The sequence below is a fragment of the Setaria viridis genome, chromosome 7, assembly GCF_005286985.2.
Source record: "Setaria viridis chromosome 7, Setaria_viridis_v4.0, whole genome shotgun sequence".
Taxonomy (NCBI): domain Eukaryota; kingdom Viridiplantae; phylum Streptophyta; class Magnoliopsida; order Poales; family Poaceae; genus Setaria; species Setaria viridis.
In genome coordinates, this window is record NC_048269.2 from 3436843 (window position 1) to 3488222 (window position 51380).

At 44.7% G+C, this 51380-nt stretch overlaps 2 protein-coding genes, 2 long non-coding RNA genes and 1 pseudogene across 5 annotated transcripts; 4 read left to right on the top strand and 1 right to left on the bottom strand.

Annotated features, from left to right (window-relative positions):
• Window positions 1-6851: 6851 nt before the first annotated feature.
• Window positions 6852-9378, top strand: LOC140223396 (protein MAIN-LIKE 1-like; annotated as a pseudogene).
• Window positions 9379-11144: 1766 nt separating this feature from the next.
• Window positions 11145-13839, top strand: LOC117863826 (uncharacterized). Its single transcript, XM_034747685.2, has 5 exons — window positions 11145-11344; window positions 12588-12760; window positions 12835-12933; window positions 13026-13177; window positions 13260-13839. The coding sequence occupies exons 2-5, from the start codon at window positions 12590-12592 to the stop codon at window positions 13639-13641; spliced, it is 804 nt and encodes a 267-aa protein (XP_034603576.1). The 5' UTR covers window positions 11145-11344; window positions 12588-12589; the 3' UTR covers window positions 13642-13839.
• Window positions 13840-14175: 336 nt separating this feature from the next.
• Window positions 14176-18362, bottom strand: LOC117863828 (ATG8-interacting protein 1). Of its 2 annotated transcripts, none has more exons than XM_072294868.1 (3): window positions 18171-18362; window positions 16780-17469; window positions 14176-14686 (listed from the first exon to the last, which is right to left on the bottom strand). In XM_072294868.1, exons 2-3 carry the CDS (start codon window positions 17457-17459, stop codon window positions 14680-14682), a joined length of 687 nt encoding a protein of 228 aa, XP_072150969.1. In that variant the 5' UTR covers window positions 17460-17469; window positions 18171-18362; the 3' UTR covers window positions 14176-14679. The 2 variants fall into 2 exon arrangements, with proteins under 2 accessions (XP_072150969.1, XP_034603579.1); XM_034747688.2 differs by having other exon boundaries at window positions 16780-17474; window positions 18171-18361.
• A 10391-nt stretch (window positions 18363-28753) lies between these two features.
• On the top strand, window positions 28754-29814 carry LOC117862665 (uncharacterized). Its single transcript, XR_004642040.2, has 2 exons — window positions 28754-29195; window positions 29473-29814. It is a non-coding gene; the product is annotated as an uncharacterized lncRNA (long non-coding RNA).
• A 2962-nt stretch (window positions 29815-32776) lies between these two features.
• LOC117863728 (uncharacterized) lies at window positions 32777-34623 on the top strand. The gene is made up of 3 exons (XR_011898729.1): window positions 32777-32935; window positions 33010-33175; window positions 34213-34623. It is a non-coding gene; the product is annotated as an uncharacterized lncRNA (long non-coding RNA).
• Window positions 34624-51380: the final 16757 nt, after the last annotated feature.

The window sequence follows — 51380 nt, forward strand, 5'->3', positions numbered from 1 at the left end:
TGATTCAGCGCCATGGGACTTGATTGAGCTGCATGATGGTCAATTTTGAAGTCCACCACTTCCAAGCTCATCATTGGGCGTTCGATTTCAAGGTCGCCTCTGCCTTGTTTGTGTACTGGAGACTAAGGGGCAAATTCTAACTGATCAAAATATGTTAAAGCAAAAAGGAGTTCGAAAATTGCAGAAGAAGGGGACTCCAAGCCGTTTCGTGCTGTCCAAATACCCCATGCCAGCAATATGATAATCATCACTAAGAAGGGGACTACAAGGTCATTTCTGAAATATCCAAGAACCTGATAAAAGGCTGAACAGAGAGGGGACTCGAAGGCCCACAATGGACTCGCATTGCTAGGCAGCATCGCGATCAACAAATATATGCTCCGGTCCAGATTTTCCTCACAACAAAACACAGCTTACAAAGGCAAAACCATGTTTTAGCATCTCAACAGACCCCCTCGTATTTGTGAAGATATGAATTCAAGGTGTAAAGACAGCTTATATCTAGAGTGTTTTAAGATATTTGTGAACATAGGTACATGATTTGTAGAGATTTGTTGAAGTTGGGGGGAGATGGCGTACCGTGCTCGGAGAAGCAGTCGAGCACAACATATGAGCAGGACTCGAGTGAAGGCGTCCAAAACACTCTAGTATAAGAAAAGAAAACGGTTTTTCCTTTTTATATCAGGAAAGAAACGGGCTCCGACACGAGGAAGCCGCGGTCAACAAATTCCTGTTTAGGACTGCTCCGGTCAAAAAAAACAACTCCATTCCACTAATTCCATCTTTTTTTACTTCACTCTACCGACTTCAGAAAAATAGGGAGCTATGTGCCTGTTTGACTATCGGATGCAAATTCAACTCCAAGTCAAGAATTGTAGTGTAAGGGGCTGTTTGGGAGGCAGAGGCTAAACTTTAGCCCCTGTCACATCGGATGTTTGGACACTAATTAGAAGTATTGAACATAGACTAATTACAAAACTAATTACACCCTAACCTTTGGTGGTTTTTTCCCGTGTCGCTCCTCTGACTGTGAGATGGATGCTGCGCTTGCACACCCTGGCCTTGCTGACAGCAACCAAAGGAGCAAACTTTGACTCTACTGTTGGATTATCGATAGATTATTCATTCATTTGGGAGTTCCGGAGTTGTAATGAATGGCTACAATATGATACAATGCTGCCTGCAGTTTTGAGCCTGTTCGTTTCAGCTTATAAGCCAGCTGAAAAGCTGAAACGGCTGATTTGTTGTGAGAGGAAAACACTGTTTGGTGGCTGATAAGCCGGCTGAATAAGCTGAAGCAAATAGGCGTTTTGTTGTTTTGAGCAGCTTTTGCGTGAAAGGAAGTTGCTTCTGAACCCCGAACCTCGCCCTGCTGGGACCTGGACACGCCTCCGCCGGAGCTCGCCCCGCCGAGCCCGGGACGCGCCGGCGCCGGCGCTTCCCCCGCCCCTAGCTGGATGTGCCACCACCGGAGCTTCCCCGCCCCGCCGCCAGAGCTTCCCCCGCCCCCCAGCTGGACGCGCCGCCGGCTGTGGCCGGCTGCCCTTGAAGCTCGATCCCGCCGTCCCTCCGAGCTCGATCCCATCGCAAGAGGTTCCTCCGCCCTGCCGCCGGGCTTCCTCCGCCCCCTAGCTAGACGCGGCGCCGGTCGTGGCCGCCCGCCCTTGAAGCTCGATCCTACCGGAGCTTCCCCTGCGCCGCCGCCCCTGGAGCTTGCTCGTGCTGGCCTTGAGGCGCCGCCGTCCCTCCGAGCTTGATCCCGCCGCCGGAGCTTCCCCCATCCCGCCGCCCGTGGAGCTTGCTCGCGCCGGTCTTGAGGCGCCGCCGCCGCCAGCCTCATCACTGTCCCCAAGCCACAACCGCCGCCGGCCAGAGAGAGACACGTCGCGAGGGAGGGGGCAGCGGCGGAATAGGAGACGCGTTGCGAGGCGCGTAAACAGTGGGAACAGTGGGTATTGCCAACTTCAAAAAAAATTGTATGAAATTAGTTTTTTTAGCATCCTTTGTTAAAGCCATTTTTTTCTAAAATTAGTATAATTAGAGCTAAAAATGTTTGGCAAGATAAATCTGGAGCGGAAAATTAGTATAATTAGAGCTGAAAATGTTTGGCAAGATAAATCTGGAGCGGAGCTGCAAAATTTGGACGACTTTTTTTTATTTTAGCCCTTTTCGCGAAAAAATTTCACAAATAGACCCCTGGCGAAACCAATTACAAAAATGGACCCTTAGCTTGGCGCCAGGATTGCTGGCGCCAAGCTATAACGTCTTGGCGCCAGGATTGCTGGCGCCAAGCTATAACGTCTTGGCGCCAGGATGCCTGGCGCCAAGGTCCCTCCCACGTGCCTCCGACGTGGCGCCGGCCCCCTGACGTGGCGCCGAGGCTTGGCGCCAAGATCTATGGCGCCAAGCCTTGGCGCCAGGGAGGCTAGCGCCAAGCCTTGGCGCCATAGATCTTGGCGCCAAGCCTCCGCACCAGCCTCCCTGGTGCCAAGCCTCTTAACACAGTATCGGGATTCCTTTCCTTTTGCGCATCCGTTTGCATTCTTGTCGTTCCAAATCGCGCCACCGCCGCCGCCGTCACCTCGGAGTCCGCCGCCGCCGCCCGGAGGCCGGCCACCCCCGCCCGGCGCCCGCCCGCCCGAAGGCGTGCGCCCTGTCGCTCGGCGCCCGCCCGGCCGAAGGCCGCCCGGCGGTCGGAGCCGCCCCGGCCGGCGCCCGCCGCGCGGGCCCCCGCGGCCGCGCACCCCTGTCCGGTGGCCGCCCGCCCGAAGGCCCCGCGCCCGCTCCCGACCGGAGCCACCCCGACCGATGCCCCCCGCGCGGGCCCCCGCAGCCGCGCCCCCCCCCCCCCTGTCCGGTGGCCGCCCGCCTGGAGGCCCTTGCCCGCGGCCGCCCCGCGCCCGCCATTGTCCGGAGGCCGCCCGCCCCTCAGCCCAGACGCCCGCGGCCGCCCCTGCCGGTGGTCCACGGCTCGTCGCCCACGCTCTCCACGGCCGGAGGTCGTCTGACCCCCGCTCCCACGCCTTGCCGCTGGTGTTCATCAGTGAGGTAAAACTCTAAGAAGAGTTATAGTTAACTAGATAAAATAGTTAGATAGATAAATTAGGATTAGATTGTTAGGTAGAATTTAGATAGGTAGGTAGAATTGGTAGATGAAATTGTTAGATACGTAAATTAGAATAGTTAGGTAGAATTGTTAGATATGAAAATGTATCTTTATGAATTGCAATGATAGAATAACTGCAGGATACTCATGACACTATTTAACTAGATGCATGTCCAATTTTCTTTACGTAGTTAGATGTATAGTTAGTTACATAGTAAACTAGTTATTTAGTTAAGTAGTTGTATAGTTAAGTACATAGGTACATATTAGGTGACATAGGTAGTTAGTTGTATGACATAGTTAGTTAGTTGTATTTAGTAGTTAGTAGGCAATTGATACTATCTCATTTCATACTAGAGATCTTGTACTTAGAATGTTTGATTTATTATGGACTAAATGAATTATGCGTCGTTATATTGATATACTAGATGGAGAACGTAGTGAGCATATATCTCAGAGGCACCGTGGAAAGGGATGAATATGGATGTGTTAAGTTTGTTGCCATGCAGTGCGAGGTTGTCATATTTGATGAGAAACCCTCGTTCAGTGAGTTGCTTGCAAGGGCTCGGGAGGAGTTATATTGTCATGAAGATGATGAAATCACAGTCGAGAGCATACTTTGATGAGGACACCACGAGTACATCTACACCAGCAGCACCTCAGGCGCCTCCAGTTGCTCCTCCACCTCAGGCGCCTACAGTTGATCATCCAGTTGGGCCAATCACTCGGGCCCGTGCGAGAGAATTAAACTTCATCATGGTGTTAAGGAACGAAGGCCTAGCGGAATAAGAAGATGGCCCAACAGTGCAGCCCAGGTGGGGCTCCTAGGGTTGGGAGCGCGCGACCCCTCCGGACTCCAGGGGCTGCGCCCCCTTTATTTAGTCGGAGTCCCTTTTGTTTACGACTTGAGTTTTATTTTACATCTAGCTTTAGCTACTCTCGAACACGCGCAAATACGCGCTGTCCTTGTGTGATTCAGAACTCCACCTTCGAGTGATATTTAGATTGCTCGCCTCTTTTTCTTGTTCGTTCTTCGATTGCGAACAGGAATCGATCTTCGTGATCAGGCTGATCTCGCACCGGCGAGGTTGGTAACCATCGGGAGTTGGTTCAGCGATTGCATTGGTGCTTCGGGTTCGCTCGTCGTAGTTGGATCGTGAGGGTCTACTTCCACCAAGTCGAATTTATCTCCACTCACCGAAAGATCGGGCACTCCGACTCTATCATACTTCACCTAGGTTCCCCTCTCAACATTCAAAGGAAGATGGTCCCAATTCGGTGTGCAGGCCAGTGGGAAAAATATGTGAGGATGGTTATGAATGGTCATTCCCCAAGTGTTGAAGTGGTTGTTCGTCGGGTGGGAGTTGATCCAAATCCTCGTCGATTTTCCCGACCAATGGGTCAACGGGCACACTTCGATCCTCCCGTCCCAAAACTTGTTATTCACGATGATGAATCTGCCCCTAATGAAGTAGTTGGACATGGTTGTCGGATTGTTGATGATGTGACGGACTCTCCTAATGAGTTCCTTTTCACTTAGAATGATCCGAGTAAGTATCTTACCAGTTTTTGTTGTTGAGAGGTAATCCCATTCGTTCCATCAATTTATTCTTTACTCATATTTGTACTTGATGGCGCAGGAGATATTCCAGAAAATGTGGATGTGCCTCTAGTTGATGCGCAAGTGCAATATGGAGATGGATTGCGTGGCTCCAATAGTGTTGAAATTTTGAATGATGAAGATGCATACGAGATGGAAGTGGATCTTGATTTTGATGATGATCGTCCTGTTGGAGAGATGATAGAGAGTGATATTGAGATGTTCAGGCGTATCTTCCCTGGACGTCGTGATCCGATAGTTCACGAGTTTAGCGATCTGACTCTTTTCGATCAGGCGTTTGCAGAAGGACGTGATGATGAGCTCCTAGAAGCTCCTGAAGCTAGTCCTAGTATGGTTATTGAGGAGGGAAGGGTATTTAAGGACCTTCCCGCATTGAAGAGATGGTTGCAAGCTTTTGCGGTAATACGGAAGAGACTGTACAAAGTGTTGCATTCATATGCGAAGCACCGTTACACAGTTGTGTGTGACAAGGAACGGTGCCCATGGAGGATTTGTGCAAGGAAGCAAAATATCACCGGGAAGTGGAAAATCACAAAAGTTATCGGTCCACACAATTGTGCTGACCATGAGCTTACAGTGAGACATCCGCAGCTAACATCTACCCTCATTGCGAAGCGGTTGATGGGAATATTGAAGGAACAACCCAACATGAAAGTGAGAACAATTATCAAAACTATTGAGGAGATTTATGGAGATTATGTGATAACATATGGTAAAGCTTGGAGGGCTAAGCAGCGAGCGTGGAAGATGATATATGGGGATTGGGAGTCTGGGTACGAGCAGCTGCCAGTGCTTTTTAATGTAATAAAAGCGGTGAATCCAGGCATGCATTATGAGTACATCCCAAAGCCAAATGCTTGGAAGGATGGGAGGCAGATATTCGGGCGGGCGTTCTGGTGCTTCCCTCAGTCTGTGGAAGCCTTTAGGCACTGTCGTCCTGTTTTCTCTATTGATGGTACGTTTTTGATTGGCAAATACAGGGGCACACTTCTTATAGCCATATCTTGTGACGCGAACAATATGTTGGTTCCTTTGGCATTTGCATTGGTTGAGATGGAGAACAATGACAGTTGGGGATGGTTCTTAAGACTAGTCCGGAAACATGTGGTTGGTCCTGACAGGGAGGTTAGCGTCATATCCGATAGGCATCAGGGCATACTTTATGCTGTGCAAGAGCAGATAGAGGGCTATGCACCTTTGCATCATCGTTGGTGCACTCGGCACCTTGCGGAGAACCTTCTTTGGAAGGATGGTGTGAAGGATAATTTTGATCTGTTTCAAGTTGCTGCTCGTCAGCTTGAGGACTATTACTTTTAGCGCAAATTGGAGCAGGTAAGGACCGCAACAAATGCAGAAGGTAGACAATGGCTCGCTGGTTTGATGAGAGATTTGGATAAATGGATTAGATCTCACGACGCCGGTGGTTGGAGGTACGAGTTTCAGTGCAGTAACATGGCCGAGTCATTCAATAAGTTGTTATTGGGGATACGTGCTATGCCTGTGAACGCAATCGTTGAATTCATCTTCTACAGGTTTGTTGCGTGGTTCAATGAAAGACACGCAAAAGCAGAAGCGTTGCAGATTGCTGGGGAGAGATGGGCTGAAAAATTAAAGAGATATCTCATCATTGCAAATGAAAGGGCTTCCACACATGAGGTGCAATGTTTTGATCTCGGCTCAGAGACTTATCAGGTCGAGCATAGGGGCGGTACAACATCCGACGGCGAGATCCGAGAGTCGAGGATACATGTGGTAGTCCTCCGAGATTTCAAGTGCACTTGTGGTAGGCCAAGACAGTACCACTTCGTATGTTCTCATTTGGTGGCAGCAGCTAAGCATCGCAATTTTGATATCGAGAGCATGATACCTCATGAGTTCAACGTAGACACACTTGTGCGAACATGGAGCCCCCGCTTCGTGCCTTTCCGGGATCCTAGAGAGTGGCCTCCATATGATGGGCCAAAATATGTTGCGGATCCAGCTTACCATTGGAACAAACGTGGAACAAGGAAGCGGACGAGGCATAACATGACTATGGATCCGGTATCCAGAAGAACGAGGCGTGGTAGAGCAACACCATTTCTTGCTGATCCAGAACAGAACGAGTGCGGCAAGTGCGGTAGATTGGGCCATAATTCACGCACTTGCTGTTGGCAGATTAGTGAGGTGCGACTAGTAGCTCTTTTCATTACTTCATATTTGTTTTATTCATGCAGGTTATGTTTCTACATCTCTAACTTCATGATTCATTGTTTACTAATCTTATTTGTTTTTGTCTTTTTTAGGATGGCGCACTTCCACCTTCTAGACCAGGCGTACGACCAGACCCACCGAGGTCGTCTCATAGCGGAAGGGCAGGTACTAATCTACAATTCATGATTCAAGCATTGCAAGCGTCCACGTCTTCTTTCCTAAGAAATGTCTTACTCGGTTTGTTTGCATGCAGGTCCTTCCGCTCCTTCGTTCTAGAGCCCATGATGGGTTTTTGGCGCTGCAGTACGATGACCGCTTCACTCCTTTGCTAGAGATGGCGGGCCTAGATGTCATCTCATATCAGGTTCGTCGTGGGATGCCTAAGTTCAACTCAGCGGCTATAACTGCGTTGGTTGACAGGTAATACTTTATTTCTATTACCTCCATTCATATTCAATTTATTATGTCCTTACATGTTAACAAGTAATAATGCTGCAAAATGTAGGTGGCGGCCCGAGACTCACAGCTTCCACCTGCCGTTCGGAGAGATGACAGTGACCTTACAGGACTGTCAGAAGATGCTAGGTCTGTCGATTCGCGGCCACGCAGTGACTGGACTGTGCATCTCAGATGGTTGGAGAGCACGAGTGGCAGCCTTCCTTGGGCGAGAGGTTGAGGACCAGGGGACTCGCACATCTGGAGTGCTAATCTCTTGGCTGCGGGAACACTTCGGCCAGTGCCCCCAGGACGTGGATGCGGAGACAGTTGGGCACTACTGTAGGGCGTGGATCCTGCACCTGTTTGCCTGCGTTCTTTTCCCAGACGCTACAGGTGACACTGCGTCTTGGATGTGGATCCACTACCTCACTGACTGGCACCAAGCACGTCTTTACAGTTGGGGATCAGCTGTGCTGTATTTTCTATACCGGCAGCTGTGCGAGGCGTGCCGTCGGACTTCGGGCTCCGCTTCAGTTGGTGGGTGTGTCTACCTATTGCAATTATGGATGTGGGCCCGTCTTCCTGTTGGTCATCCCGAGATTATGCCACGTCGACCGTGGTTCCCAGGTGAGATGCCGAGACGGCAGCCGATATGGGCATATATTTGGGATCAGGTTAAGGTTAGCCATACGAGCTTAAACCGCGCGTACCTGGATTATATCAACGAGATAGACGCACTCACGGCTCATAGTGTAAGTCAAATTTTTATTAACATGCTTTGTAATCTTTTAGTATAACAACTAACATCTTGTTTTGACATGTTGCAGGTAAATTGGCAGCCTTACGAAGGAGAGGACACACTTCCTTTTACCCTTAGCTTCACGTGTGGGTTGGATGACGATCTGTACAGGATGAAGTGCCCTCTCATATGCTTCTATGCTGTCGAGTACCACCTGCAAGATCGAGTAGCACGGCAGTTTGGGATGAGGCAGATTTGGCCACCACCGGTGACCTCGACTAGTGTGGAGCTACATAGGTAAGTCTTTTCGTATTTGAATTATTTCAATACCATTAACTCAATTTTGCCTAGCAGTAACATGTAATGTGATGTGCAACGTGGATCGTAAGAAGAAACGGAAGGTCTCTGAGTGGGTCGCGTTCCACCAGGCGTACATTGACGATTGGGAGAACTTCGACGAAAACGTGGACGAGAACGACGAGCTGCACACAAACAGTGAGTACAGACAATACCATGACTTGGTACCAAGGTGCGACGCGTCACAAGCTGAGGGCAGCGTGGACGGAAGATGACTACACCGATATCCACTCATCCGACGACGAAGACACGGTGTACGATCAGAGTACTCGTACTGGAAGGCAGGTGGAGGCAGGACCAATCCTGGATAGGATGGTAAGACAATTGCTTCACTTTTCTATGTTCTATGTTAAGTTACTTAGAGATTTAGTTAGTTAGACAAGGACTTAGTGACCATCTAACTTAATCATTTAGTCATTTAGAAACTTAGTGTGTAAGTAAGTTAATGACTTAATCATTTATTGCTTTAGTGACTTAGTCATTTGTTGCAGGGTTGTACCCTCCAAACCTCAGTTAGAGATATAGAGCATTTCCGTCCTAGAGTTACGGACCCCGAGACGCGGAGCTTCCTAGAGGTAAGTCTCAAATTATTCTTTCTAATACTTTATTAATACGTTACATTCTTCTTTCGTGTAACTAGTTTTTACTACTGCAGCGACTGTCAAATCGGCTTCGCCGTGCCGCTGCTCGTTGTGGTTGCAGGACTGCCACGACGCGAGACGTGCATGTTCCATCCCTACGCGAAGGAGGCGTCGGTACGTCTAGCCAAGGCCCCTCAGGTTCGAAATCAATTGCATCCGAGGATGAGGACAACGACGACGACGACGATGAGCAGAGGGCCGAGGAGCTTGGCCCGTCTTAGCTCCAGGAGGCTCCCTTGACTCAGCCTACACAGGTTGTAGGCACTAGACTACGTCGTCCACGTTCTCCTTACACTCCAAGCACCGACGCCCTTGGTCACAAGGGTAAGGGTAAGACTAGGAGGCAGTGACGGTTCTTATTGCGAACTTTGTATTATATGGACTATTTGTATATATGGACTTTCATTCTAAACTATTGTGGATTCTATTATGAATGTGTCATATGCTTGTGTCATATGCTTCTATGCTTGTATGTTTGTATTTATGTCCATTATTCATCTCGTAATTTTGTATGGATTGCATCAAAAAGTAGGGGAAATTCTGCCGAAATTTTGCTAACAAGTTCCCGTTTTATTTTCTGTGGAAATTTCACTGGACTACGACTTCGAAGTGCATTACATCGCAAAATAAACATAGGTCGTCTACAAATTGCGTGTCCATACTTATGCAATTATTACATGACAACATAATAAAAGTCTCACAGTAGAAAATATTGTTCATAAATAAACCATAGAACTAGAACCTAAATATGGCTACTGAGTGCAACGAGGCCACTTTCCCCTCCTTAAGGCATCGGGATTCTCCTCAACCGCTGCTTTCGCTCGGCGTGCCCGCTCAAGCTTCTTCTCTCTCTCCTCCCTGTTCGCAGCAACCCGTCTCCTTTCCTCCTCTTCCTTGTGCTCCTTTTCCGCAGCCTCCTCTATGAGCCTCTTCTCGTACACCTCCTTTATGTCTTCAGGATTGATCTCAGTGTCGATCCACTGCTCAAAATCACATAGCGGTGGAGGGGTCTACAACAAATGCAATTGTTATAAAACAAAAAAATTATGAGCAATAGTTATAAGACAACAACAATTCCTTACCAACATGTTAATGCGGCGATGACGAAATGTAGGTTCAAACGCAAAGTTGGAACACATCTAATACCTCTGCCTATACGTGGCATGTTCATCGGACTTGGCTACCTTGCAAGGATCGCCACAAAAGCACATCGGCACTGGAACACCACTAGGCAGAGGCAATGGATCGAACGTATTTCCGGTCTTCTTGGCGCCATAACTACAATTTAGTTTATTTCGTTCTATGAATCAAACGCACTTAACAATAAACCTACAATTAAGGTTTTTTTCATTTGATCCACAACAATGAGCATATAACATAACTACGTGCGCTGAGATTACCTTAGTTTCTTAGCTTTTCCACGCCTCGGCATCCTACATTTGCATGAAACCCTAAGTTCAAAAATGCAACAAATATATAGCGAATCGATGTGAAAAAAAGGTACGAGGGAGAGAGGATACCTTGCTCTTTAGGATCCACGGATCAAATGAAAGTTTCCTAAGCTACAATGTCGATTCGTAGTCTAGGGCGAAGTAGGGAGAGTAAAAACCCGAGAGAGTGGAGAAGAATGAGGAGGAACTCTCGGGCAGGAAGAAGGGTGGCGGTATATGTAGGGAGGCTTGGCACCAGCTGGCACCAAGCCTTGGCGCCAAGATCTATGGCGCCAAGCCTCAGCGCCACGTCAGGGGCCGGCGCCATGTCAGAGGCGCGTGGGAGGGACCTTGGCACCAGGCATCCTGGCGCCAAGACGTTATAGCTTGGCGCCAGCCATCCTGGCGCCAAGTTAAGGGTCCATTTTCGAAATTGGTTTCGCCAAGGACCTATTTGTGAAAAATTTTCGCGAAAAGGGTCAAAATAAAAAAAAGTTAGCAAAATTTGGAGTGGAGCGGAGCAGTCCCGCCCTTAGAAATCCCACACGACATTGCCACGTCACGCCGGCCACGAAGGCAAAGCACGCGCCCGGCGGCTTTCTTTCCGCTTTCGCGTCCTTCCGCCCGAAGGAAACGAGACGAGAGACGCCCCAAAAAAACGAACAGCTTTCTCCTTCAACCGCGAGGAAGGAAAGAACCCGCACCGCTCACACAGGCTCCCAACGCGCCTCCGCCGGCCGCGCGCGGTTGCCTCCTCTCCCCGCTCGCCGGATCCCTCTGCCCTCCACCGCGGCGCCGCTCCTCCACCGCTTCATCCAAGTAAGTCCCCCCTGTCTTCTCTTGGCCCGCATGAATCCCGAGCCGATTTTGCGCTTAATCGAGCCCGAATCCCTCTCGTCCGCTCCACAAGTTCGATCCGTTTGAGTGAACCCCTCGAATTCCCCTATTCGAAGAGTCGAGCGGGTGGAGCGGTGGTTCGCTCCTCTGCGTTCGTGTGGCGTCCAACGAATCCAATCCGTCCGCCGGTTCGATTTAAAAAGATGAGGGGCACTCTTGTTCTCACCAACGAGCAAGGATTCGGTTTGGTAACGGAGACAGCTCTTAGTGTATAGGACCATGAGGATCTTGTGAGTAAGGTTGATGCTGTTCTTAGAATTTCGGAAGCCTGACTGAAGCGAATACTGATCTATCGAGATTCCCTACTTTGGTTGTGCGTCTTTAGTTACTCGATGGTCTATAAAGAAGTGGAGATTAGATAAGTTAAGAATGCTACGATGGAAGGAAGTACCTAGTTAGGATCATCCCTGGAAGCAACCCAAGAAATTTAAGATTTTTATGTCTCTGTTTATGTAATTCCGTGTGTTCTAGCAATAGTTGTAACAAGGGAATTTTATGTTTCTACAAATGTTCGGTATTTCTTCGCTTCTAGAAAATACAATTTATTCGCTTTTAGTAAAATGATTATCATTGCGGTATTACAGTCAATCAGGTTAGCTGAAATGTCCCTACCTGCTTTTTACGTCTCAATGGGTGTGGTTACTTGCAGTTATTGATTGATATTCTTATGCCCATATGATGCCAGTCATAGGGTATGGTCTTGATTTTCATATGTTGGACAAGTCGATGATGGACAAGTATATCAGTCTACATATGTTGGACTCTTCTGTAACTGGACTTTGGCTTCAATTGATAATATAGTATCGCTTATGCTTCTGAGAGATGATCTATAAAATTTCTCAATTATCTTTGTAATTTGGAAATTCTCTCTTCTAGCCTGCTGTAGTTTGACTCCAGAATCATGTTGCATTCTTTTTATATGTATTCTGGGGATTTTTTTTAAAATTATGATATGCCTAGAGATCAAGCAGAACAGGAAAAAAAAAACAACCTGTCTCCCTTAGCAGCGTCATAAATATCTCTGGTATACTTACCTTGTTTTATGTCACACCATGCTAATGCTGTTTCATCCTCATTGATTTGTTGGCCACAACCCACAAATATGTCATGTGGATTATGATATTATCATTATGATCTAACAGTTTTTTACCTATGTTCACCGCAGCCATGTATAATAACTACGGGAACCCTCCTGGGATGCAGATGCCACAGCAGAATTCTCAGCCTGGCCAGTTTAACAATCCATTATATGGTGCAAGCTCAGGCCTAATTAGATCTGGGCTAGGAGTATATGGAGAGAAGTTCTTGGGTTCCAGTTCAGAATTTATGCAAAGCAACGTAAAGAGCCTCCGAGAAACCTTATTCTTTGATATTTCTGCATTCTTTCTAAATTATTGGTTCTGTTCTTGCAGATCAATAGATACTTCTCCAACCCACAGTATTATTTCCATGTGAATGATCAATATGTCAGGAACAAGTTGAAAGTTATATTGTTTCCGTTCTTTCACAGGGTAAATAATCTTTCCTAATAACATTGCATGTAAAACTGGTTATTTGATGTAGTCTACCGAAATAAAGTGCTATTTCCCTAATATTTGTGCAGGGCCACTGGACTCGGATAAGTGAACCTGTTGGTGGGCGTTTGTCCTATAAACCTCCAATCTATGACATAAATGCACCAGATCTGTACATCCCTTTCATGGCATTTGGAAGCTTCATCATTCTTGCAGGCTTCACATTAGGTTTCATGGGAAAGTGAGTTGTTGGCAGTTATTCATCAATCGCCAAATCGTTATGACCGAATGTCCCTAATTTAATGTGCCTGATACTCGTGCAGGTTTACTCCAGAAGCTATAAATCTGCAGTTTACAAGGGCACTCATCGGATGGGCCTTCCAGCTTGTGATCCTGAAAGGTCTGCTCTACTCAATGGGCGGTGGTGAGGTGCCACTACTCGACTTGGTAGCATATGGTGGCTATTTATTTGCCGGTCTATCCCTTGCTGTTGTTGCAAGGCTCATATGGGCATATTCATATTACGTCATGATGCCATGGATGAGCCTGTGCATGGGAGTGTTCTTGGTGAGGACAATGAAGAGGGTGCTTTTCACGGAGATGAGAAGCAGTGAGAGGCACTCATCGCGACAGCATTACTTCCTTCTCTTCATGGCAATAGCTCAGTTTCCCCTGTTCTTCTGGCTTGGCAGCATAGGTGCATGATACAGTTTCTTGTTTGTTTTAGTTCTGCGGTGTTCACATTTCAAGTGAATTTAATTTAAGTAGTAAAATGCTTTGTAAAATAGTTGGAGAATGATCTCAACAGCTTAAGCAGTTTGAGTATCGACGGTATGTTCTTGACTGACTGTATAGATGGGGAGGACTGCTGTCAATCTGCCTTTACCGGCTCTTTAGTTGTTAGTTTTGTGCCTTTTAAAACTACTTGCTATAATTTGCTGTCTTAAATTGGGGATTTTTTTTAAAGTTGCAAACTTTAGCAGAAAAAGAATGACATACGTTTGAGCGGATTACAGGTTTACAAGTACGATTTCAGGCTTGCTGCCTGGGATTTTGCAAAGTTCTCATGACATTAAGAACGGTCCCTATGATTTCAGGCTTACTAGGTGCAATTTTTTACGTCGGCTCAAGTAAACCTAGAATGCTGCCTGAGTTGCACCAAGAAGTAAATCTTGGCGCTATTGCTATGTGCCAGATTAGCAGATAAACTTTACGAGGTATAAATTGATAATACAATCATATCAAAATACCAACCATAATGCTTTCTATGGCACATTGCCAAAACAGTATTTCAGTACTCAGGAGTTACAAATTAGAAGCCAAACATTTCCAGGTTTTCCATTGCCACAAGCAAAAGCACAAATGCATTTCAGTTGCCCTCACTGAACAACCAAGTTCTAACAGACTTTGCAGTATGCAATTCTATATTTTACAGCCACATCGGGGATCGGTTAAAACTTATATCACAGCAAAAGTAGCAGGAACTTAAAATAATGTGCCAGGTGCCCAGGTTGCAAGTACAGAGGTAAGATGATGCGAATGGTCGGATTGAATTTGACATCTTAGAACCCCAGCATTCATTGTAGGCTGCAAATAAAATTCTAGTCAAACATCATATTATTACATTGCCCGTACTCCTTTTCGTCACCGTCACAATCATATTGCATCCACCATCTTGGTTACGACTTGAGGTGACTTGTGAAGACTCATCAGAGCTTTGTGTCAACTAAGACCACTTGTTGATCATCCTCTGCCAGAGCATACAGTTTCAGTTATAGGCAAAGGTAGATACAGGGTAAACCTCTAGGGGATTCAAACAAGCCCAACAAATGATTGCAGCTCCAAACATATCAGTAAATCAGCATAGTAAGGTACCCCTACAAAGGTCAGGACTCAGAAGTAAACAGATAGCTGGTTTCAATAATCATCTTTTTTCTAATTATGTTCATTTTAGCAGAACACATATCACAACATCAACCTTTGATAACAAAGAATTGAAAAAGCAATGCAACAATGTGCAGGAATGCTATTGAGAGAGCACATATGAAATGCAAAATATCTTTCCTTCTCAAGGGAACGTTGGGGGAGAGATAAATGCCTAAACATCGCACTAGGACAACATGACAAATTTCTGGTGCTCTTCTTACTGATGGAATGTCAAGCATTCCATTTTCAGTAGGGCCCGTGACGCTGTGCTGTTTGTATTGCATATGTCAAAACAAATAGTGCAGTGGGACCACAAATTTGGTACGCTATTCTATAAGAACCCTCTCAGCATGTTTCAGGTATGTTTCCTCAGTAGTCAGTGCAAAGGAGCTCACGTGTCTGCCAGTGAGAAAGCAGTTAAATGTATAGCATCAAGTACCAAGTTCTCAAAAAGCTGAAGCTCTACTCAACTACTCCCTCCGTTTCAAATTGTAGGTCGTTTTGGCTTTTCTAGGTTCATAGAAATTTTTATGCATCTAGACATACACTATATTTAGGTGCATACATGTTTGTATGCACCTGGAAAAGCCAAAACGACCTACAACTTGGAATGGAGGGAGTACAAAGCTTTTATTCCCAAGAAAGCTGGGACAGGCTAGAGATGAAACCCAACATGAGCCACCAGTAGACGGATCAATAGATAAAAATTAACAAGGTAAAAATGCAAAACAACTGAATCTATAGCAGCACAAAAGTGCCTCAAGAATCTAATGTTGTGGACACATAACACTACCAAACAAAAAAAACCCCTCAAGTCTGCACATAATAGTTATTACCGCAAGACAGCAGAAGAAAATTCTAATTTGGATATCATCACCTAAGAATAAACTATAAAAAACATAGATATTGATGTAGATCCTTGATGTTAATAAACAAATTAACAGGAATACCTTCAAACAAAAAAAAAAGAGATGTACATATCACAGGGGACCATGGACCTGTTGCTAAGAAGCAGCAACTGCTGGTACATTAACTAGCACTTAATGATATGCAGGATCATATTTGTCGATGCAACCAAATTGTTTGGACAGGATTAAACAAATTAATCACTTCCCAATTGGTTTGAACAAATTAACGTTTCAACTTCCAAACCATTCAGTAACATATCCATAGATCCTTATCATTATCACTTTATCAGCCATTTTAAGAGAAACTGAAACTGATTTATAACATACAAGCCATGAAGTCAACATGCTAGGTTATTGCTACAGATCCAAGTTGAAGAATTAGCAAAATGATGAGCTGCAAGAAAGAATAGGAAAAAATGGTTCCAAATTTTGGAACAAACATGAAAAAAAAATTGGAGACTCATGAACTAATTTCATTTCACACTAGTGTATTAAAAAACACAAATGCAACAGCAATCATGTAGATTCACATATAAATGGCAATTGAAAACCTTAATGCGAAAACAGAAAGAATCTAAGCACACTTTTTAGAGTGACTATTCACATAATAAAATATGTTCAGTTCACATAATAAAAAAAATGACTGGAATAGCACTAGCCTGATACTATGCAAAAGAATACTTGGCCCTTTGGTTCTCCCTCCAGCATTCAAAAATAAAAGTTAAAAGTTTTGTATGCAAAATATAAAGAGATAGTTCCCATAATATTATTTACCAAATATAACAAGACGTTGATATCAATTATAGTTTTCAAAAGACGCAATAACTTTTCCTTCTCTATCCAAATACGCATGTAAGAACTGAGTTCAATATCAGTACCAAAACCAAACTAATTGATATACCACAATATCCTAAGTTCAAAATGCCAAAGAAGGCAAATAGGTTATCTGCATACTTGAAACCTATGAAACAATGTATATATATTTGTAGAAAACAAGAAGTTAACACACCTTACTGCTGAGCCCGAGCGCCACTTAAGGTGGCCAAGGTGCAATTTATCTTTGTGCCAACGCCCCAAAATCACAATTCCAACCAGGGCAGCTGCAACCACCACAGACCAGATAGCATTTGTTTCCTTGGCTTGGTGATACAGGCATGTCATGTGCTTCTTCAACCAGCATTTACATGAAGCACCAGCATCATGGCTCTTGCTGTCTGCAGGCTTAAAAGGCTGGCCCGATTGTTCATCAGAACCATCACCAGCCTCATTGTCATCATCCTGAGCAACAAAACCATGGCCATCATCTTCATCGTGAGAGGTTTCTCTCATCTCTACGTCATCAGCTGAGAGGTTTCTCCCTTCATCATAGAACTGAACTCTCTCAGACCCAGCATCATTCTTGATACTATAATCTTCCACACCGGTACTAACTTCCTGCACATCTTTCTCTGGTTGTATCTCATCAAAACTGGTCTGTATCGGCAGGTTCTCGTGCTCACTGGGCGGAAACACAAAGTGACCAGACATGAGCAATTCATTGGATGAACTGTGCTCTTCATTAACAGGCTTTGCTTCCGTTCCAGCAGGCCCGGGCGCCGCTTCATAGGCGGACGCTGTGAGAGTCACCACTTCCCAGTCCGCCCCACGGGGGGTGGTTCCCTCTCCCACCTCTTTCTCATTATCAGCCATGTCCACAAATCTGATCTGTCATTTATTGAGGAAAAAAAAAGCAATTAGGCTTGCAGACAAATGATGCAATTACATAGAAATCTTATAAACAACACTACATTACATAGCAAGTTGCAGTCATCAAGCCTTGCCAATACCAGACAGGAACTGGAGCTCATACATTGATTCATCAAGAAGTAAACATTATAGAGGAACCAATTTTCACACTTCTGAACCACCTAAGGTGATTGAATTAGCACTACACCGCAGCTACCAGAGAAATGTGCACCAGAGACTCACAGTCTACAATCTAATTCCAGCCTGAGAAGGTCTCCAAAGGGTGGGAAACAATCTATCTAAGCAACGGATGCTAGAGCCACTGTCAATCTAATCTAATCTAATCTATCATCACATCTATTCCACACCTAAGCACCCACTCGCGAACGCGACGAACTTGACCAAGAGTAACCATGAAAGGCGACAGCTTATCGCTGACCTCGTTCCTTAAGACACAAAAAAACCGGGGCGGGATACACCCAAGCACCCACGGATCTCGCGCGCTCGACGCTCTCAAGTACAGGAACAGTATGAACGGACTGGTTGCGCCAGCGGCTGGAACGAACCAGCAACTAGGACTCGGTTTTGGACTCCGCCAGCCGCTCACGGCCGCCGCAGGCAACAACGCACAGCTACAGAGATCAGTTGAAGCAAGGCGGGGGCGGCAGGGCCTACCAGCAGAGACGGATCTCCGGTGCGGAGGAGGCGGAGAGCGAGAAGGTGCTGGGTGCCGCGTGCTTCGGTTGGGGGCAGCGGCGGAGGGAGGGAGAGTTGGGGGAGGAAGTGGTGCGGGTGTGGGAGGGGATCAGATCAAACCGCCATGGGTGGGTGGGAGAGGCGGAGAAGGAAGGGAGAAAGAGGTGGGAAGGGTGAGGGGGTGTGGTGAACGACGCTGGCAGGTGGGGCCCGCGGTCCATGGACTAGGCCCACGCGTACTTCGCCCGGTCGAACCTGCCAAGCACGTAGGCAGCGGCCGAAGCGCGACCCATCCCCCCGGCCCACGTGTCAGACCGCGTTTGGGCTTTGCCTTGCACTTTGCACCCTTTGCCAGTTGCCACAGCTGGAATCGGCCATAGGCGGCATTCGGCAATGAAATGGAGATGGATTATCTTTTCTTTTTGAATTTCAAGAGACGGATTATCTTTGTCGATCTCCGACCACAAAAGATGTTTGAGTCATGTTCCTGTCAACCTGTTGTGTTCATGCTGAAAATGACCATTTTTCTAAGCGTTGGTCCCTGGACCCTAGTATATGTCTCCACATCTTTTCATTTTTACCTTGATGTTAAACCCTCTGTGATGTTTGGTACCCAAATGGACCGTGCTAATTAACGCACAACCTGTCGCGCGATAGACGAGCGCACGACCCTATCTATCTTCCAATCACACATGTATGCAGTACTGAATAACTCGAATTTAATATCATGCAATGCGGTTAATCACGTGATACGGAGTGGAGGGTAGGTGGGCAACGTCACACTCCGTATTTATATATACATACTTTTATATCCTCTTCAAAATGTAATATCTCTCACATACCACGTCTGATTTTTATTCCATTTATAACTTTGTCTTCCTTACGATGAGACCAACACAAAACAAGATCCACTTTGCATTTTAAGATCATTTTATTTATACTATCAACTTATATGTAGTGTTACTAACAACTTATATAGATTCTAGGCCAACTTATGCATATATCGGATGTCAATTTATGTGTATCAACTTGTGTCGAAATAGTGTATCAACTTTATTAGTTTTGGTACCATATATGTCAACGTGTCTAGATAGTGTATAGTATTGTGTGTAAAGACAGTCGAGTTACACACAACAGCTGGGTTAACTTATATGTAATAGTACTGTCAACTTATTCACAGGCCCAGCTCGGGGGGGGGGGGGGGGGGGGGGGGGGGGCGTGCGACCGCCCAGGGTCCATGGAGGTAGGGGGCCAAGACCATGTAGCGCGTGAGAGGCGTCCGTCCGTGTCCATGAGAGCCCTTCAGATGGTACTGAAACTGCAAATATTGATGAACAAGAAGATTCAGTTTTGACTATTTTTTATCCTAGAACATGGGAAAATCTTGACAACAGCAAAAAAGATACCTTAATTGAGAAAGGACCTGTGAGAGAAATGGATCTACAATTCCCTTGTGATCCCAGTGGCAGACATTTTTCTTATGCTTACTACTTCAGGAAATTATCTAATGGTGAGTTTGTTGAAAGGAAGTGGTTGGTTTATTCTAAACATGTGGAGAAGGTTTATTGGTTTTGCTACAAGTTGTTCAAATCAAATCAGAACAAGTTATTGTTAGCATATGATGAAGTAAAAATTGAATGGCTTGGCTATGTGCAGCATTGAGAAGGATGTTTTGGACGACATTAATCATAATACTATTCTTGAAGATTTTGCATCAAGAAATCCCCGAAGACAATTTTTTATAAAGCACTGAAGCATTATATTTTTATTTGAGGTAATCATAATGGTTATTGTTTTTAGTTTTTTGTTTGCACTATTGTTATGTTTTATGAGCTATACATATATTGTAAAGTATTCGTATTCGATATTAAAAATTAGTTCAACGGTCCCTTATCTTCGTGCTTGCCCAATAACCCTTAAAATTATACAGCTGGCCCTGCTTATGCAAAGCATGTGTATCAACTTATGTGTACACCAAGTAACAACTTATGTCGAGATTACGTGTTGAATTCATAGAGACCATGCATTTATTCATGTTTTATCTGTCAACTTATATATAAACTCGTATCAACTTGTTGTATAAAATGATACTTCGAAAGATGCGCCAGTTGGATCTTATTTCATCGTATTTATCACTAAGAATATAAGTGAAAGGGATAAAAGTAGATATATATAATTGTTTATATAAGTATAATATAAAATACTAAAACATATTCCTATTCCCTCTGTTGTTTTAATAGCGGAAATTTCAACCACTTTCGCCCTCCGTTAACAAAAATGAAATCTTCTGTACTGCCCACTATCGTCACAACCAAAAATCATGTTGGTCTGTTTGGCCATTATACGCGAGCTCTCTCTCGATCCGTAAGCTATGCATGGCCCTGTAGGCTATATGCCCCGTGGTGTACGTGATCCACAACATCAAAAGCCAAGGCAGGCCAGATGGGCCTATAGATGGCCAGATGAGCCGCCCGGTACTAGTCCCGATATGGCTGAGCCCGACTAGGCTCGGCACTATCCAGTCTGATGTTTTATCCAGGCCGGGCCAGCACTGCGTGCCGAATTGCCGACCTAGGCCCGGCACTACAGTCTTTTTATCATGCCGGGCCAGCACGATGGCACGACAGTGCCTACTGTGTTAGTGCCGAGCCAGGCACTATACGCCTACTGTGTTAGTGCCGAGCCGGGCACTATACGCCAGCCACTACTCAACCAAAGCTTTAAGTTAAGGAGATGCAAAAATTTTCATCAAAGTCACAGAATTCACATCATAGCAGAACTTAGATCACAATCCACAACTCAGAGAGGAGAAAAATAATTTCAAAAGTTTGAGTTGGTGCAATTGCTACCTCATTAAAAACCTATTTAAGTAAAACTCACACCTCGTGAGAAACCCTAGATAGGAAAAAAGAGTGCACCACAACTCAATCAACTAAATATTAAAGTAGTTCAAAGCTATTACAGGCCAAGTTTGAGTTACACGTCTGAATCACCAGGAACATCTAGATATAAATTAGTAAAACTATCTTCAAGTTCCTGATCCTCAACCAGGTTCTAAATTCTTGCTTCTGTAGCCTCCCAGTCCTTGACGCAAGAGACCATCTCCACCATCTCAGGGCTCAATTGACATCACCTTTCCTCGATAATCCTGCCAGATGTACTAAAAGCAGACTCTGATGTTACTGTAGAGATAGGCACAATTAGAACGTCTTTAGCTAAGATTGATAGAACTGGATAAGTTCGTTTATGCTCATGCCACCAATTCAAGATGCTGAAGCTATTATTAAAAGGGGTGATAGTGTCACTGTCCAAGTAGATAGAGAGTTCAGAACCAATATCCATACTATTTGCACTAGTGCTTGCTGCTTGCAGCAAAACACTTGCAGATGATCTTCTAGACAAACAGGAGGAGGAGGGGTGGAGAAAGAAGTACCAGAGAAATCACCAAGTCCAAAAGTAGATACATCAGCATCACCACCACTTGAAAAAAATATCATCCTAAGCATTTTTTCTTACCAGAACAGGATGACGGTGAAGGCCTTTTGTCACACCCGGTTTTAAAATAAAACCAAGTGCTACCTATATGTATGCCATAATCTAGTTTCATACATATAGTGACATCATTAGTGACTAATAGCAATGGAATCACGTAAAGAACAAGAGAGTATATCAGAGAAATCGCTTAATCCTAGAAACAAAGGCTCTAAAATTCATAGGCAATCGACTCGGGTCTTGTACGTCTAGCATCATCTTCAATAACTTCACACACCTTCCTCTTCTAAGCAACAGTAAGCTTGAGTACACTTATGGTTGGTACTTAGCAAGGCAACACGAAATAACCAGAATAACGATTTAATATCAACTTCAAGTAAGTTACTCACGTAAGGGTCCAGGGCACTCTTGACCGTGAGCACGGCTGATATATCAGTTTTAGACACTCTGCAGAGGTTGTACATCTTTACCCGCAAGTCACATAAAAATTCAAAAGAATTTTAGACCCAACCATGCTGTGCTGATCAAGCACTCATCACACTACCAAGGTGTGACTGCATAGGGATGCTACGAGGCCTTTACAAAGACTCCTTAGTAAAAATAGCTCGCTAAGGTTTCATGATCAGAGCAATGCATAAACCTCTCTCAAGATTGCGAAGCTACCATAGAGCAGATCAGGCTGAGGGTCGGGTTATACACCATCATTGTTTCCCCCTCTTGCCCTTTCGGTAAAGCTACCACAAACTAGAGTTTCTAATTAATTAGCTAAGACCAGAGCCCATTAGTTCTTGTGGTTGCACTGTTTTCCTGGGTGGTTCTCCGTGTTCCAATTAAGCATGCGATCTTGTATGAATGAAAGGTATAGCATAAATAAAATAATTTTAATCATTGAGTTCATTAATACCACCATAAACAAGTATAGCATGTAAGCATAGCTACCCAACAAAAAGATAAACCTAGGTTGACAGAATGATCATAAAAACTAGGAAAACCTTAATAGGACCCACCAATATTAAATGCATGCATATGCAATAGTGATTAAATAAAGTTATTAGGACAAAAGCACAAGGACACACTTTCCTTTCTATCTCCAAAGATATGGCTGCTCAGATTATCTTCAGCTCTTGTTCTTCAAAGCTCTCGAACAACGTTCCTTCTACTTGCAACAATCATTAGGCACAAGCATACACGCAAACAAACAAGCACAACTAAGAACAGTATACCAATCAAAAGAAAACCTTTAAAAGAACGTACTAAAGGATAGGGCTCGATTCTAGAAACGCAAGGGTGCGAGAAAGACTAGAAACGACGCTATGGTTGAAAAGACAAAGCTATCGAGCGGTTTGGATTGTAAAAGAAAAGACAAGAGCTACATGCTTCATTTATTTTAGCTGAGAAAGAAATTTAAAGATATTTCAGACAAATACTCTTAGTTGGAATTAAGCAAGTTTAAAAAAACTTAGGCAAATTTTATTTACAAATATTTATGTACAAGTTATCAAAATTAAACATTTAATTTGGAAATAAAGCATATATAAACATCTAAGCGTATAACTTTGTATTTTGAGTTCAACTAAGAAAAATATATTTCAGAATACAAATATCTTCACATTAATCAAATAACATTAGTTTATGAAACCCGAGTTATACTTACTTAGCTTTTATTTAGAAAACATATTGAATACACATTAATCAATTTAAGTTTAATTATGAACAACCGTGGTGTAGCTCTTAATTAGATTTTATGAATAAAAACTAGTTCAATAGGTATTAATGAAATTAACACTTAATTATGAAAGCGAGGTAAGGATCTAAATAGCTTTTAATTAGAAAAAAAATGCATAAGCAATTAATCATATTAATATTTTAAATAAATTACAAAACAGGGAACATGATTAACATTGCTTCTAACCATGTTGTTTAAGTTGATATGAATCTAACGAAACAAGAATGAGGATAAACAGAGCTAAAACGTGGAATGTATGAGCTAAACAAGTTGCAGGGGTCGAATCGTGATTAACCAAAGATCTGGAGGGCTAGTGATGTTTTACAAGGCACTATAAATAGTGCTCGCAAAAGGCTGAAAAGGGCAGGGTTAGATAATTAAAGTGCTTGGGTTGGACTTAGTTGCAAGGATCCCAAAGATGTAGGGGGTTTTCTAACGATTGGTCAAGGCGCAGGAAGACTATTAAAGATTACAGGATCTTCCAGGGGCCAAATCGCAGAAGCTTGAGGCCATGGCGGATGGAGCTCTGGAACCTCGGCTTGCCGACGCTCCGGTGGCTAGGAACTCAAGCGAGGTGGCACAGGGGGTTGAGGTTGTAGAGAGGAGCTTGTAGGGGTGCTCACCGATGGGCGGGATGCGGTGCTCCAGCCATAATTTGAACGGAGGTGGACAAGGAACGGCGGTGGCTCCGATCTTCAAGTAGACGTGTGTTGATGGTCCTTATCACCAAATCCAACCGTCAACTCCTGTATCAAATAACTTTATAATAATCACCAACTTAGAGATAGATGATTTACTCTAACTATTTGCACAAGCTTTGGTGAAATTTTATATGCAGGAACCCATAGGCGCATGGAAGGAGGAAATGGGCTTAAATGGAATAAAAACACACCACACCACAATCTAAACAAGCCCAAGGGATCCATGGGCCCCCATCAGGGGGGTAAACCGCCTTATCTTGGCACGAGAGGACCAACCAGGCAGTGTCCCAGCTAAAGGATGGTGTGAAAGGCGGCAACCAGGGGTCGGCCGGACTGGGGTTGGCCCTCCTAGTGCCCATCCTCCACGTGTCAACTCCTGGTGGCTCCCTAAAGGCGGTTGCGGGGGTTTGACTCAAAGTAATGCACTAGGACGTCGGTTCCTTCACAAATGGAGGGAATAAAGGGAATATTCCATGAGAATCTCCACTCCCCCAAGGCTCCCTCTCCACTATATAAAGGACTCCCTCTCCTTCATTCAGAATACAACACACAATAGAAGATAAGAGATCCCACTCCAAGGCAAAGCCCTACCTCCATAGTTCTTAGAAAATAGGGAGAGAGTGAGGGGTAGTTTCGGGGAAGTGCCGGCTTGTTGGCACTCGTCCCCGCACTTGTACCTCAACGGATGCTTCCTTATTTGAGTAAGTGTTCGTGATTCTCTATGGTGGTGAATCTCTTGGTAAGATAAGTTCTATCCTTTATTTGCTTGCGGATTCATCATCCGTTCTTGTGACGAGTGCTCTAGCTTAAGGACTTGAGTCTAAGACGGAGTCTAGCTAGAGCTAGAGTAGTAATCGATAGCATAGACGTGGTGTCTAGGCTTCTGGTTGCCTTTGTTTGCTACCTTTCCCCATGGTCTGAGAGGTAGACATCCCTTATATCCCTCCATGTTCGGGTTCGGTATAGAGTTAATAGCTGGAGGCGCTTGGCAGACCAAGCGTAAACCGGTGCCTGAAGTATGCAGTAGAGGTTGAGTTTATCTTATCCAAAGATCCTAAGCTATAGGAATCCTCTTTGTCCTCGCCTACCTAACTCTTGTTGTCCTTGGATGAACCAGCTAAAAGACCTTTGCACTTCCGTTCCCTGAGAAATATACGATACCCTGAATACTCTTCGGGTGAAGTGCTACAAAGGTATATCCGTGCGCTTGCGGATTTATTCATGAACGTTAAGAAATATCAACAAGCATTTCTGGTGTCGTTGTCGAGGAGTGGTTGCTGTATTATCTTCGAACCTATTTCGTCCTTATCTTTTATTTTACCTTTTTCTTTCTTTTATCCTTTCTGTACCATGAAAAATATTTGTATCCCAAAACTTTCTATTCTTGAGGATGAGTTCTTAGAGCCACCACCCTTTTCAAAGCCTATCACAGCTTCTGGCTATGAACTCCATCCTGGTATCATTGTCATGGTCTGGGGACTAACCTTCTCTGGATTTGAAAATGAAAACCCTTACCTTCATTTGCAAGAGTTTGATGATCTGTGTTCATGCTTCGTAATCCCAGGCATGACACAGGAAACCTTGAGGTGGAAGTTGTTTCCTTTCTCACACAGCAATGGTACACTCACAACATGAAGATTATGAACGGTGGTTGGGAAAAGCTCTGAGATGACTTTTGTCACTCATTCTTCTCTTTATCCCACATAGCCTCTCTACGGAGTGACATTCTTGAATTTGAGCAATTAGAGAAGGAGTCCATAGGTGAATAATGGGCTAGATTTTCACATCTTTTAGCATCTAGCCCAAGCTTGTCTATACCCGATGATGCATCTTTACACATCTTTTGAATGGGTTTAGACATGACCTCTGCCCTACATCTCGACATTGCCACCGGAGGTTCGTTTGCACACAAAACTCCGACAGAAGGAAAAGAAATCCCACATCACATTTTGGAAAACTCTTCCTTCCTCACCAATCCTAGCAAACCCTTCCGAGAAGAAGACAGGTCGAGCTACGAGGGTCCCTCAACAACCATTTTTGAGCCCTTCCATCAGCGACGTCGATTGGTTCGGCAGTGCTGCCACCGAAGAGCTCTTCCCACTCTGCCTCTAGGTCACTCTCGTCATTTAGACACTAGCCCAAGATCCGAAGCTCATCGTTGTAGGTGTGCCCTTAGAACTCCTCGTCGTCGTATGACGCCAATGCTCTAGTCCCTCAACGGACCACCCTACACAAAGAGACAACAAGATGTAGTCAAGCAGTGAAGCAGACAACTAGAAAAGAAGCAAAGAAGCAGAGATGGCAAGATCAAGTAGAGTAGCGAAAAGAGATAGCATGATCAAGATCGATGTCTTACCAGCGAATCTGGAGCCCTAGAATGGCCAGCGAGGTTGACGAACGATCGATTCACCGGAGCTCTGATCCCTCAACGGCTTCGTGATGGCTGACGACCTGCAGAAACAACAAGAACTTGAGAAGTTAGAACTCAAGAACACTTGGGTTAGGTTAGAGGTCGGAGGCTTTACCTGCGAATCCGGAGCCCAGAGCAGCCGACGAGGAGATCCAGCAAGGAGATGATGAGAGCGGCCGGCAATAGGATCTAGTCATCTAGATCTAGAGACTTAGAGAGGAAGGGGGAGACGGAGAGCGGGAGAGTGGGAGGAAAATCTACATCTATTAGATGGCCAGATGGTGTGCAGTGCCAGCCTTCGACTGTGGAACCGCACCGCGGAGAGCTACCCGCCGATCGTTGGAGAGGGAGGAGATGAGAGGGAGAGAGATATGAGAGAGAGGGCGAGTGAGGAGACGAGAGGCAGAGCGTCGCGAGGGAGGTGATCGGGGGAGGGGGGAGGGAGCGAGCAGCTAGGGTTGGGAGAGGCGGCCGGGAGGCGGGCAGCTTATATACACCCTCCCCCCGGTCGGATCCAATAGTGAGGAGGACCTGATTCAACGGTTGGGGAGGGTGGTGGTGGGGGTATTGGGCTGGCATCGGGCTGGCCTAAAAATCGTGCCGGGCTGAGGCTGATTTGGCGTGCAGAGGTTGCGGCCTCGAGCATATGGCCAGGCTGGCTCGGGCGCTATTGCCCTCGTGCTGAGCGTGTTTGGGCCGAGCGTTTTAGGATTGGAGCAGGCCTGGCCCATCTAGCCATCTATATAGCCAGGCCACCTGCACGCACATGTGTCGCGCGCTCGGCGTAAGCGCAACCAGTAGCGCGTTAGACTTTTCTTACCCAACTCCATCGCATGGCATTGGCAAAGACTACAAAGCCTTGTGATTAATCGCCTAACTTACTGTAAGGGCCCGCTTGGCTAGTGGGCCTTGAAAACTACAATCGAGACACAACTTGACAATTCAGGCCTACGCCCACACAACTGCAGTCCAGAACTAAATGGCACTTAGCTCGGCCGGCCTGGCGTGGCGCTGGCAGTTGTTTTATTTATTTTATATATTTACTTATTTCCTGCTTCAATCGAATTTCCAACAAAAGGAACATTTTTTGGCAGAAAAAAATCAAATTATGTCGATTTTGAGAACAAAGAGGCAACACAAGAAACGTAATTCAAAAAGAACAACTGCCCCCGCTCATTTTTTTTCGAAACACAACATAGATGCAAACGCTCACAACACACGCACACTCGCCCCCTACAAACATACGCATGCAATCCTATCTCTATAAGACATCCGGGAGACTAAGCTGGCGTATCCTTAAGATTGACGAAATCGTCAATGACTGCTCCGTGTGAGTCAACAGCAAGTACGTGCGTTTTTTTATCGCTGCGTTGTGGTTCTAATCGCCATGGCCACCTCCTTGTGCCGCTGCAGCAGCGTGGTGGACAACATCCAATCGTGTGATCAACATTGTCCATGTGGTGTCCACCAACAAGAACACCATTGATGAGGATGAGAAAAGTGCTCGAGGGATTTATCTCAAGGAAAGGATTAGTACGCCTAGAGAATTTAAGCCATGCTGATATTCGGGCGGCATGCATGGAATGGTTGCCTCATAACTACCTTAGCAAACTAAATGATATCATATCCCTAATTAGGGATAGTTAGGTAAATTTCCTATAAGGCTATAACACTAATATTTCTAAAGCGGCGAATGGAGCGAGTTTTGTCATAGCCACTACCACTCCATAATGTTAAACACTGCCGTGAATACACTCGGACAAACTCACACACATGACGACGACATAGCATGTTGAGTAGTTTTTTCTCATGGGTGTAAGTAAGAACACTCGGTAAGTTTCCCGACTGCTTTCATATACAACGCTCAAGAACAAATATTTTACAACAAACATGTTTTACTCGACAATGTTCAAACAGGGTCCCCAAAATCATCCATGGCATGGCTACATACGGCAAAAATAAAATTTCTCGTAATTTAAATCTTGAAGTCAAGATATATGTTTTCTTTCCAATCCATGTCTTTTTAAAAAGCATATATGGAGCTCATGGTTAAAACGAATAAGTTTGCAGAAGAGCTCTTTGTTTCATTTTTCCTTGTTACTGGATTTAATCCTCTTGTTGGTTATTGCTGCATTGGGAAATCAAAATGACGGAGATGAAGAAGTTTCTTAACTGAAAATCAGGTATCGAAGATAAGGAAGCTTTCACGAGTAGTAGCAAGGGACTGTAAACTTCTTCCGAGGCTTAGACGAGGCAGTAGCAGTGGAAAGAGCAGGAGATCCTGCATGTTCCCATGCATCAACCCGGTCAAAGAATCTCCATTATTGCTGCTGACATGCACGGTGATTCAGGTTTCAGGACCTGAAAGATTCTTGTTGCTAATAATAGATTCAGCTGATATGTTTGTTTTGCATGCACACACATGGCCCACATGAATATTCCAGGTCAAAGGAAATATAGTCATCGCCATCAAACTGCAAAAAGAAATGGTCACCGATCCCTTTTTCTCTCACGATCAACGTCTGCTGGCGGCTCTATATATATCTGCTCACATGTACGCCTTGGACAACATTCCATTTTCTCCATGTCAAACAAGATGGATGCGAAACAACAAACTGCTCTCTGCTGCCTTTTCTTGGTGCTCATGCTACATGCAGATCATACCTTGGCAGCTGGTTCGTGTTCCTTAATTACATCTCTCTTCTGTTGTATTCAGCTTAATTATTAGTTTGGCGATAATCTGGTCCAAGACAGAATTACATTTCCATTCTTGTTCTTGCATAGCTTGTGTACTTTCCTTCGAGAAAAATGATCTTCTAATCTATTTCCTTCGGAAAAAAAACTCAGATTGTGTCAATTTTTTCTTAGTTTCATGTAAATTTTCATTCAAGAACGCATGATATTATATAAGTTAATAACATGTGGGTGTACATATTTCATCTTTTTTTTTAGAAACTTGCGGCTCTACATATATTAAGGTTCCATTCTGCAAAAGTTGGTCATGCAAGGCAGAGTGCTGGCTTGAGGCGAAATTAACTTCCTCTACAGTCAATGAGCACAAGTGTACGAAAGGAGGGATCAAGGGCAGGTGTTACTGCCATTTGTGTCCGAAATAGTATACATGAGTTGTCTCTAGGTATACAAGATTAATGTTTTGAAGCCAGCGTCGCCGAAGAACAAAATAGTAGTTAGTTAATAAGTTTCTAGGTTTGTCTCTGTTTGCTTTGCAATGCTAGTGTCAACGATTGTACCGAAATCTTTGGTTCAATAATACTATCAATGAGTTTCTTTGCTCACTGAAAAACTTCTTTCTCATTTATTGATTCTGCATTGTAATGATTGAAGACGTGGACTTCTACTTGGATGGGTGGATAAAAAGTTACTGAATTGGACTGGAGTTGTAGCCAAGCATTGGGGATAAAATTTGAGTTGGACTTCAATAAATTTGGACCAAAAATGAGGGGTGTTATGCTCTGCCTGAGCAGAGAAGTACCCCAATCTGGATCACCTGTGGAAGGTTCCAGTGAATCGAATGGGTTTTGGGAAATAGAGAAGATTCATTAAGTCTTCGGATAAATATGCGTTTTGTGCGAAGCAAATGGATTGCGCTATCAGGAGGCAGGGTATGCCATCTTCCTGATCTCTTTTACGGTACATAATGTTACCACTTAGTAGTATGTAGTATAGGGAAGATCTAACCGTCCATAGGTAACTGTAGACTTTATGATAGTATCAAAAAAATATTATATCATGATACCCTTATACTACATGTACTGCTCATGTATACTAACCATATCATAGGTGAAGTTTTCAATAGTAAAAAATTAATCTTAACTATCGAATGTTTTATACTAGTTTTTTTGGAACATTAGTATAGCCTAGTATTATGTACTGTAAAAAAGCTCCCCCTTCTCCTCCCTCCCAAGCCCCATGTCCCAAATTGGCCCATCAAAGAAAAAAAATAATGGCCCATCATCTTATCATCTCTAACCTTAAAGCAAATCAATGCAACCAACCAGGCACTCATCTTTTTGTCAATTGAGCTTGTTCTCTAAACCGAAAACTCTTTCACCCATTACATCAAGGATTTAAAACAAAATCATGCCAAAGAAGCACCAAGGGGAACATCCTTATTCCATGGCATGGCTGCACAGGGGAAACGTAAATCGTAATTTAAACCTAGAGACCAAGATATTTTCTTTCCAATCCATATATACGTGGTTCATGGTTAAGATGAATATGTTTGCCGCGGAACTCTTTGATCCCTTATTACTGGATATATATCATCTTCCTTCGTTGGTTATTGTTGCATTCGAAAATAAAAATGACGGAGAACTTTCTTAACTGCAAGTAAGGAATCGAAGATAACAAAGCTTTCACGAGTGGCAAGGGACTCCTTAAGCTCCTTTTGAGGCTTAGACGAGGGAGTAGTGGAAAGAGCAAGAGATCCTGCATGCTTCCATGCATCAACTCGGCCGGTCAAAGAAGCTTGATCCATTGCTGCTCAGTGCTCACACAGTGATTTAGGTATGTGGGACCTGAAAGATTATGCTCGCTAACAGATTCAGTGGATATGGATATGTGTTTTGCATGCACGCATGAATACTCCAGGTCAAAGGAAATAGTCATCACCATCTGTAAAGAAATGGTCACATGTACCCCTTCCACGACATTCCATTCTTTCCATGTCAAGCAAGATGAGAACGGGAAACATGCTATTCTCTGCTGCCTTCTTTTGGTGCTCATGCTACATGCAAACCAATACCTTGGCTGCTGGTTCGTGTTCCTTAATTACATCAATCTTCTGTTGTATTCAGCTTATTAATCTGGTGATAATCCGGTCCAAGATAGAATTACATTTCCGCTCTTTTTCTCAATTAACTCGTGTTCGGTCTTCTGAATTTTTGTTTTTAATTTGTTCTCGAGAAATATTCTTCTGATCTTTTTCTTAGGAAACTCAGATTTTGTTACATTTTGCTTAGTCTCATTAACATTTTCATTCAAGAACACTACATGAGATTGTAAGAAGTTAATAACATGTGGATATATAATACATTGTTCATTTTTTTTAGAAACTTGCGGCTCTACTTACATTTTTGTAGAAAAGTTGGTCATGCAAGGCAGAGTGCTGGCTTGAGGCGAAATTAACTTCCTCTACAGTCAATGAGCACGAGTGTACGAAAGGAGGGATCAAGGGCAGGTGTTACTGCCATTTCTGTCCGAAGTAGACGGTTCCCTCTTGATATTGTGAAGCCATCGTCACCGAAGAAGAACAAATCAAATATTGTCATGCCTTTTGTTGGCGTCATTCAGTACTGTAATATAGTAGTTAAGTCTCTAGATCTGTCTTGCTGTTTGCTTCGCAATGATGCTAGTGTCTACGATTGTATTGAAATATTTGGTTCAATAATACTATCAGCGATTATCTTTGATAACTGAAAAAAATGCTTTCTCATTGATTCAGCATTGTAACGATCATGGTGTGGACTTTCAATTAGGTGCTTGGATAAAAAGTAAACCTTAGCAATGGAATTGCAGTAGGAAATTTACATCACAAAAAATTTCATAATTATTATCTGGAGTTAATTACTTTGTAGTGGATTAAATTAGCACGGTTTCACACAAAATCTGAAGAATAATCCTAACAGGCTTTGAAATAAATCAGATAAAAAATGAAATTGTAAACAGCAGCCTATATATGTTAAAAAAATTATACTTGTATAATACAACTATACATAAGAAAGTAAATAAATTATATAGCCAACCGGAAGAGAGGGAGAATAGTTTTTTTTTTACTATGGCGGACTGTCCTTTTCCAAGTATTACGATCCTTACCATAACTAAGGCTACCTACTCTTATAGATTGGTTTGCCAAATACATTGGATCGCACGTATGTCGTCAGCCATTGCCTATCTTGTCGGGGAAGAGAGATTAACAGAAGTGCAGGCGATACGCAACAACGAGCGCAGTGTTAAAGGTCCCAAAGAAGCGCAATCGAAGAGCGTGTTAGAGCTCCTCAAGGAGAAGACCAAGAGCAAGGGTGGCGAGGTGATAGAGCGTCGCCCATTGTGTTTTGTTGGGCTTGATTTGACGTGTCGCTGATGCAGAGGTGGAACCACATCAGATTGAAATGGGCCTCTTGGGGGATTGAAACCAGATGTATTATTCATGGAACTTTGTAAATTTTTCTAGATGGTTGGATCTAAGGATGTGTTCAGAGATGTATATAAAGATGTTTGCATTTGTAGAACCAAGGGTCCGTATCCTCGACGGTTAGTTGGCAAGGCCAGCAAGCCAACACCCAACGGTCCTTTTGAGCAGCCAAATAAATATTCCAGCTGAAATCAATTGTTTATTCGTTGCAAAAAAAGATTTCCTGGCGTTTCTCTCCCGCGGCGACATCGTCGTCTTCCGGTAAGCCCGCCGCCCGCCGCACCGGAGTTCTTGGGTGTTTCTTTGGTTCCTGATGTTGCTGCTGCTCGTCCCAGGTCGCCGAGGAACCACCGCGAACTGGTGGTGAAGAGGTTGATTGCGCTGCCGGGGGATTGGATCCAGGTCCCGGAGAAGCAAGAGATCCGGCAGATCCCGCAGGGGCACTGCTGGGTGGAAGGGGACAATGCCGGCCTCAGCTTGGACTAGAGAACCTACGGCCCTGTAAGTTATTATTCCCACACTGCTTTGCTTGCTCATATGAATTTCAAACCATACTTCGTGTCAGTCTTGCTGGAACCAAATGTTTTTTTCTAGCTAGGAAAAATTGCGCAGATTGGTGGTGTCATTGCAAAAGGAGGGTTGTCGTGGTTAATTCGTACCTCTTGTTGACGTTGATTTCAGTGCATCTTCAGGAAATTGTTGAGTCGTAGCTTAGGGGTTGTGAAAACAAGTTGGTGTACTGACATTGACTTGTGCTATATATCAGTTTTACATCCATGGCTCTTTTCCTGACGAAGACATTATCATTTGCTTGGTTGGTTAACAAATTTGCAGTCTTGGCACTAAACATCAACTAGGCAGTTCTGACCTTTATTCCCAGTGATTTTCTTAATCTTGAATGCATCATGATCTTGAATTAGTATCTTGATCAATGGATGCATTATTGCAAATCTGTGTGCATCAACACAGTGCTGTTTCTTTATGGATCTTTGTATCCTTACTTTATTTTTGTACTGTTGGTTATATATAACGATGTTGCATTGCCTCCTTGGAACAAATGCAAAGAGGAGTTGGGGAACTCATGGCTCAGTAATATTTGAGCCAATTCTGGTGCTTTAGTGGCATGTTCATCAGATGGATATCAGCATTGATGAACTATAGCCTATTCACAGTTCTAAATTGATTGAAAATTCAGGATACCAAATTCTTCTTAAGTCTGTTTGGCCACTAAGAACTTGCTTGAAGCCTTGAATATTTCATATCCTGTTCGTTTTCATTGATCGTATTTTTCCTCATGCTTTATTATGATTTGATATCTTACAAGCTTTAAATAGAATAAGAGGACAAGTAAAAAGAGTATACCAGTGCCTCTGACTTTCTTTTTCTGTTTTAGCTATTTTAATATCTATCCTTTAAAGCGACTGGAACAAATTGTGTCCAGGCACACTCATTATGTTATTTGTTTGCACATTGTAGCAAATTGAGCTTAGGCATTTGTGGTCTTGTTACCGGATGTCCTAAACATTTTATGCATGCAGGTTCCTCTGGGTCTGATGCAAGGCAGAGTCACGCATGTAGTCCGGCCACCCAACAGGATTGGTCGAGTTGACAGAAAAATACCAGAAGGAAGGATTATGCCACTATAACCTTTTTGTTGCTCTTGTTAGGTTGGTTATCCTGCATTGTTTTTTCCATTTTTGGGCAGGCAACCACTATGAATAGGATTGATTGAAGCCTCAATGTGTACTGCTCTATACTGTCAAAGGCAGTGAATTGGAGGATGTGATACATTTGGTGACAGTAAGAACATTATCTCTGATTTCAAATCGACCTTCCTGTCAGTTGTAGGCTTGTAGGCTTGTAGGAAATGTGTACTGAGGAGCTTTACTTTTTTATGTGATTCAACACTGAAATCTTAGAATACCAATAAGAGGAAAAGTATTTACGTCTGGTCTGTGCTATGATTTCCTGAAATCACCTGTCAATATAAGATGTGTGCAGAATTACTCGTGAGAATTCTGAAGAAGACATTGTGCTGGTTTCAGCTTAATTTATTCTGTGAGAACTGAGAGATGAATCAAAACATTAAGATAAAAAATGCTGCTAAGGTTAATCTGACCGACTGAAATAGTGATGCCTAATTCGTTGGAATTAGATGGCTTAGCATGTAACTTGTATTTATTCATCATTTCAACTATCACGGAAGTTTTGATATGGTTTTGCGGTGGTTTCATGTTTCATCAGCTACATAAGAGTGTTATAAGTATCATATACTGAGACATCAGGTGTGATTTTTCCAAATTGCCCTTCATCAAAATGCCATTTTGACGTGCTGGCACCATCCTCCAAGATACATCTTTTGCTCCATTAGGCTAGCTGCTCCATCATTTACGTTGCACCTTATAGCAAAAACACGCATGGTGACAATTCGATCGGGACAAGGTTGGTTGTGGAGATGCACCAATACTGCGATGGCTTTGATTTTTTTTCCCAGAACGTTCATTGTGCATATTGTCACTTAGATAGGGAGATAACTTTGTAATAACCATATAAATGAATCAATAATTTTAATATAATGAAAATCGGTCCCTCTCTGGCAGCATTTTCTCCCACAGCTTTGGTAAATCCATCAGGGAGATGAGTTTCGTCTTAAGTGAAAATCAGGAACCAAATAAAGATAATGAAGCTTTCACGAGTGGCAAGGAACTAATTTCACAAAATTGGAGGCTTACACGACGATGCATGTAGTCGAAGCGAATGCATGTGGGGGTAAGAAAAGATTGGATTTTGTGGCTATGACTCGGTAAACCGGGAATCTAGATTTCTGCTCACACACTAATTTGGGGCTATATGACTCTGCTCGCTAACCGATTGGACTTGTCGACTTGATCTGCGTTTTGCATGCACACACGCAGTTACAAACTTACAGTTTGACTCATAGTCTCTGTAATAAGAATAGCCGTCAGAGATCCCCTTTTCTTTGATTGTGCACTGGCTGCTATAAATACATTCTTTGATTGTGCACCCCTTTAACCTACTGCCTACCATTTTATTTGTCCATATCAAACAAGATGAATGCGAAGCAAGCTATTCTTTGCTGCCTTCTTGTAGTGCTCATGCTACACACAGATTACACCTCGGCCGGTTCGTGTTTCTTGCATCTCTTTTCCTTTGTGTTCTAGTTTATGAATTACTTTGTTATAATATGATCAAGATAGAAGCGCAATTCAACTTTTTTTAAAAAAAATAATCTTTTTTTACATAGATCGTCTGCGCCACTATAACTATGAAGATCCCATTCTGTAAAAGCTGGCTGTGCAAGTCCGAGTGCTGGCTTCAGAAGAAACTACGGAAAGTTGGACTCCAGGAGTACAAGTGCATCAAAGGAGGGATCGAGGGCAAGTGCCGTTGCGTAGTTTGTAGAGATATTCCCACTGGTAGAAAACTGAGCATTAGTCCCGGTTGGTAAGGGTCATATCTCTCGGATATCCATCCGGGATAAACCAACCGGGACAAAAGGGGGGGTCTTTAGTCCCGGGTATTTTAACCGGGAGTAAAGGACCCCCTTTAGTCCCGGTTGGTGTCACCAACCGGGACTAAAGGGCCTGCCACGCCAGGCGCGGGACAGGCCCTTTAGTCCCGGTTGGTGACACCAACCGGGACTAAAGGGTACCCCTTTAGTCCCGGTTGGATTTCCCAACCGGGACTAAAGGGGTCCCCTTTAGTCCCGGCTCAATTCCAACCGGGACTAAATTGCGCTTGCATGGCACTGGTGACGTCTGAATTTTTCATGCATGCATCACGTATAGTAGTACCGCGGCCCTTTTAATTTATTAACCTTGTAGTTGAGATTTTTTTAGAATGAATTAAATCAACTAGTATTTAAACGAATGGGATTTGTAATTATACAACTACTATATATATACACAATCCTTATACACAATTCATATACACAATTCAACTAGCTTAATTAGTACAAATCGATCATATATACAAATAAATCAAAGTATCTTCCTACGATCTTCCCGTCGTGGTGTTGCTGAGAGGAGTGTCTAATTGTCGTCCATCGTAATAAAATTCTCCTCTTGGATTTACCACCTCGTCCATTATGAATCCAATGAGACCTTCACATATTGTCGCTACTCTTTCTTCCTTCAAGAGTCCTTGTTGAATATTTAACATCTATAATTTGGAAATTTGTGAATGTTACATGAACAAATACATATAAGGAGCTAGAAAATAATTAACTAGTAATATATTTATTTTACGTACTTTTAAGTTGTGCGGCGTCATATTCGGTCCCTTGGGTCCCAAAAAACCGTGCATGTGCTCATAGATGTAGTAGCCACATAGGTTATTCCCGGGTTCCTGTCTTAAGCACTTCAATGCGGAAAAAAAATAAGTTATGAAATATTCGTGTTATACAATGTAATAAATGTGCAGACTTCATACGTACCGGGAAGTCTGTGCTCCATGTAAGATCTTCTTTGAATGGACCTTTGTGTGTCCTTATGAATTGTTTCCATACGCTGCGGATTAGAATAATGAATGACATAGTGTAACAGGGATAAAATTTAGAAAATAAATTTTTGCATAGAGATAAAGATCCAGAATTATTACAAGCCCAGCATGTCTTGCAATTCTTGGTAGTCCACCGGATCTTTCCGTAACGAATCAAAGACAGTGACGTGGCTTCTTTCAGGCTCAATTATAATAAGGATCCAGTGGAAGCTGCGTGCGTAAAATGTTCATGCATATTAGAGCTAACTAACATGTAGAGATAAGGAAAAAGACATCGAAAGTAGACGGTATACACACACTTACTTGAAGTTGTATGGAAGTAGTATGAAATCCTTGAATGTTTGTTTGTGTAGGAAATTGTATATTTCGGCAAAGGTTTTTTCCGGCGCTAATTGTATCTGTCGTTGGTTAACTACAGATGGATCCATGAAGCCTACATGTAGGTACGCCTCTCGGCGGCATGTCTGAATTAGCATCCTACATGAAATGGAAGATGAAGTTAGTACGGTGACGCACGCCAAAATTTACATGTAGAGATAATAAACGGACACTTACAGAATCCAAGCGCTGATCAGAGAGACGTCCAGGGCATCATGATGGTACACTTCGTATATATCCTCGAAGTTTAGCCACAGCACTTTCTCCCCTTCACCGTGAAAATCTATCGGTTTTACCTTCATGCCGATCATCTCCCTCGATTTGGCGGATGCCGTCATGTACCATTGATGGAATTCGTACATCTTTGTTGACAGCTTCCGTACCATTGCCGGCTTCACTAGAGGCTTGCCTAGCTGATAAGGCCATCTCGGCTCAGGGGGCGGTGCAGTTGGCGTCTCGACTTGCCCTATGCATTCATCAAGTCCCAGACCTGTTTCTTCCATGAACTTCAATATATTTGCTTGTTGATCCAAGGGCATTGCTTTTACCCGTTGAGCATCTTTCTTTGACAAATGGCTGAGGTCGGGGATTGAACCGCTGGAGGATGATTTTCCTTTTCTTTTATCCTTTTCCTCAGCCTTTACTAGAGCCCGTTCATAGTTTGTCAAGAGTGGTATCCTTTTCTTGGCTCCTTCCTCCATCCTGATAAAGAAGTTTAAATCCCGCCGACTTACTGGCGGTGGCTCCATCTCCCTTGCCTTTTTTAATTCGGCTTGTTTCTTAAACCACTCACTGGCCTCTCGTTGGATTTCTGCCCACTGTTCCGCATGAGACATTGCCTCAAAGCGTTCCTTGCGAGCCACTTCAGGGTCGACCTTTGTTTTCTTCTTTCGAGCCTGTCTTTGCTTGGGAGGCGGTGCTCGTGACTTCTTGAGTGGTGCTGCAGGTTCCTTCGAGGGGGCCGCTCTTGGTGCCGGCGACGGTGATCGGGGAGGGGTGTTGTTATTGTCGTCGTCGCTCCCAGCACCAGGATGTGGTGGAGATGGAGACCTTGATATAGATGGAAGCGACGGTCCTGGAGCAGGAGATGCCGGTCTCGAGGTATGAGGAGAAGGTCGCTGCTCGGGATCTACGGGGAGCGGTCTTGAGGTCTGAGGAGATGGCTCCGTGCGGGAAATAATGATGTAGCGTTTCTTCCATAGAATGATCCCATGAAGCGCATCTGCCAATGTCTTTTCCCCGTCGCCTCCCGGGAAGTCGAGCTCTAGACCTTCATACTGGGCATCTACTATTTGCTCGACACAGACGCTGGCGTAGCCTGTTGGAATGTCCATGCCATGACTGCTCTGCCCTGCCAGCGTTGGTAACGCACTCCCGTACGCTACCTGTACATATAGCAGAAGTAAACAAGTTGAACTCCGATCTCGAGGCCTGGATCAATTGACAAGATTGCATAAATATTATGTATAAGTATACCTTAATAGTGAGGTTGCCGACCGGTGCATGCAGCTCACATGAGGTCCGTTGCGTGATGGCATCCACGGGGAACCGTTGCTCCTCCACGGGTAACCTGGGCGTCTGCGCATCGGGGACCCCTGTAGAAGCACAACTGCTCCCGAGGCGTTGAGAAGGGCTGGCGGTGTGAGGATTCGGCACTGCTCCAGATTGCGCCAACTCCGCAACTGCGTCGGCCACCCGCCGATTGATTTCATCCATCATTCGTTGTTCTAGCATCTGCCGCCAGCTCTCCTCCATCTGTTCCTTTCTTCGCTTTCGGCTTCTGTAAGAGGCGCTGTCGCCTCGGAAAGCGAACTTCCACGGAACCACCCCGAAGCCCCGGCAACGTCCTGGGTGCTCTGGATTACCGAGGGCCAATGTGAGCTCATCATTTTCTCGGTCCACCCTCAACCTCCCAGCCTTGGAATCTTCAATGTTCTTCATGAGATGTTCGGCCTTCTCACGTATTCTGTCATTGAAAATCAGCGTCCCATCCTCTTGGCTTAGGGAGCCTCCATGAGCGTAGTACCAGTTCTTTGATCGTTCGGGCCATTCAATAGTTGCAGGTATGATTCCCCGTTCGATCAGATCTTGTTCCATCTTTCTCCACTTGGGAATTGCTGAGCCATACCCACCTCGCCCCAAATGATGGTGGTAGCCCTTCTGACTAGCATTTGCAACGTTGGTCGTGATCTTTTTCACACCTTCTTCACTCCTCTTGTATTCAACAAATGCATCCCAGTGGTCCCTCAACTTGGGCCACGCATTGAAGTCTGGAGTTTTGCCCTTCTTGATGTAGTGGGTGTCCAGCATCTTCTTGAATGTCTGGAATTGAGTAGCCATCTTCTTAAGTGTCCACGCTTTGACATCCTTCTTGCTATAATCTTCGGGGAATGTGAAATGCCTCTTCACGTCTTCCCACAGCATATTCTTTTCTGTCTCTGGAAGGGCGTACGGATTATCGCTTCTGCCCTTCCATTCTCTGATGCTGATAGGCACGTTGTCCCGGACGATTGCCCCGATTTGACTAACATACTTCTTTGCGACTTTCTCGGGAGCAACCGGCCTGCCCTCATCTGTAACTTCGGTGATGACAAGCCTCCCTTCCATCACCTTTGTACGACCTCGGGTCTTCTGCCCTTGTGTCGATCCGGAGGGCTAACAGTTTAAGATTCGTTAATTAGTACGTACTAGTAGCGGTGGCGTGAAACAATACAAGAATGGTTGTATATACCTCGCCGGAACCTTCCGCCACGGCAAGTTGTTGCTGCGGCTGTTGCTCTTCATTCACATCGGCAGACATGTTGAGGAACATGTCCGCCTGGGTGCCCTCTTCATCCGTGTATGATAGTGGAACGTTGTCGCCACTACCATCACCAGCGATTATCTGCTCCATGATATACCTTGCGGTCTCATCGTCTGCCATTTCAACTATTGCTGCAAACATACATCGAATCATACATGACAGTCATACAAATCGTCTTAATACAAATTTGTATATAATCACAGTTCGGAATCATACATGTATATAAAGAAATCATAAAATAACATGAATCGTACAAAGTCCGGAATCTTTATACAAATTTCTATGAATTTCTATGAATCTCTATGAATTTATACAAATTTCTATGAATTTCTATGAATTTCTATGAATTTCTATGAATTTCTATGAATTTATACAAATTTCTATGAATTTCTATGAATTTCTATGAATTTCTACGAATTTCTATGAATTTCTACGAATTTCTATGAATTTCTACGAATTTCTAGGAATTTCTACGAATTTCTACGAATTTCTACGAATTTTGACGAATTTCTACGAATTTCTACGACGGCGATAAGGGCGGCGAAGGCGGGACGGCGGCGGCGGTCAGGGCGGCGGAGGCGGTTCACCGGAACCACGGGCGGTGCCTAAGCTACTACGTTGTGATGGGCGGCAGGACGGCGGCGATCACGTCGACTACTCGGCGGCGATCACGACGGCTACAAGGCGACTCTCAGGGTAGCTACTCGGCGGGACGGCGGCGATCACGACGGCGAGGTAGCTACTCGGCGGGACGGCGGCGATCACGACGGCGGGACGGTAGTTAACAACCTAACTACAAATCTAAAAATCTAACTTAACAAACTAACTAGAAATCTAAAAATCTAACTTAACAAAATTAGAAATCTAAAAATCTAACTTAACAAAATTACAATTCCATCTAAAAAAACAAAATTAAAAATTAAAAGAAAACCGCCAGCTCTCCCGGCGCACCGGCCGGCGCGGCAGACCTCTCGCGCGCGGGGCGGCGGCCGGGGCGGCGGGACGGCGGCGGCCGGGGCGGCCTGACGGCGGCGGCCGGGGCGGCGTGACGGCGGGACGGCGGCGGCCGGGCGGCGTGCGGGCCGGACAGCGGCGGCCGGGGCGGCGACGAGGACGAAGATCGACGACGACGGCGGGACGACGGCGGCCGAGGCGACGACAACGACGGCGGCCGGCGAGGGGCGACGAGCGGCGACGAGGATGGAGCCGGCGACGAGGGGCGATGCAGCCGGCGAGGGAGGCGGACGGGCGGCGACGGGCGGAGAGGGAGGCGGACGGGCGGCGACGGGCGGAGAGGGAGGCGGACGGGCGGCGACGGGCGAGGGAGGCGGACGGGCGACGACGACGGCGCAATGCCGGACTTCGACGCCGCAATGTGGGACGACGACGGCGGCGGCCGGCGAGGGAGGCGGACGGGCGGCGACGGGCGGAGAGCGCGGGACTTGCGAAAATTTCGCTAAGTGTGGAACTGGCGGGGGGTAGAAGGGAGTACAGTGCTTTTAACCCCCCCCTTTTATCCCGGTTCGTAATGGCACCCGGGACAAAAGGGCCTTTTGTCCCGGGTCCCGTCACCAACCGGGATAAAAGGCCCCCCCCCCCTTTTATCCCGGTTGGTGACGGGACCCGGGATAAAAGGGTGCGCTCCCAGCCCCACCTGGCGGGGGCACCCTTTTGTCCCGGGTCCCGTTACCAACCGGGATAAAAGGCCCTTTTATCCCGGTTGGTAACGGGACCCGGGACAAAAGGGTGCCCCCGCCAGGTGGGGCTGGGAGCGCACCCTTTTATCCCGGGTCCCGTCACCAACCGGGATAAAAGGGGGGGGCCTTTTATCCCGGTTGCAAATGGCAACCGGGATAAAAGGGTACGTTCGGGCGGGAGACGAAACGTACCCTTTTATCCCGGTTGCCGTTTGCAACCGGGATAAAAGGGGGGCCTTTTGTCCCGGTTGCTGTTAGCACCCGGGACAAAAGGTCCTTTTTCCTATTTTTCTTCTCCCGCCTGTTTTTTGGAAATGGATTTTATTTAACCTTTTCACTGCAATACAGGATGAAAAACAAAACCTTCTCAGATTTTGTACATGCAAAAATATATTTAATTAACGAGTAAATTGACAATAAGTATGAAGTAATCATTATTTCTATACCAACTCATGTAGCCTGTAAAATATTTATTTTACTGCATTGCTGTGATCAATAAATTATTCAATTAAATTATTTGAATGCGCAGAAAAATCCATGTTAGTATGTGGTTAACAATGTTCATGTATATCTAAAAAATCTTCACCTAACAAATTTAATAACACATGAAATCATACATAGGGTAAATTACAAATTGTATCAATTAATACACAAAGGCCATGCACATTTAACGCATTACAATACAACGTTGTAAAATTTCTTCTTCACGAAAGTTCCTTGATCATGATCGCGGCGTAAGTACGGAGCCTCTTCTTTGGACAGCAGGATGCTTGGATCAACTTCAACGTCAAATGGAGGCATGCCATCAAACTGATCATAATCATCTGATTGGTCTGTTTTATCCTCGACACCCACGATTTTTCTTTTACCTGGAAGAACTATGTGGCACTTTGGCTCCCATGTCTCTTCTGGATTCCTCTTGGGTTTGCTGCACATGTCCTTCACATAGAACACCTGATGCACATCATTGGCAAGTACGAATGGGTCATCACTGTATCCAGTCTTGCTCAGATCTACTATTGTCATTCCGTACTGATCTTTGGTGACGGCAGTTAGCTTCACCCAATTGCAAAGAAATAGAGGGATGTACAGCGGTCCGTATTCGAGTTCCCATATCTCCTGTATGAAACCATAATACGACTCCTTGCTATTATTTCTGTCCATGGCATCTATGCGGACACCACTATTCTGGTTCGTGCTTTTCTGGTCCTGGGCTCTCGTGTAAAATGTGTAACCATTTATCTCATAGCCTTGGAATTTGACGATTGTGGTAGCAGGTCCCCTGGCTAACCAGGCAAGCTGTGGGTGAATCTCAGAGTTACCCATAAGTTGTTGGCGCAACCAGGAGGGAAAAGTTTCCATGTGATGACGGGTAAGCCAAGCATCGGATTTGGTCGGGTTTTTGGAAGCTACCATCTGCCTGTGCTGCTCGATATACGGAGACACAAAGGATGACTGTTGTAGAACAGTGTAGTGTGCCTTGTCGAACAAATTAGTATCATTGCTCAAACTTGATTTCCTTCCAAGGGTGCCCATTCCTCGGAGCCTCCCCTCGTGGCGTGAAGTTGGAACCCCAATCGAGTCGATTGAATCAATAAAATCAACACAAAACTCGATCACCTCCTCTGTTCCATATCCCCTGGCGATGCTTCCTTCTGGACGAGCACGATTACGAACATAGTTTTTTAGGACTGCCATGAACCTCTCGAAAGGCCACATATTGTGCAGGTATACAGGTCCGAGAATACCAATCTCTTTTACTAGGTGAACCAGTAAGTGCGTCATAATATTGAAGAAGGATGGTGGAAATAACAACTCAAAACTGACAAGACATTGCACCACATCGTTCTGTAGCTTTGATAGCTTGGATGGATCGATTGCCTTCTGCGAAATCGCATTGAGAAACGCGCATAGCTTTACGAGCGGCAACCGGACATTTTCTGGTAGAACACCCCTCAGTGCAACCGGAAGCAACTGGGTCATCAACATGTGGCAGTCATGAGCCTTGAGATTTGTAAACTTCTTTTGTTTCATATTTATTATTCCCTTTATATTCGAGGAGTACCCAGACGGGACCTTCATACTATTCAAGCATTCAAACATGCTATCCTTCTCCTCCTTGCTGAGAGTGTAACTGGCAGGACGTAAGTAGTGCTGTCCATTATCTCTCTTTTCCGGATGTAGGTCATCTCGTTGCCCCATGGCTTTCAGGTCCTGTCGTGCTTCCAATGTATCTTTTGAGGTTCCATAAACACCCATGAAGCCTAGAACGTTCACGCAAAGATTCTTCGTCAGGTGCATCACATCTATTGCGTTGCGAACCTCTAGGATTTCCCAATAAGGTAGCTCCCAAAATATTGACTTTTTCTTCCACATGGGTGCATGTCCGTTATCATCGTTCGGAACAGGTTGGCTACCAAGTCCCTTTCCAAAGACTACATGTACATCCTTCATCATCTCGAACACACGCTTTCCATTACGGTGTGCAGGTTTTTTACGATGGTCTGGCGTCCCTTTGAAATGCATCCCGCTCTTTCTCAGCTGGTGGTGAGCAGGGAGAAATCGACGATGACCCATATAGACGACCTTCTTACAGTGCTTCAAGTACATGCTATCTGTGTCATCTAAACAGTGGGTGCATGCCCGATATCCCCTATTTGTCTGTCCTGAAAGGTTACTCAATGCAGGCCAATCGTTGATGGTTACGAACAACAGTGCTCGTAGATTAAAGATCTCTTGTCTATCCTCATCCCACACACGTACACCTTCTTCCTTCCAGAGCTGTAAAAGGTCATCAACCAACGGCCTTAGGTACACGTCAATGTCGTTGCCGGGTTATTTTGGGCCTTGGATAAGCGCCGGCATCATAATGAACTTCCGCTTCATGCACAGCCAAGGAGGAAGGTTGAACATACAAAGGGTCACAGGCCAAGTACTATGACCACTACTCAACTCACCGAATGGATTGAATCCATCAGTGCTTAAACCAAACCTTATGTTCCTTGCTTCACTTTCAAAGTCTGGGAATGTTCTATCAATTGATCTCCACTGTGCCCCATCTGCGGGGTGTCTCAGCATCTCATCTTCCTTACGGTCTTCTTTGTGCCATCGCATCAACTTAGCATTCGCCTTGTTCCTGAACAAGCGCTTCAAGCGTGGTATTATAGGGAAATACCACATCACCTTCGCGGGAACTCTCTTCTTGGGAGACTGCCCCTCGACATCACCAGGATCATCTCGCCTGATCTTATACCGCAGGGCTTCGCAGACGGGACAAGCATCCAATTCCTCGTATTCATCACCACGATAGAGGATACAGTCATTAGGGCATGCGTGTATCTTCTGAACATCCAATCCGAGAGGGCAAATAATCTGTTTAGCTTCATATGTTGTGGACGGTAATTCATTATTCTCGGGGAGAATCTTCTTGACAATTCTCAACATCCCCTGAAATGCCTTATCGGACACACCAATTTTTGCCTTCCATTGCACAAATTCTAGTGTCGTACCTAGTTTTTTATGGCCCTGCTGGCAACCTGGGTACAACAATTTTTGGTGATCATCTATCATGCGCTGCAACTTTGCTGCTTCCTTCTCAGTTTCGCAATCTCTGTATGTATCTCGTATCACCTGACCAAGGTCATCAGTAGGGTCATTTTCTGCAAACTCATCTTCATCAGCCTCGCCCATTGTAGTACCTGCAAAAGCTTGGCCTGCAACCCAGTCCGGAATGGTGTCATCTTCCTCCTCCTCCTCGCCATCTTCCATTACAACCCCTAGTTCACCGTGCTTGGTCCAAACCAAATAGTTAGGCATGAAACCGTATTTAAACAAGTGGCTGTGAATAGTCCCCCAGGAATCCTTTGAATACTCCTTCCTGTTATTGCATTGGAAGCATGGACAACATACGAACCCATTCTCTGGCTTGTTCGCTTTTGCCACTTCGAGAAAAGAATGCAAGCCATCAATAAACACCTTGCTCCGCCTGTCTGCATTATACATCCAATGCCGGTCCATCTGCATCGTATTACGCACGAAAATGGATTACACTTGACAATGGATTACGCGTGACAATCGATTAAAGATCCAAACAACATGGTACAATACAACAACATGAAGATCCAAATACACATATTTAAATTAAAGTCCCAAACACTGCATAAGTTGTTCAACTTGAAGACCGTGATCATCTCGCGAGGATGTCCTCAACTGGGCGGCACCGCACTTCGTCATGAAAGAGGTTAGATGCTACGGAAAAGGGGACACGGTCACGATGTCCGTATCCACTCTTTCTCGTAGAATCGAACCTCCTTCTTGACATACGTTGCTACTCGGCGGAGAACATCCTCGCCGAGGCGAACACGGTATACAAGTTCAACAAGTAGCAGAAGTCATCTATGTACAAAAATTCTTTCCTTACCACTACAGAAGTTGTTGAACTTGAAGACCGTGTTCATTTCGCGAGGATGTCCTCAGCTAGGCGGCACCGCACTTCGTCATGAAAGAGGTTAGATGCTACGGAAAAGGGGACACGGTCACGATGTCCGTATCCACTCTTTCTCGTAGAATCGAACCTCCTTCTTGACATACGTTGCTACTCGGCGGAGAACATTCTCGCCGAAATGAACACGGTATGCAAGTTTAACAAGTATATGGATTTAAAAAACCATATTAAATTTGATAAGATAAACCGTCTAGACAAGGTAGCATCATTTTTAAACCACTGAAATAATGCATACTATATATGACACATCAATCTCCCTCACATTCTAGCTCAAAATACCTCTCCATTTTTCTACTTCATCATCACATTGTAGCAAATAATCTTTCCATCTCCAAAGCATAAATCAAAGCATAACACGAGGATGAAGTAGCAAACCTTCGCAGCACTTGTTGGCTGAGTCAAATTCCCACAAAAATGAGGGAAAAAACTTCGGGCAGCACCTCCCTTGCTTGGGCACCACCGGAGAGTAGGTGAAGCTCAGCTCTCTATCAATGTGCTGGACTGCTCGGGCTGGAGGAAGAAGAAAGTCTCTGTCTCGGGATATAGTGGGGGATGAGTTTTTATCCCGGTTAAAAACTCCAACCGAGACAAAAGGAAACACCTTTTGTCCCGGTTGGAAGTTAGTCCCGGTTGGAGGATCCAACCGGGATAAAAGGGACACCCTTTTATCCCGGTTGGAGGCACCAACCGGGATAAAAGGGTTAGTCCCGGTTGGTGCCTCCAACCGGGATAAAAGGGTGTCCCTTTTATCCCGGTTGGATCCTCCAACCGGGATAAAAGGGTCCCGCCACCGACGCCCCCCCCCCCCCTAGCCGTTGCAACCGGGACTAAAGGGGGGCCTTTAGTCCCGGTTGCAATTACCAACCGGGACTAATGCTCCCCTCCAAATTCCCGCCCCCCGGCGCACCCCCTTTTGTCCCGGGCCACTTTTAAACCGGGATAAAAGGGGGTGGATCGAAAGTCACTTCTCTACTAGTGTCCTCGTTGATTTGCAAAACCATCATCGTAAAGGAAGAATCAGTTAATAGGTCGTCGGCTCGTCGCGTTCTTTGTCTAAGAAATTCAAGGTAGTTAGTAGTTAAGTATGTAGTGCTATCTTTAATTACTTTTGGCATGCTAGTGTGAGCTCTTATTATGAAATCTTTGGTTCAATAATGCATTTGGTGTCTAGCTAGCAGTTTCTTGGTTCATTACCATTCGGGAAAAAAAAGCTCATTGTTTCAACGATGCAATGATTCTGGTGTGAAGTTTTAGGATGCATTTGGTTTCGAGACGACATGGGATGGGATGGTCCCATTCCTGATTTTTGGAATAGAATCGTCCCACTTCGTGTTTCAATTGATGGACGAGTCCATCCCATATTTTTTGTTTGATTGGAAGTACGAGTTAGTGAGATTAGACACTTATGAGACCCACGAGTTTGGGCCAAATTAGGCATAGCCAAGGCCTAGTTCAGCCATCACCTCTCCTTTTTTTTGTCTCTCCCTGCCATGTGGGCCACTCCCCATCATCTCCTTCCTCCCGACGTTGGCCTCACGAGTGCCGCTCACCCGTTCGGTTGCGCCGCTCACCCGGGCGGACGTGCTCCTGACCCACGTAGGCATGCAGCGCATCGCCCCCCCCCCACGTAGCCGCGCTTCCCCTTCCACGCCACCGGCGCCACCATGGCAGCATGAGGCGGTTGCAAGATTTGAAATTCCAGCAAAGTAATCCATGAATCGATGCTCCAATGGTGTCAAAATCGAATCCATTGATGATGAGGAAGATGCCACAGGAAGGAATTTGGAGGGGACTCGCTGTAGGCACTGGATTTGTCCGGCGGACACAGCTTCTACGTTTGCATCCTCTTCGTACATCCTCGAGCGCCACAGCCCCATCCGTTGATGAGTGTTAACAATGGTAGCGGGAAAGGAGGAAGGAGAATTGGAATAAGGAGAAGGAGATGGGAAGGAACGAGGAATGATTGGATCACGGAGATTGGTTTTGGTTCGTACAATTCCTTGTCCTCACCCCTCTCCCTCATTAGTTTATATTCTGTTACACGGCAGATATGCCACATCCATGCCTGCAAAGCATGTTCGCTCATTCAGGGTCGACAACGCGCGGGTTGGGCTTCCTGACTCAGCCCAACTTTAGTGGCCCAACAGGAGGAAAAGGAATATCATCAGAAATAGCTTCCGGCTCTTGTGCTTCATCAGGTGTAGAGTCTTGCACATCTTCAGAGGGGCTAACATTCCCCTACCCTTGAAATCCTGCTTGACCCCAAGCGAGTGCTCGGGGAAATCTATGACATCTTCCCAGGTTGCCATTGAAGTAGGCCAATTCGACCATTTCATAAGAACTTGAGGGACTTGTTGGGTTCCTTGTTCAATCAACCTGTGCTGGAGAAACGATTATGGAATGCGAGGGAGTTCAATATCAGAAGGAACTGAAGGAATTACCGTCACATCAGACATCACCACCTTCTTCAACTGAGAAACATGGAAGACAGGATGTATAGATGACCAAGATGGCAGCAGGTGATAGGCAACCTGACTAATCTTGCTGAGAATTTTGTATGGTCCAAAGTATTTATAGGCGAGCTTCTGGTTAGATCTTGGTACCAGAGATGATTGAACATAAGGCTACAGCCAGTCTAAGGAACATCATTTCTCCCATGGCAAACTGTCTTTTAGATCTGTGCTGATCAGTTTGCTTCTTCATTCTTAACTTAGATCGATGAAGATGTTGTTTGATAAGTGCAACCAAACAAACAACTCGGGAACCTCCACTGAATCAGCTTCCGAAATGCCAAAATACCTGGGAGAATAGCCATACAAAGCGACAAAAGGAGATAACCCAGTAGCTGAATGTGGGCAGGTATTGTACTAGTACTCCGCAAGAGGAATCCAGTGTATCCATTTGGAAGGGAAAGCACTCACAAAAACACCTTAGTCTCCATAGTTTGGTTGAGATGTTCCGTTTGCCCATCTAAATATGGGTGATAGCTGGAACTCATGTGAAATTCCACTCCTAATTTGAACAACTCTTTCCACAACAGATGGATAGTGCTGCTTCATCCAGTTTATAGCCTTCTAGTACCTCAGACAACCATTGTGGAGAACAAGCAGACGATGCAACACATTGGGACTAATGGAAGTACTTCCTGGATAGTGCATCAGCCACACGGTTCTCACAACCCTTTTTATAAACTACCTTATACTGAAGGCCCAAAAGCTTAGTGAATACCTTCTGCTGCCAAGAAATATGTAGCCTTTGTTCATTCAGCTGTGAGAGACTTTGTTGGTCAGTATAGATAGTGAATTCCATGTGTTGAAGATAGGATCTCCACTGCTGGACTACTAGCAAGATAGCCAAGTACTCTTTTTCATACGTAAATAAGCCTTGAGAACGAGGGCCTAGAGCTTTGCTGATACAAGCAATAGGATGACCTTCCTGCATCAGCACAGCACCAACTCCAGTGCCACTTGAATCTGTTTCGATGGAGAATGTCTTAGTGAAGTCTAGCAAAGCAAGAACCGGAGAGTTACAGAGTGCTGATTTCAAAGCATTGAATGATTTGTTATGGTCCACTGTCCACACAAAAATAGAGTGTTTCATGAGCAAACATCAGTCAATGGCTTACTGATCACGCCAAAATTCTTTACAAATTTGCAGTAATAACCAGCTAACCCAAGAAGCTTCTTAGTTCTTTGATTGAAACTGGTACTGGCCATTGAGCAATAGCAGCAATCTTGTTAGGATCAATACCCACTCCCTTCTCACTGATCACATGACCCAAATAATTGATCTGACGCTGAGCAAATGAACACTTGGACAGCTTCACCAACCAATGATCCCTGACTAACCATTCAAACACCAATCTAAGGTGTACTAGATGATCCTAATATGTGTTGTTGTAGATAAGTACATCATCGAAAAAAGACCAACACAAACTTTCGGAGGTAAGGTTGGAGGGTAGAATTCATAGTAAATTGGAATGTACCAGGAGCTCCAGTGTGGCGGAACCGTCCAACTTAAACTGGCTTAAGTGCGCCTAATCACTGTCGGAATAGCAATTATCCGAAACACACTTAAAATAGTGTAAGCCCGATAGTCTGTCGAGTGTCCCAAGGACGCCTCGAAACATCCACGATGTGTTTCATAGCCATACATTAGGATCACTTCTACGAAGGGAAAAGCATAAACAAATATTACATTTTTACATACATACAGGAGATACGAATTATTACAAATCATAGATTGAAATAAACTTAACAGTGTAGGTTAAACCATTACTACAAGTTTTGAACACAAAGCCAGTCCAAGGCAAATAATTATACAACTAAGTTTTATTCTAGGGTATCATGAGACTCATACGGTACCCTAGTTCTTCGGGACTTCCTCTTCAATTGTCCCCTGCTGTGTTTCTGAAAACAACAACAAAGGATCCCCTGAGTATGAGGGTACTCAGCAAGACTAACCCAACTAACTAATATAGATAGATTTAAAATATTGTATGATAGCTTTATGGTGTACTGGCTGACTCACATTTTCCAGAAAAGCTTACTATTAGTGGGACCTTAGTTTTGTCATTTTATTTCAGTTTAGTGTTTACCTAACCAGTCTAGGTGAATAAAATATTTTGAACACTCAGGTGGAACTAAGTCATACAACATATTAATTCCAGGAAAATATTACATTCAACTTGATTACACTACGATGCTTAAGCGATGATCAAGTGTATTCATAACTGAGAATTGTGGCGATCCAGACCAATTTACATCCTGCAGGAGATACCCGACTACCAGCCATGCACAACTG

Bases quoted from the DNA above. Each gene is read 5' to 3' on its own strand.
- LOC117863828 (XM_072294868.1), bottom strand. From the start codon at position 17,459: ATGGCTGATAATGAGAAAGAGGTGGGAGAGGGAACCACCCCCCGTGGG.
- LOC117863826 (XM_034747685.2), top strand. From the start codon at position 12,590: ATGTATAATAACTACGGGAACCCTCCTGGGATGCAGATGCCACAGCAG. The intron at 12,761-12,834 runs GTAAAGAGCCTC...CTGTTCTTGCAG, and splicing joins CAGAATTTATGCAAAGCAAC to ATCAATAGATACTTCTCCAA. The intron at 12,934-13,025 runs GTAAATAATCTT...ATATTTGTGCAG, and splicing joins TGTTTCCGTTCTTTCACAGG to GGCCACTGGACTCGGATAAG.